The sequence below is a fragment of the Larimichthys crocea genome, chromosome X (assembly GCF_000972845.2).
Source record: "Larimichthys crocea isolate SSNF chromosome X, L_crocea_2.0, whole genome shotgun sequence".
NCBI lineage: Eukaryota > Metazoa > Chordata > Actinopteri > Sciaenidae > Larimichthys > Larimichthys crocea.
Genome location: NC_040020.1, coordinates 36499707 through 36571795, shown reverse-complemented (window position 1 = coordinate 36571795; position 72089 = coordinate 36499707). Strand labels below are relative to the sequence as shown.

General features: G+C 41.2%; 2 protein-coding genes across 2 annotated transcripts in view; both read right to left on the bottom strand.

Moving 5' to 3' along the window:
• hpgd (15-hydroxyprostaglandin dehydrogenase) overlaps positions 1 to 8581 on the bottom strand; it is a 15317-nt gene extending 6736 nt beyond the window's left edge. Inside the window, exons 1-4 of the mRNA XM_010729358.3 lie at positions 8190 to 8581; positions 7310 to 7433; positions 4949 to 5055; positions 1868 to 1964 (exon numbers count right to left, since the gene is read on the bottom strand). Of these exons, the coding sequence (XP_010727660.1) occupies positions 1868 to 1964; positions 4949 to 5055; positions 7310 to 7433; positions 8190 to 8282 (421 nt within the window). The 5' untranslated portion in view covers positions 8283 to 8581. The remainder of the gene's footprint in view (positions 1 to 1867; positions 1965 to 4948; positions 5056 to 7309; positions 7434 to 8189) is intronic.
• Positions 8582 to 15357: 6776 nt separating this feature from the next.
• Positions 15358 to 68002, bottom strand: glra3 (glycine receptor, alpha 3). Its single transcript, XM_027282364.1, has 11 exons — positions 67762 to 68002; positions 67485 to 67630; positions 47323 to 47453; positions 39577 to 39644; positions 32201 to 32424; positions 31980 to 32062; positions 27647 to 27784; positions 27087 to 27301; positions 25220 to 25369; positions 23835 to 23963; positions 15358 to 21583 (listed from the first exon to the last, which is right to left on the bottom strand). The coding sequence occupies exons 2-11, from the start codon at positions 67547 to 67549 to the stop codon at positions 21263 to 21265; spliced, it is 1524 nt and encodes a 507-aa protein (XP_027138165.1). The 5' UTR covers positions 67550 to 67630; positions 67762 to 68002; the 3' UTR covers positions 15358 to 21262.
• Between the last annotated feature and the right edge of the window lie 4087 nt (positions 68003 to 72089).

Below are 72089 nucleotides of genomic sequence, written 5' to 3'. Positions count from 1 at the left end.
CTGATTAGGTTTAGGAAACAATTGTTGGCTATAATAAGTACGTAATATAACATTACATAGTTAAGCTATGTAATTTGTTAAACAGACATCAATGTGTTTGTTTGAGCCATCCATCCATGCCAACCTCCTCCGTGTATGGATTTTCTTGTCATCTGACTTCAGCAGCACATCGAAACATTAGGCAGCAATGATGCCACACCTGTACCCACAGTGTCCCGGGGTGAAGCTCGGGGCTGCTGACCAAACGGCTGTATTCAGTGCCCACCTGGGCCTCAGCAGCAACATGGAAAATGATACTGGTGGGAAATAATTCAGGGTGGAGCTAAGTCTGGACATATTCTAGGTCTAGGTCAGTGTTTTTGTAACTTGGTGAGGAGGAGGTTGGAGCCACAAAAAGTCACTGCAGGGTTTGTGTCTCTGAAGATAGCAGATGTATCTACTCATCCAGGAGGTGTCAACTGATTGCTTAATTTAAGACCAGCTCCTTGGTAATCCCATTAACCGATATCTACCTGCTTCCAGTGTGGTGTTAAAGTTGTATTATGCATACATGATGTAGGTTGGTGCCTTTTCAAAGTGACTTACTGTAGTTCTCATCTGAGTTTAGAAAAAGATTTTACAGCTTTAACAGATCTGGCATGCAGAGTACAGGCCCATCAGGATGACTGAATAAAAGTAATAAAAGTAAAGTAAAACGTGTGTGTGTGTGTGTGTGTGTGTGTGTGTTTGTGTGTAGTAAGCAAAACACAGATGACGAGAACATGGAGGAGTGTGAGCTTTTCCATGACGGGGACAGCGATGCAGAATGATCCAGTTCCAACAGTTTGAGTTTGAGTGGACGTGCCAAACCTATCACTGTTGTTTTTTGTCTTGTGTGTTTCCTACATAACACACACTCGAGGAAGAAGAACACTTTGCACAAGCTTGGCTTCCAGAGACTTTGAGAAATTCATCATCCGTGACATTTTGAAATAAATAAATCTGTTGGTGTTCAGAGAGCAGAGTGTCTCTGAGTACTCTGTGCTTCCAACTGAAGGGTCCCTGCAGGGGTGTTAAATGTGTTGCACAAATGAAATTAGAGCAAAGTTTAATGATGTAATTTGGCTACAATACAAGCTCTCAGATCATGACTCAGGAAATCGAAAGCAAAACACACTCTTTAGTTCCTGTCCTCTGTGGCTTTAGGTAATCTCAGCCATGAGCCAAACACAGACTTATTTACACCCGGCCAGATTGCACTACAATCGACATTGCCCATCGTGCCCTCCCCATGTTGTACCTGATTCCTGCATATAAGAAGAAAATCAAACCTGGATATCAAAGATGCTCAATGCTCACCACCACCATAACCCTCAGTGACCCTGCAGCCCATGTCCTTTTACTTCCTGTGCACCATCATTGCCTGGGACCCCAAGTGGGTCCACCAGCCCCAACCAGTAAGAAAGCACAGCAGTGGATGTACTTCCTGCCACACAAAGAAGCTCAACCTGCCAAAATCAGTGACGGTGCACTTCTACAATGCCATCACTGAGTCCCCCCACACCCCTCCATCACCTTCTGGTACACTACTGCCACTGCCAAGGATGAGCAATCTGCCACCTGTCCAGGACCCTGAGGCGAGCAGGAAACATTGTAGCTAAACATTTTCAGACACTCCCCTCCTGCGGCTCCATCAAGACCAAAACCTCATGCAACAAGAGCACTTTCCTCCTGACTACAGCTGACCTTCAATGACACACATATTTTTCATATTTTCAATCATGCATTTCTCAGTTTTCTAATTCTCTTTCTTGATTGATGCCTGTTTGATTTTCTTTAGCTGATGAATAAATATGTGCATGTGTGTGTGTGTGTGTGTATGTGTTACCTGCCATAGAGGATACGTTGATAACGATGCCTCCTTCCTTTCCGTATTCTTTACTCATGTGTTCCAGTGCCAAGTAGGTCCCTTTAATTACAGAAGTCTAGAAAAAATGCAGAAGCAATATGGTCACAGTGGTCACAGTGGTAATCTTTAAATAGACGAGTGCAACAGGAAATGAAGCTGAAAGAGAAGAATGTGTGAAGCGTCTGATAGGTTAAGGTACATCTGTGCAGTCAGTCCTCACAGAGATCAGCACATTTGAAAGATTTCACGATAAGCCTGACTACACTGAACTGTACAGTCATATATGATATGCATTCTTGTAATGCAGCATAAAATATGCTGTCATAATGAAATGCACCAGTTGAAAATATCATGTCTATTTTTTTCCAGTTCTAGTAAATGATTTAATTTTTAACATGATTGTTTCAGGCCACATCACAAATCAAGAAGAGTAAAGCAATGCTCCTGTTCAGTGCTGGGAGTTACTGACTGTGACAAATGCTGACAAGTTATTATATAATATTATATATACTGTAACTAGCAGCATAAAACATATCCCAGAACAAACAACATAAAGTCATTGAGAAAGTGAATTAGATAGATAGATTTCATGCTTGCCTGCTCTCTAGATTTTGTTATTTATTGTGAGGAAGTACATATTTATATATTATACATATACATATATATTATGGGATCCCAATAATAATGTGAATTATCTTGTGTAGATGTTGTAATATCCTGCTCTGACCAGCTGAAATCACCATTTCTGTCACCAGCAGGGACAAAACATTACAACTGAGATGGGCTAAAAGTGTCTATCTGGATATTGTATCCAGGCTGAACTATTTCCATGCCAAGCTCTTGGTAACTTCTACAGAGGAGCAAATATCCTGACAAACAACAAAAGCGGCACAAGTGCCCTCTTGGATACAGCTATGGGATAGTGCATGATAGTGTGATAAAGTGTTGTCTAGTTCACAACCTTTTGTTCCTCTGAGCCCCCAATTGTATCGAAAATAAGCTGTATCTAGCACACACCAAGAGAATAGTATTCCAGATCTACTATATATTTTAAAAAAACTCTTTGCCTTTGGTAAATGTCTCTTTTGTATTAGTTAACATTTTGTTCTTTAAACAACCAAACAGAGTTGGCCTATACACGCACATTCTGACCAAAAGAATAATAGTTCATCATCAGCGTAATAAGTGATTAACCAGCCACGATACATAAAGCTCTGTGTTACATTTCTCTCAGACCAAAAAACTTCATCAGTTTTCAGTGTGCTGTATATTCTGATTATGAACATCACATGTGAACACTGTGTGAAATAAACATGCCAAAAACTGCAGTTCATCAAACGTCCACTTGAGGCGGGCTACAGAAGTCAGTCTCCATAAGTCCCCATGTTCAAATGTCCAGCTTCACAGCAGAAATAAACATGTTTACAGAGTGGTACAAAGCCACCAAAGCCGCCACACTGAGCTTGACAAACCTATGGGAGACATCTCTGGAGCTACTGAATAATACCAAACAACTCACGTTTCTCAGACATGTTGTTTCCATCACTTTGTAAAATAGTGATGCTAGACTGCAGGAAAAATGAGGGCAAGCTGACATGATGACACTGGTCAGAGGTTGAGAGGTCACAGAGGTGTGTCTACTAAGTAGCCTTTTGAGCAAGGATGAAAAAATAACTGTATAAATTATCCAGTAATTATATTATTATTATTTTATGATCTGCAAATCTAATTTTGACAACACTGCACTTGTGCACTCCCTGTGATCTTTGGCGCCCCTCGTGAGGAGGGATCTGAACCCAGGTTTTGGAGCAATGTTCTAGAGTGTCCTTATGGTGGAAAGAATTTGATGCAATGTCTTTTAATTTGCCTCTGGCCAGCAGCGGTGTTGTGTCAATTAAAGTGAACTCTTTTTCACCTGCACAGTCATGGATTTATGAGTGTACATTGGGCGGCTTGACATGTTTTTCCACTGCTAGAGGTGGAGCTGTCTGCTGGGCTTCTACTTAGCTGGAATGTAGTAGTAGGGTCTTAGGCTTGGAATGGTGTCCTGAAGGGGAAAGCTTGAACTTTAAATATTTAGTTTTTGTACTGTATTTAATTGGATATAGGTTGAACAAGATTTAAAATCATTGCATATAGAAGAAGAACATACAAAAAACATGTAAAACATGTTATCACTCAACAACGTTAGTCTTGATTTGTGTTGGTTGATATCAGTACTACAACAGCAAACAGCAGTAAAACAGGCCAAACAATGAACATGAATATACACTCACAGTGAAAGATTGGGCCTGAACAACACTGTTTCACCTCTTATCAACACAAAATGTAACCTCTCCTGCCTTCCTCCACTTCCTGTCTTAGTCATCACAAGTGGAGGTTCCTGATAAAAGAATGTGATGATTTAGAGAGACTGCAGCTGAAAATTAACTTGCTGGCTAACACTGACGTGTTTGTGTGTGATGTCCTTTTAAATAAGCTACATGGCAATGCCACATGCATATACATGTATATAAATACACCAGCCTGCAGTGGGTCCTACATCTGATCTGAATATGGCATCTTTTGATCCAGGCGCCATGAGCAATCCTGCTGTTGCAGATTTTATTAACTGTCTAAGGTGGCTCTAGCACAGCATCTCATGATTCAGTTTTACTATAAAAATGTACTGTATAAAAAAAAGTTAGCACTATTTTCAAGTCTGCTAAAGTACATATACTGAGTGCTACCAGGCCATTAACCTGTGTGGTACAACCTCTCTGATTCTATCAGGATCACATTCCAACTATAATGTTTTGGCTGCTTGTCTGCTTTGAGATTTTAATCATTCTTTGCATTCCTTGTGATCGAGTGACAAACTAAAACAGCCCTTCTCTATTCTTCTGTTTCAGTGCTTCCATTTTTTAAAGATTTTTTTTACTTGTTTCCTGCAGGTGCTCCTTGTCCTCCTACTTCCAAAGCCAGTACTGATTGTACTGATTGAAAAGCTCACAGATCACAAATATGTGATCATAAAAATGTAAATAAAACTGACTGGAAGTTCTTATGTCATCATCTTACCAGGTTGACTTGTATGGTCTTCTCCCAGTTTTTCTCATTGTTGATACCGGCGTTGTTGATAACGATGTCCAAACGACCAAACTTGTCTACTGTGCTCTGGAATGCGTCTATTGGACAGAAACAAAATTCCATCAGTGAATGACTTAAGACATATGCTACATACGCTACAGTCACATGTCTTTGTTTCATGACTACCCGATTGGTCAGCAACTAAAAAGAAAAGCGACAACCTTAGCTGCTATTTTCATTTGACACTGAAGTGTAAACCTGCAGTGAAAAATAAGACTTGAGTTGAGTAAATGTCATATAATCATCTTCACTGGAACACATATTTCTGTGTAATGTTACAGATCACATCCAACTGCTTAGCAGTGCTTTCCCATTGATCCATGTAGAATGTAACATTAACACCCAGCAATGTTAGCTAGGAAGTAGTTGAATGCTAACTTTAGCACGCCTGCTAACTGCTTGCTCATGGTGGAACTGTTGGGTCTCTGTAGATAATATTATAGACCTGCTCTGTATGTGAAGTATCATGAGATAACTTTTGTTATGAGTTTGGTGCTATATAGATAAAACTGAATTGAACATCATTGAATATATGGCCCGATGTCCCTCTTGATTTTCACTCTACATTGTCTTTTCAGGTGCTGATCAATCACAAAGTGATGAAATTAAAACAATTTGTTGTTTGTACTGAACCCTGAGGGTGATGTCAGAGGACAGTCGCCACCGTGTGAATGTGGTGGATTAACACAGGATGTTAAATAAAGTGTGTGATGATCACTGTGAAAGAGAGACACAGGGAGAGGAAGAGTTGGCACAGTGTCTGCCATGACAGAGACTCAGCCTCATTACCATCATGACAGCACACTGTTAATACATGTACACATATCATTTACTCAATTACAGTGCAGGCTGCTCTGTGAGCCACTCCTTCATCCACACCTGATCCTTTAAACACACACACACACACACACACACACACACACACACACACTGACATCATGTGTTTTGGTTTAGGTTTATGAAGATGAGGTAAATGTCTGCATAACCCAGACATAGACGTGATAAAGTAGCATCACAGGATCAGACATTATCACAAACATACCAACATATCTGTGCACATTTATGAATAACATCTACAATGTGATCTTTGTGTCCATGTGTCTTGAAATTCTCTGTTCAAGCTTTTGTGTGTTTTTTCCACAGTGAGGAGGAAAAAACACACATTCTTCACTGCAGAATTCAAGCCCTTACGTTTTGTTTCCTCGTGCATGTTGCCTGTAAACTGACTTCAGACATGTTAGAATGAATATGCATTGACAGACAATGTGGCTGAAGAGGTATTGGTTGGACTCTTGAACAATGAGCCAGCAGCAGGGTTGTTGAACAGACAGATGTGATTGGATAAACAGCTCAAGGGAGAAACCCGAGGTGGTAAAACCTGGATGTGTCATCACCTGCCGCATTCCTCACACGGACACCCCACAATTAGAAACAAACAACAGTTCTTAACAAACTCATCTGTGCGACTGACATACCAGCACGTCTACACAATACACAGCCCAGTCGCATTTTTTTGTGTATGTAGACGCATACACACAAAAACACACACACCGAACACACACGTGCAAACATGCACTGCTAACAGTTACACACACTGTGCATACCTGCACAGACGCATGCACAATTAATCTCTTCTGCTTACCACACACACACACGGACACACACACGCTCCATGCAGGCTCACAGTGTGTCCACATCAACAGTAGTACTATCACACAGTTAGGAGCAACACCAAACAGCATTCCACAGCCGTTCGCCTGCAGGGATTGACTTTTTCAGTGTCAGACAATGAAACCTTGTTTCTCTCTCTCTCACCCACTCACTGATGCACTTATTCACTTAAACACACGTTAACTCTCTGCTTCTTCGGTCTCTCCTGGACACACCCACACACACACACACACACCCACACCCACAGACAGATCTGTAGAAAAGAAGAAGGTAGATGAAGAGCAAAATAGTGCAGTAGACCAGTTTAACTTGGACTACGAGTGCAGCCTGTGCTAAGACAGAGTGGAGTGACCACAGCTCAGTGGCTGTCAGCATAGAGAGCACTAACAGCGACTCTCCAGGAACAAAACTTTGCCAAGTATAGTCAGTCCTCATTTTTCTTTCTAAACTTACTTCCTCATCTATCATGAGGAAGTTATGAGTGAGAAGTGCAACATACATTTTACAACACATGCTGATGAAAGCTTATCTCTAAAGTCTTATATCGTGTCACTCAGCAGGTCCTAAATATGTAGCAGTATGTTTGTGGTGTCTGTCCTCTCGCAGTGCAGGCAGTGTTACCTCTCAGAGCATCTCCGTTGGACACATCACAAGAAATGAAGGTACAGTTGCCCTCTCCAAACTCAGCATCCAGCTGTGCTTTGCACTCTTCACCGCTGGTCTTGTTCAGGTCGACCACGGCCACCTGAACCACAGAACTCTGTTAGTGAGTTATTTTTTTTAATTTTTTTTAATGCACACCCACACAGAAAGACTTGCTCTGTAAAAAGGGCTCTGCTCGCATGTTATCAGGTCATGGTGTCATTGACAGGTGTGGCTTTTGCACAGCTCGGTCAGCGGTGGACAAATAGGGAACAAAAGTAAGACTAGTTTGTCTTAGCGTGGTTTCACAGGGTGTGAAAGAAAAGAACCTTTCTCAGAAGCCTGCCTTGCCTTTGAAATGCATCTCAGTGTGACAGTGTGTCTACTTACTGGTTTAAAAACAGCTATCATCAGAACATTATTAAAACATTTACACTGTACTTTTGACCTGACCTGATAACACTGGCATGTTTACAAAAATCAGGAAGACAGCAGTGGAAGTGACAACACACGATTTCTAAAGGAAGCATATGTAATGCAGCAGTGACATGTTAAACTGGTTGAGAACAGAGAAGCAGTGTTGGTGCCATCAGTCCATTCAAGTTGAATCAATAGAAGCACAGCAGACATGCACACAGTAATCTGACAGGTGAAGCAGTGAAGACAAAAGTTGTGTTTGCACAGTACAGATAAAGTCAAGTCAGCTGTGCGGGAGTTTCAGCACGGGTGACTCAGTTGTGTTCTGTCAAGTGTTTGACAGAAAAAGTTTAGTTCTGCATTTGAAATGAAGTGTCAAACTGCAGTTTCAACCTCAAAGTTCTGAAGCTAAAGCAGTGAAGGCAGACCGAGCTGTACTGACCTTGGCTGAGCTCTGCAGTAGTGACTGGACCACAGCTCTCCCGATGCCCTGAGCCCCCCCGGTCACCAGAGCCACCTTCCCATTGAGAGACATGATCCCAGCGCAGCAGCAAAGCCCGTTACACTCCGTCTTCTTCTTTCTGTCACACACTTAATGTTTCCTCTGCTTATCTGCTCTTCTTCTTCTTCCTCTCTCTCCCCTCTGTTTTTCCTCTGTGTCTTTCTGTCCTTCTCTGTGTGCTATATGCACCTATCTGATCTGCCTGCTTCACAACCAGAGCCTTTCTCACCCTTGTGTGTGTGTTTTCACTCTCTTAGCTGGGTTGGCTGTCTTCCCTCCCTCCCTCCCTCTCAGCTTATCAGTCTATACAAACACTGCATGAGAGAGAGAGAGAGAGAGAGAGAGAGAGAGAGAGAGAGAGAGGTTAAGTAAACTCCGTAGGATAATAATTACAGGTTTAATGCAGCTTGTTGTACCTGCCCTCATGCCCTCCCCCCTTCTTCCTTTACACCTCCTCCCCCCTTTTCTACACTCTCTCCCTCCTCCTACTCCTGTTTCATCTGTACACCTGAGCTCTCCACACACACACACACACACACACACACACACACACACACACACACACACACACACTCACTCACACACACACACTCATGTTTGCAGAAGAATCTGTATTTCTTGATGTAAAACAAAAACAAACAGACTTTAATAACCGTTAGGAAGCTCAAGTCAATCTCACATTCTTCTCTTCACTGCTGCCATGTTCACCTATTGTGCGTCTTGTCTGTGTAATTGCTGTTACACAACATGCTATGCTGTTCAGTGATACATTACACAGAGGTTCAGGTCTCTGCATGTTGATGTTCACACCGCTCTGAAATGAATAAATGAATGGAAAGCAGAAGCTGCTATCTGCTAACCAAACATGTAAACCCATCGCTTTGATCCGTGTTATAGAACAGTGGTCCCCAACCCCCGGGCCGCGGACCGGTACCGGTCCGTGGATCAATCAGTACCGGGCCGCACAAGAATTAATTAGTTATTTCTGTTTTATTTCTACAGTTGGTAGGAGAAGAAGAAAATATTAAGTATTAAGTAATATTTTCTTCTTCTCCTACCAACTGTGGATGAAGTAGTAAGTCCCCCTTTACTATAGTCCCAGTCTAAGTCGAGCGGTCTTTTATTTTGAAACGTTTTTTTTATTTCGAAATGACCGTACCCCCCCCGGTCCGCATTAAAATTGTCAAGCGTTGACCGGTCCGCAGTTAGGAAAAGGTTGGGGACCACTGTTATAGAAGACCTCAGTGATTTTCACTCAGCGCTGTGTGCTGATGTGTTCCTCCTCAGAAATATTACTGAATACATCCTGAAAGTTTTTCAGATTCAGATTCAGGAACATCGCTACACTACCCTCCTCCTGCTTCCTTTACACCCTTCCTTCCCTCGTCCTCCTTATCTTACATCCTTCCTCTGTTCTTAAACGGACATCTGGGGATGTCACCCTTTACATTTCTGGTATCTCTCAGGACCTGAAGTGGCTCAGCAGAGGATGTACTATCAGCACCAGGTGAGGAAGTTCAACGTGCTCTCACAGCTGTTTCACTGTCTGGATTGATGGGAAGAAGCTGCAACAGAACCAGGCTGTAAACATGTTTAGTTCTGCTCTGAAGTTGGACATTTTAACATATCACTTTTATGAGTTTTCCCTATATGTACTATATTTTAGCATTTGCCATTATGCTCTACATGCTTGCTCTACATACTTGCTGTATGCCTTCCATCTTTCCTTGTTAACAGCAGGAGTTCTTGCGCTCATAATTCATAGTAATAATTGACATGATGGGTCCTTGAGTTCAGACAAAGGCAGGAATCTTCGTTCTAAGCAATGGCCTTGGTTTATTCAGTTCAATTTAGTTTGATTCATATACTGTCAAATCATAACAGAAGTAAACACTCTCATATAAAACAGGTCTAGATTGTACTCTTTGTAATATTACATACACAAGCACTTGGCGACAGTGGGAAGGAAAAACTTTATTTAAGAGACAGAAACCTCGAGCAGAACCTGGATCATGCTGTGACCAGTTATGACCCTTGTGTTGCCCTATACAACACTATAACACTATAGGTTGTTTGGGGGTTTTCTTTATGTATTTTCTCTTTTTTTCAAGGGTTATTCCTTTGCTCATCTGGGACTTGATGTACATCTTAAACCTATGGCTGTCTTACTACTACAATAATTAGTACAACTAGTCCCCCGCCTTTTTTGTCCATCTTCGTCATCACCACAATCACAGAGTTTCTTGATGTACGTCTTAGTCCTAGTGCTGTCTTACTACTACTATTACTACTACTACTACTACTAGTACAATTAGCACACACACTACGTTGTCACCGCAGTCACAGGGTTTCTTTGTCCGCGCACCTCGGACAGTGGACAAGTGCGCAGCCTTAGCATATACGTGTGTTACACCAACGGCACACGATTTAAGTCTTAGAATCCTTCTTTGACGGACAGGTCTGACACCTTTTCCTCTTGCTCACCCCTGGATGGGGGAGGTGGCTGACGGCTCCCGGATGGCTTTCATGTCAGCCACGTGGTGGATGATCCCTCAGCCAGCTGCTCGAGAAACACCCTCCTCTTGTTTGGCCTGCCAGCCATCTAGCCGGGATTGATCGCGGTCATCCTCCTGCAGCTGTACACCCCGATCACTTATCCAAGTTGTCGACTCCTCCTTTGTTGTGGTTGTAGTCCAGGACGACGGTAGGCTTCCTGTCCCGTTGGTCACTGACTTCGGGTTCTATGTGGCGCATGCTCATGAGCAACACGTTTTTGTTTTTCTTGGCCAGGTAGGACCAGGGGGGTGCTGTGCGAGAACACAAGACCTCCCTCCCTCCCTTGCGAGCAGCGCAGACTGGGCTGTAGCTTGGGTTTGTTCTTTCGATCCGTGCCAACCATGGTAATGTTCCTCTCCAGCAGGCAATGTGCAAGCTTGTACGGCATGAAGAAATTGTTGCATGTGATGTTGCGATCCCTCAGTCATGTTGAGCACAACACGCATGCCCTGGTTCGTCTCTGGACCGCGACCGCTGGTCGATTTCCCCGTGTAAACTTGCATCTTCCAAGCGTGGCTGGATTTGGTGTTGCAGGCAACCCAAAACTTGATCCCATATATTGCCGGCTTGCTCGGCATGTACTGTTGGAAAGGACAACATCCTTTTTTTTGGTGTTGTTGGTGAGGTAGAGAGAAAGAGAGAGAGATTATGATTAAACCGTCATTTGTTGCAGTGGCTGCTTCCGAGCCTATCGTAACTTCGGACCCTGGGTTGGAGAGGTGCGGCAACATCGCACTCCACTCGCGCCCATACGAGAGGTCTGGACCTCTCGTATGGGCGCCAGCTTGTCTGTGGCAGGTCTCACATGTCTCATCTCACGGTCGTTGAATCTCAGTAGTCTCGAGTAAGCGTAAAACCGTATGACTGGCATTGTGGCCCGGAATATCGCCCTGCCTCTCTTGCCGTCCCACAGGCTGACCGCAGCCTCACCTTGGGACCTGTACACGTCCGCCAGGATCAACAGACCCATGTAAACACGCAGGTCAGTCTCGTCCATCGCTCCCAGTTGTCTCTGTATCTTCAAAAACCCTCGAGGTTTGTTATTTCCAGGACAATTTTCTCCATGCCCAGCATGACGAACAACAGGTACATAGAGACGATGTTGCAGGCACGGGAAATCATGTCGTTCGTCAGCTTCGTTTCCCACGTCTAATTCTTCTTCTTCTTTGAGGGCGGCGTGAGGGCCAATTAGGAAAGTTGACTCGAGTCTCCTCCGGTGCGAGGGCCAATCGGGAACTGCGCACAAAACATGCTGAAAACAATCAATGTGATACATAATTGAGGGGATGTGATGACTTGGAACAAGAAATTATCTTCAGTAACAGGAAGTGAATGAAAAGTAATGTGAAGAGTAACTGTCTTAGCTGTCAGATGAATGTGTTGACGTAGAGGAGCTACAATATTGCCTCTGAGATTGATGGAGTAGAAGCTGAAATGAAATGAGAAGACAATTTCAAATACCTTCAATTTGTACAATTTGAGTAAAAGCACAGTCACATTCCACCAATGCTAGCTCGTAAATGAAAGAACACAAGGGCAGAGGCAGAAGCTTCATGAATCAGCTTACAACCACTGATACAACCACCCCAAAAAAATTAGGACGCTGTAAGACGTATATTTAGTCCACAGGACAGGACCTCCATGATGAAAAACAATTTAAAATGTGGACTCTTCAGAACAGAACACTGTTCTGCTTCCCGTCAGTCCGGCTCAGACCAGCCCTGTCCAGAGAAGCCTGCAGAGTTTCTGGATGTTTATATCTGTCTTTCTCTTTGCATGGTGAGTCTGAACTTCATTTGTAGACACAGAGATGAATCTGTTTACTGACAACTGTTTTCTGAAGTGTTCCTTGGTAATATCCTTTATACAGTCGTGTGTTTTTATTGCAGCGCTGCCTGAGGGGTGACCTTACTCCTGACATGCAGAGATTTCTCTGAATTCTTTCATGATATTAAATTCATTCAAACTGTGTGCTGACAAACGTTCAGTGTTGGACTATTTGCACTTTGAACCTCACTCCATCCGTTCTTGTGAGCGACTGAGCCTTTCGAAGATGCCCAATCATGATATTATCATCTGTAACCAATGAAAGAAGTGTTTCAGAAAAAGAAAATCTAATTCATCAGTTTTAAATATCTCGTCTTTCTGCTGTATAAACTGAATGTAGATCAGAAAAGATTTAGAAATCATTGCAGTTTACCACAGCATTCCAACTTTTTGAAAACAAACCTGTGCCTCATGCTAGCTCTCCCTGAGCTTTAATGTCAAGACAAGCATTGAACAAAGATCTCTACTTTCACCATTCACTGTTCAGTTGACTGGATCATGATGGAAACAAGTGAGAGAAAAGAAATGGATCCAATGGACAATGTGGGAGCAGCTGGCTGACTTGACACCTTGACAGCTCACATACAAATACCAGAGAAGAAATATTTGTCTCACACCTAATGCAGCAAAGACACGATGAAGATCCTGATATGTTGTAAAATGCAGAGAAAGAGGCAGAAAGAGATTTTGTGACTATCAACAGAAACAGTCAGGCGGTGGCTGAAGGCTGATTGAGGTCAGAAGTGAAGAAAGGCAAGCAGATCAGAGGATTCACTGGAGAACGCTGGCAGACCAAAAGCGAGACATACTAGAGAAGTGCACACAGGGGAAAACTTGAATGACAAACAACACCACAAAGCACAAGAAAAGTAGTGCAGAGGTTGCAGTCAACAGAGAAGAGTAACACTAGAAGACTAACACTAGATTGAGCCATTGTTAACAGCTGCAACAGGGAACTGGATAATCAGACACTGGAGTGTTGTCTTGACCAGGCTTTATGGCAGAACTGACTGCTGGATGAAAGACAGGTGTGCATTGTTTCTGATACCGGCACAGCCAGCCAACGCCCTCTGCCACAGTGCCAGAGAGAGAAACAAAAAGAAGGGAGGAGGAGGCACAGAGAAAAAACAGGCAGCCAAACCATGATAGATCCACGCCAAACCAGCAACCATATCCTCACCACACTGCCCAAGGGCAAGTAGAAGCGTTCTCACCAAGGCAGAGGGACACAACATGACACAACATAAAAGCAGGATCAGTAACCCCACAAACAAGCTGGATAGTTACAATGCGTGCTCATTGGCCTTGCAAGCTGGACTTTCTAACCTTTTTCCAGCTTAGTTAATGAGCATAAACCAAGTGGCAACCCACATGGCTGTGAAGTGAAGCCAATGCTGAAGTGCTAAAAACTGCAGTTCCTCAAACAGCCACTTGAGGCTGTCTCCAGAAGTGAGTCAGTCTCCATAAGTCCCCATGTTCAAATGTCCAACTTCACAGCAGAAATAAACATGTTTACAGCCTGGTACAAAAAACACTTTTGGTCTCTGTAGCTAATCCACAAACTCACCTGCTGAAATTATATTAAGGTTTGAAGTTGGCCACTTTGATTCACAGGTGAGTGCCATCACAGGCTTCTCGGGCCCACCTCAGCTCCACCAATGATCCACGTCTTTGACCATCACCAGGTGGAAGAGCCATCACACTGAGCTTGACAACAGTGTTGATGATATCACAGAGACTATGTTCATATTTATACTATCTATAAGGGATAAACCCAAAGTTTCATCATTCCTCACACTTTCAAATCAAATCTATTCGAATTTTATTTGTATATCCCAAAGTCACAAAGTACATTTGCCTCAGAGGGCTTTACAATCTGTACAGGGAGTGACACCCTCTGTCCTTAGACCCTCGGTTCGAGTGAGGAAAAACTTGCCCACAAAAACCTTTAACAGGGAAAAAAGGTGGAAGAAACCTCAGGAAGAGCCACAGAGGAGGGATCCCTCTCCCAGGACGGACAGACGTGCAATGGATGTCACATGTACAGAACAAATCAACACAAACATACTGTACAATTACAATGACTGATAAAATGACAATGAATTACAATGACTGATAAAATGACAATGAATTACAATGAATGATAAAATGACAATGAATCACAATGAATGATAAAATGACAATGAATTACAATGAATGATAAAATGACAATGAATTACAATGAATGATAAAATGACAATGAATCACAATGAATGATAAAATGACAATGAATTACAATTAATGATAAAATGACAATGAATTACAATGAATGATAAAATGACAATGAATCACAATGAATGATAAAATGACAATGAATTACAATGAATGATAAAATGACAATGAATTACAGTGACTGATAAAATGACAATGAATCACAATGACTGATAAAATGACAATTAATTACAATGAATGATAAAATGACAATGAATTACAATTCATGATAAAATGACAATGAATTACAATGAATGATAAAATGACAATGAATCACAATGAATGATAAAATGACAATGAATCACAATGAATGATAAAATGACAATGAATTACAATGAATGATAAAATAATTACAGTAGCAGTGGAACCTGTGATAGAGATAGAGAGACACAGCAGCAGCAAATCATCAACTAACTATAACCTGTAATGTAGATATGGTAGCAATAATGAGTAATAATAAACTTTGGCTCTTGGTTCTGTTATGTTAGGTCACGTCCAGTCAATCATCAAAGGCCTGCTGCATCCAGTGTGTCTCTGATTGTGTGACTGAGAGACAGGAGAGGACAGACAGACAGTCGACATTAAGAAGTGGCTACCAGTTTTATTGTAATCCAATAGAATTTAATTTGAACAATGTAAAATATGCACATCTTATTTTACAAAAAATAGTGTGTGTGCTCTCAACTCTGTACTCAACAAACACACAAGGGGTTTGTCTCTGTTTTCATGAACATTACGTCAACATACAGTATATAATTAACTTTGTCGTGTTGTGTTTTGACAGATATGTGACTCAGAGGACTTTCAACAGCAGAGGTGTGTGTGATGTGACATTTTGGTTACAGAACACAGTTCAGCTGGCTTCAGCCAGGCTTCCCATGACACTGCAGTGAGACTTGTGATATGAAAACAATTGAACAAAATATTCTCCATAAACTCATTTTGACCACGTTTGAAGCACAATGCGAATATAAATACAAAGCAAACAACAAATTCATGGCTCAGATTACACATTGTGAAATGTTTTTATATATCTTCTACATACAGCATATTAAAAACTCAGCAGTGGAAATCCAGTGAATATCAGTGCATGGCGTCATCGCCAGAATGAAATCTTTGTGTGAAAGCAGCACTGAAGGCATGTTCATGTAACACTGTGACTCTTCTGTCTCTTATCCCTTTTTCCTTCAACGGCTACAAAAAGAACACATGGACAAAAAGCACAATGTCAGCACACAGTGTTATGACTGATACAATAATAATGTAAGTTTTAAAATCTTTTAAAACTTTTTTTTTGTATAAAAGTATTCATCTTTGACCAACCATAGAAATGTACATCTAGTATAGCAAAAAACCGAGAAGCCTTTACCTTTATTTAGGGAATGTATAGCAAATGACACCATTTATAACTTCACAAGTTCCTCTTGATCACAGGTGTATGTTTGAGGTGGCGTCCTGTGTCAGTCCCGACAGCTGTTCTCTGCCCAACACTCTGACAGAGGGCCTCGGTTGCAGCCACTCTGCCTGCAGCACATAAATGCTGCACGTGTCGCACTGATCAGACTGATTGGGGGTTTACTGTTTTCCATTGTAAACAGGTGCAACAAAACCAGGAGCAGTCAAACACAGTCTGAACATGTCCACACAGTCCTGAGGCAAGGTGAGCAAAACCACCTGCCTGAGTGAAGTGCCTTTACAGGAGCTTTACAGGAGCTTTACAGGGTGTAAGAACTGTGCCTCTCATGCTTCATTTTTAGTGCATTAACAACAAACCATCATCAGCCACTGATCTGCAGTAAAAAAAATCACATAAAAAAAGATTTGTATTGCTCTTGCAGTAATGAAGTCCAGACTTTTCAAAATAAAGTACAGTGAAAAAAGAAAAAAAAGCATACAGGATCTGCTTGATTGACCGAATATGAACACAGCTACAAAAAGTGAATGATGATGAAGTTTAACTGGAATTCTAAAGAACGCAGTGTTAAACAATATTACATGGACTGTCTGTCTAACAAAAAGTACCGTCCTGTATATAATACACATGTATGCTAATGTGTAATATAAAATATGGACACATCTGTATAATTCAAATCAAATGAATGGCTGCTATATTTACTATGTAACAAAGTCAATGAACAGGCTGTTAAATGTGAAACATCTCCATGCAGTTTTCGATGCAGTCCTTGGTAGCATTTCAGCTTAGCAGCACAAATGTCCTGCCGAAATGGGAACAACAAGGAGTTGTTTTCATTAGAGGCATACTAATATTTCTGGGGAGTGGTGTAAATATAACACACGAGGAGTGCACAGCAAGGCCTCATGTTAACATGTTAACATCCTTCCAGGAAACACTGGAAGCTGAACTTGGAGAACACTGCAGCCATTCAATAAGCTGGCCTGTTACTTATTTTACTCTGATAGATAACTCCTGTACGTTTTAGTCCGTTCAGGAGAAATGTGTGATGATTTACAGAAATGTCAACCATTTCTCAAAAGAATGCCGTACAAGGGAAAATAAACTTGTGTGGTTTGGATGAGCCGTCACAGTAAACATTGTTTCTGCTATGCTGCAAGATCACAAGATAATACACATCGGCCACAAAGACAGATGTGTGTTATCTTAGCAAAGATGTAAATGCAACTTCACTTCTGAAAACTTCTTTATGGCCTAAAGAGGATGTGAAATAGTAAAACATGCAAAAAGACCAGTGAACTGTGTGTGTCCATTTAGAATGCACCTTAATGAGCTTAGTCTTAGACCATCACCACTAACTGGAAACACTGGTCAGTTATTAGAGGATATGGGTTTTTGAGGACAGAGCATAAAGCAGCCACGAGGCTCACACAGATCCTGGGTCAGGGAAAAAACAAATTTTTGCTGTCACACAGCAGGAAATGGGCACACAGTAGCCGTGTTTCTGCAAATTTGAGCCCAGAAGTTGTGTGCATTCAGAATTTTAGATGTTTGAGTGCGATTGTCATTTGGAGACAGCGATAACTTTCAGAGTGGAATGTAAATAGACTTGCAGAGGCCTGAAACAGAGACTATCGCTGTCACATGTTGATTTCATATGGATATACATCATGCACATCAATGCACGGCAGAGATATTGGCTTACTTCCTGTTTGGCGGCAAAACGGTTTCATGTAAATCGGTAATCATCATAAGCTTGTTTTTGACAAAATTAAACTAATTAAAAAAGATTTGTATGCATGTATTACACAGTCCTCTAACAACTGTGCTGGGATGTCTGAGTGTATCAATCAACACTGGAATTAAGGTTTAAGTCTAAAGAAATATGAAGATATGTGCAAAAATGCATTTTTGCTACTTATAGCTATAGCTAACTTATGGCGCCCCACCCCAAATTCTTGGGCCTCTCAAAGAAGTGGTCATGAGTCTGTGTTGGAAGTTTGAAGTCAAAGCATCAAACTGTTGCCGAGATATGGCCTCACTTCCTGTTTGGTGTTGTTGCCGCTGAGTTTGATTAGCTGCTACAGAAATTAAAAAATCCACATGATAACTTTTGTGGGGCTTGGTCTGAAGATTCTATGTGTCAAGTCTCATGGAAATCAGACAAACTGGCGTCATAGGGTTCGTTGAACTCGTCTTGATCCAAGGATCCCAACGGTACCTCCAACAGTACCTCATTTGTGAAATTTAAATCAACGGGTCCAAAGTTATGAAGCTGAATGCACTTCAAACTTTGACATGTTGGTGGCACTAGAGAGTTGACTGTACAGGCATGATAATTCTTGAGGTTGACCATGGGACTGTCCTCAATACGTGTGCCAAGTTTAAAACTTTTGCACCATAGCGTTCTAGGGGTTGCCATAGAATTCGATTGAGGCGTAAACTGCTAGGCCCCCAAATAAAGACTACAGCATGCTTTCAGAAATGTTTGGCAGGGCATTAACTGTAATCTAATCTAAAGTTAACTCATGAAAGACACTAGAAAGACAGCGCCTCCACAATCAGTCTGTCTCTGCTGATGTTAACAACACAATGGGATCCAGTGAATAGAGTCCTCCAGGGTCAAGGTTACATCAAGCAACAAGAATAGATTGTGTAACCATAAAATATATTACACCACGTTTTTTTCAGATTTACTAATTACAATAGCTGAATAATAATAAATAATGATAATAATAATGAGACAAGGCATCAGTCACACATCACTTCCTCCTACACTTCCTTTTTTACTGCGCACTCACTTTCCACAATAGTACTGCATGTGAAACATAATGCCTTCTTTGTTTCCTCTAGCTCTGGGTTCACTCCAAAATGTAAATAGCTAATGCAAAATAGCTGCATATGAATGTAATTTGCAGGAGACAGGCTGCTCAGAAACACAAAAACAATCAGCTGTACTTCTCTCTCATCTACACAAAACAACATTAACGTGTAGAGTTAAGAGCCTGAACGTCACAGCGGCTCATCAGAGTTTTGTGGACAAAAACACAAAGTGGTTTTGAGTTGAATTGCTCTCTGTGCTTTGGATATAAAAGTGATGAACTTTCATTTCAGGCTGAAAGTGTGAGCGTGTGTGATGGTGGTGTGTCACAGGAAATGTAGCATGAGTCAGTGTCAATGAGGAATCAATGTAAAATACAGTAGTGTTGGTGGAGGGTGTCGGGTGGAGGGTGAGGGACAAAACTACAACATTGGCAGCTGAGCTGTAAGACACGAGTAGGTGAAACAGTGTGTAATTTGTGTGTGTGTGTGTGTGTGAGTTGTCCTCTCCGTCTTCACTCTGTTCATTGTTACAACAGCATTGATTGATCAAAGCATGATTGTAGTCTGTGATCATGGTCTATTTTTTTTAAAATGAAATTCCTCTGTACTTGTTTTCCCACATCTGGAGGTCTTCATCTGTCCACTGTGTGTGAAGGGAGGAGAGGACTGTGTCTTCTGTCTGTCACAGTGTTTAAAGGATTGAAAAGCCCCAGGTCAGGGCGGATGTCTCACAGTAACAGTTTCAGGGAAGGAGAGCACAGCACGAGGAACTGAACTACACACAACCTGCTGTCAATTGAAATGGCATCTTCAGTCTTTGTACTTTTAAAGGGATCCGATACATCATTTAAAAAAATGTTGACTTAATTGATTTTCCTGACTACCATCAGAAAAGTGAGGATGGTGATTGATCAGTCACTTTGGTCACATTAACAACAGAGCACATTCAAGCTTGAGCAACTGGTTGAAGTGTCAGCTGCTCAGGACAAACTCTCATCTCTCATGTTGAGTGAAACTTGTGTGTCATACACTCATAATCATCTTGGAAGTATAAGTGACGGTGCCGCCTGTCATGGGTGGTGTTTTGACACGTGATTGTGTAAGCATTAATAGTACACAGCTCTGATTCGATCACACTTTACACACTTGGTAATGTCCTGGTTCCAGTAAGTGAAGAAATAGTAACTCTTATAGTAACTGGCCTTCATGACTCAGTGTTCCTTACATGAGTGACGTCAGTAATCCTCTCCACTGTTTGTCACACCTTGGTGGTGCAGCACATGGTTTGTTTTATTGAAGCACTCTGGGAGGTCTGTCCATGGCAATTGAATGGGAATGGGAATTTAATTAGACTTCTGATCTCAGCTCTGCTTCTTTACCGGGAGGTCGAGCTTAGCTGCACCACATTAGCACATTTCAGTTTGGGTGTCTCTTCTGTGGCTCGTGACTTGAAGTGGTTCCACCCGCCATGTGCGGACCTCGATTTACTGGTTTCATCACTGTGAATTGACCGATACACTAGTTAGCTAAATAATGATGAGAGCTGAGTTAACTTGATCTTCACCAAACTTTGTGTTGCATGCACAGTCCGGTCAATGTAACACATCCACACACTGACTGTAGTCAGCTCTGACTGACGGAGATGATCGCTGCCCTAGTTATGAATGAATAATACTGAAACTGAAAAATAGAAATGTAACGTCAGCTGTCTACACAACAGATACACATTTAGAGTATAGCTTCATTTAGATGTGATGTCTGTGTTTTTGTGTCTGTGTCTGGGCACGCATGGTAACACCAGCTGTATGAAGCCTGTGACACAACATGTGTGTTTTCCCCATCTATGAATCTCTGCTCAAGACGTCAGTGATTCGTGAAAAACTGTACAGATCATTTGTCATTCTTCATTGTGTAACAGAAACTAAAAACACTTGCTGAGTCAGGTAGGACTCTGACCCTTCTGTACGTTGTTTGTCGTCAGAATCAGAAGAGAAACCCTGAACACTTCAGATCAGGTGACAGGACGGGGAATTAAAGGTAGTCAGTGAAGTGTCCTCATGTCTGAAAAGCAGTACAAGGATGTGTGTGTGTTTGTGTGCGTGCACGCCCACATACTGTACATGTATAATCTTTCTCTCTCTCTCTACTGCTTATGTACATCTTCATGTCGGAGTATCTTATAAAGAACCCAGTAGAATATGTTGAAGAAGAGAAAGGCGAGAGGGAAGCCGGCCCTCGACACAGTGTCAATCTTTTTCGCTCTGTCGATAAATATTTTCCTCATCTCTTCCGTACTTTTACCCCCTCCACCTGTTGCCACCCCAGGTGGATTCTGGGTAGTGTTTGCTGTGGCATTCAGCACAGCGACAGCGTTGTTGGCGCTGGCCTTCGAGTCCTTGCTGTTGCTGGGAGTGGAGGTCACGGCGGCGGTGGAGGTCAGTCTGCTCTCATGTACTTCCCCTTCCTGTTGGGGAGACAAGGAGAAGGAGGGGGAGGAGGAAGGGGGTCACATTCATTATTTTCTTCACAGACTGCATGTCCATGAGACACGCACTGCATCAGGTCATAACTGTCCGTTATGGAACATTTCCTGAGCTGAAGGAATTAAACAGAGGGAACAGTTCCCACTCAAATTTTAAACTATTCAGTGTTTTTATTGGTGGAAACTGCTTATAACTGTTTTATTTTGAAAGTTTCTTCATGAAATAAATAGATTTTATTGTGCTCGTTGTGCTTGAACAATGTGAGATGAACAAAGCAGCACATTCAGTGTTTCTGGGTGTACTCCGGTGTCTCTCTGTCAGACACACTGCTTTATGTGCTCTTTGATTCATATTCTGGTTGGATGTTAGTTAACATTTTTACATGTCGTCAGTCGTTTCTTTGATCACATTTAAGTATTACACAGCATCACGTGACCCTCAGCTCAGAATAAAACCTCTGCATGTCTGAAAGTGAAAATGAAGCTTTAGATATGTGAGATCAATGAGTCCTATAATATTGAAGATGATATGTTCATATTTCTGGGTGAGCAGCTCGAGTTGTTGAGTATTTGAATGGGTTGTGTCTGAACGTATTTTAACAGCATTTTACTGACTGTGTTTAAATTCAATGCAAATTTGTTGAAGTATCTGAAATAAACTGACTGATTATTATTAAAAAATTATGTGTAAATATAAATATAATAGAATAATCAATTACATTTATTTTAGTATATTTATATACATATAGAATATATTTTAATATTTTTCTTTTTATTTAGATAATTACATTTTTCTGTATATATATAAAAAAAAAAGTTTTTCCTCACTCTTTACCTTTCAGTGGCTTTCTTGCTAATCCCACAGTTGTTTACACATTGCAGCGGCATATACGGTATGTCATGTATGAAACATGTCATGAACATGAAAAACACAACAAGGGTATACACGGACCCCCTCAGACACCACCCAAGTGTGGTTCCCCCAGTAAAAAGTGTCTGTGCCAGAGGTCCTGAGATAAATCTGAGGGGACACGAGATGACTCAATATGTAAGAAAGAAGAAGTTTGCTGTACGTTTGTTAAACACAATTTAAAATCCAAGAAGGAAACGGCCTTTATCTATGAGGAGGAGTCACACATCAAAATTCAATGCGGCCTGGTAAACTCCATCCTTTAGGTCAGTATTCTGTCACCACCTGCAGGATAATCTGTCTCACTTTATTCTAGCTCTACAGGTACTAACCTGTGAATGTCTGTGAATACAAACGAAGATGTTATGATGTTGATTTGTTGTATATATTGGCATCAAATGTGTGGCATGCTGTTTGAACTCAGATGACTTTAATTAAAGATGTATACTAGGTTACCAATTATCATTCTGCCATAACCTCTTACAGGATAGCATGTTGTGCTGAGGCTTGTGTGTGCCATTGTTAGGAAGATGAATATATTCTCATCATTCTGTAGGTGTGTTTTGGAACAAATTTATCAAACAGTGTAGCACAGTGTGTCTGATGTTTCTTCCTCTGTCCTTTGGAACTCTGCGTTGAAAATTGAAAACATGAATATTATAATGACGAGGAGTGATGATCATGATAATCATCACCCAGTGTCCAGCGTCCTCACCGAACCAGCAGACTGATGGGAGAGGACTTACATATAACGACACACTGTTTGGATCATGCAAGTGAAACAGGCACAAATACATGCAAACATGCACAGACACACGCACACACATACACACGCAGTGACTAAGGTTACTTTTGGGGATATTACATAGACTCACATTAATTTCCTGGAGACCCTAATCCTGCTAATGTATTGATTTTTATTTATTTATATGATTTTTAATCATAATCCTGTGATTCGTTTAATGTTTTTAATTGTTTTCAAATTTTGCTGTTTTGATTTTAGATGACATTCTGGTGTTTTATTAATTACTGGTTTTAATTTCTGTATATTTTTTTTAATTAAATTTTCTTCTCTTTTTTTATTTTTATTTTTATTTCTATTGCTTGTCTTAATGTCCAATGTTTTTCCTTGCCTCTGTAAAGCACTATGAATTACCTTGTGTACGAATTGTGCTATACAAATAAACTTGCCTTGCCTAATTAAATTACATGTCCCCAAAAGGTAGCCTAAGTCAGAAATGCACACACACACACACACACACACACACACACACACACACACAAACACACACACACATACACACACTTGTACTGTACCATTACCCTGTGGTTGCTGGTCTGGATGTTGGTCATAGATCCATAGAGAGGGTCTGCTGGTTTGAGGCCGTTGTCAACGTTAACACGACGGAGAGAATCAGCAAGCTCCTCTGGATCAACTGCACCTCCACTGTTCTACCAGTCGACAGCATGCACACCAGTAATCAACAAACATAAACCGAAAGAAAAAGAAAAGAAAGAGCATCCAAAAACAGGGTTGGGACACTCGTTCATTCAGTCAACCTGCTGCGTCACACGTTCCAGTCATGATGCTGCTGTGACATTTCGTTTAGGTGGGTCGAATAATAGAAAGGAAAGCACAAATATCAGTCCAAAAACTTCAGCGCAGGTAAAGATGCTTTTTATGTCATTCCATTCTACTGCTTAAACATAGTCACTCTCTTTTCTCCAATCAAAATACTCTTCCTTATTCTTGGTGTGTTGTACACATCTGCTACAGTAACACACTGAAAGATGATCAGAAGAGTCTCATCCGATCATTCAAACTCAATCATTTAGCTGAGCTGAGCAGACAGGAGGATGTCTGGTCTACATATGTTGTAGTTGTGTCATTGTTTCCTCAACATAAATTCAGTTATCTGTTGGCCTGTTGTCACATGTCAAAGAACCAGCACAAATCTCTACAATGGTCCCCAGAGAGGAGCTGAGGGCATTACTCTTGATGGCAGCATGTGTGTACACTTCACTGCTTTCTTGACAAGAGTTAGCAGTTCAGTGATGGATCAATTACGTTGTCAGCTGTCTGTGACCTGACTTTAAACTAGGAGTCTGTAACTTTAGTGTTGTTTTCGTGTCACTTTGATGGTCACCCTGCAGAATTTGCAGGACTAAGCGGCCGCTCCCAAAGACCAGCAGCTTCAAGAGAAACAGTGTGATCATTAATGTGAAGTTGACTGAATGTTGAGTTGATCCTTTCCCAACCCACAGAGATTCTAGTCATGCATAGACAACAGGCTCATTCTCTGTTTGGATGGCCTTCTGTCAGAGAAATAACTGGACTGTGAACCAGAGTGTCAACAAACCACAGAGATGAAGTTAAAGCCATGCTTTATCATGCACTAATACACTAAGTGAGATGTGATGTGGTGCTTCAGGAAACTCAAACATGCACAGTCAGATGCATTGACACTTTACATGTCACATCATATCCATCCATAAACATCATTTTTAACCCTTCTTTCCTCTTTCTTATCTAACGCTGTTCCTGAGTAGCTGTAATGACAATACATCACCACAAGGTGGCAGCCTCAAACCAGAGAACATTATTACTCCACAGATCTCTGTTCAGTCCATAAATCATTGTGTATGTGTGTGTGTGTGTGGGTACAGACTACGTATCACACTGGATGAAGTTTGCTGTTTCTCCGTACCTTGCTCTTGCTCTTGTGATGTCGTCTGAACCTCAGCAGCTCTTTATGTTGCCTCGACACGAAATTCACAGCAGCGTACTCCAACAGTGCCGAGAAGACGAAAAGAAGACACACTGCCATCCAGATGTCTATGGCCTTAACATAAGAGACCTGTGGACACACACATACATATATTGTGTGTGTATATATATATATATATATATATAGATATATATATATATATTAGATATATATATAATATAGAAGATATATATATATATATATTGTATATAGATGATTTCGTTTAAACTTTAGGACTTAGGCTCATGTTAGTTTGACATTTCTTGTCTTATATAGGCTTTATTGACAGTGACAGCTGGGAGCATGGACAGGAAAGTCAGGGGACAGAGAGGGGACGACATTCAGGATTCTAGCTTTGATACAAGAGGTGCAAGCTGTACCTGGTGAGTGTCCCAATCCAACATTTTTATGATTGACTTTCTCTTTTATAAATCAATAATGTCTTAACCAAAAGCTATCTTCACTTCTGATGTATCCACTGTACTCTAATGTGTAATGTTTGCCCTAACTAACTGGGGTCCTCCTACAGTCACTGCACACACTGTTTGAGCTGCTGTCCTTCACATATCCATGACTGAGCCTCTGATATCTGTGGTGTCAAAATGATATATCCTCCGTCCTTCATGAAACAATGACTTATTCAGAAATGTGTAACATACTGGAGTGCAAAATTCTGTTGAGCACCGGAAACATGAGAAACCTCTAAACACACACACACACACACACACACACACACACACACACACACACACATACAACCAGTCGTGTTGCTGAGGTGTATGTGTACAGTATGTGTGAGAGAGATGGCTGTGCTAATAAGGGTTACGTAACAAAGTGCTCTGATGTCGGATTTTTTCTCATGCATACAAGATACCAGAACAAGACTGAGGGGCTCTTTCTGACACACGCTCCAGCAGACGCATAATGAGTGCAATCAACACGTACTTAACCAGACAAAACATCCACCGATAAAAATCATGGGGGGGGGAACAACATTTCAGGTCTGTGGAGAGAGAATAAATCAACACACGCACTCTCTTTGTTCACATCACTTACCTACATACTGCATGTATATATTCCTATATGTGCTGCGACTTTAACTCTTTGAACCATATAGACACAATCTGTCATCTGCTTGCAGCTAACGCAGCATGAGTCTTCATAGAGAACAGAAAAATGAGGCTCAGGTGTACAGCCAATGACTCCACGTCAGACTCCCTGTTTACATCACCTAAAGCATGATGGGAACACTGGAGGCAAAAACTCAAATGAGGTCAAATAAATAAATAAATAAATAAATAAATAAATAAATACATACATAAATGAGTAAGTGACAAAAACATAACATGATTTTTGTGTCCCACACTGAATACTGAAAACTCTACTTTATCCACATGTGTAGCACCATTTACCTCTCAAATAATGCATTACAATGCAGTAGTAGTAGTAGTAATAACTTATTAATACATGTAGTGCCATAAGCCATAAGCCATATTTTAAAAAGGCTAAGGTTCAGTGCAGTGTCTTCAGCTCAGTTATATAGTCTGATAAAGGAGCATGACTCCAGCATGTTTTTTAATATCTACACTGGCCTCCCCTGTGCAGGGAGCTGAAGTGTATCCCTGTGCATACTGTCTGAGAGGCAAAGGTAAACCAGCTCGCCAGGCTATCACAGGGCTGACAAATACAGACAGACAACCATTCACACTCACTTTCACACCTATGGGCAACTTAGAGTTTCTAAATTCTGCAGGCGTGCATGTGTTGACACTGTGCACCTAAAGGTAGCACACACACAGACACAGACCTTAGGCAGTGACGTCCTGGAGCCGGAGCTCTGCGTTGTCATGGTGAGGACAGTGGTGATGCCCAGAGCCACTCTGGCCGGGGCGGCATCCATGTTGATCCAGAAAGAGACCCAGGACAGAATGACAATGAGCAGAGAGGGGATGTACATCTGGATCAGGTAGTAGCCCATCTGACGCTCCAGGTGGAACCGCACCTCGATACACGTAAATTTACCTGGAACAAGTCAAAGATATCACAAGTCTTTTAATCAAATATGGGCCACAGTTACAGTCTGTTTGCTTCAACCACAGGCTTCACCTCTCTGCCCATGATGGCAGCAGGCATTAACATGATTCCAGTCTTCACCCCCAGGTCAAACACACCACATCCATGTCTGTCCACTGTCTACAGTCAGATCCCATTTAATGAATAGACTGTATCAGTCGAGATGTTTGTCTCTGCTGATCCCAGCAGCACAAACATGATTGATGAAATGTGGCAACTGTTTTACCCTGTGTGCACCTGTGCTGCGACGCTGACGGCAGTGTGTGTGTGTGTGTATTTTTACGTGTGTTTTACCTGTGTTGTAGTGCTTGGTGCAGTATCTGAGGTCTGATTCGTCTTTGAGGATGAACTGTGGGAGCGTGAGGCCTTCGGCCACTTGGACTGGTCCGTTCTCCTGCCATTCAAAGATCAGGTCATTCATGGTGTAACCAACTGAAAAAAAGTAAAGCACAGGACAATTTAATGACCCACAATGAATCACACATTATGCAACATAATGGTCTTGGAGTAGAAATCTTTGCAGTGATAGAGATATGTTTAACAAAGGCTTCATCGTCATCCTCTGATCTTTTGAAGTATTTTTAGTTAATCTACTTTATCTTGCACCAAGTGGTCTGACTGAGGAACAGTTGGAATTGGAATGTTGGATTATTTATATAATTTTGGAGCATTACATTTAATCTGTAAAGTAACTAGTAAGTATAGCTGTCGACTGTACTTGTAGTAAATGTATTGCAGTTCTCCTACAGTCCTGCTGCACTGACAACCATTTTGACAGAGCTCACAGCACAGTCAGTGTAGTTACGGGTCAAATCCTTGAAAATACATTTGACAGCCGCGGAGTACAGGCACATGATCAGCTGAGATGTGGTTGTATGGCACAGGAAACTGTGTGCCTTAACCTTGGTGCAAAATGGAGCGACGCCTGCAGGCTAGTTCAGGCAGACAACATGAGCTGCACCAGACATGACGTGACATCTAAAAACACGTTCCCAATGTGGCCGTCTATTTTGCTGCCGTCCACCACGAGACAAGTTCTTATCGAGGGTTTTTCCTTGCCAAGTGTTTGCACATGGTGGGAACTGTTGGATATCAGTAAATAATAATAAAGAGTGCAGTTTGGACCTGCTCTATATGAAGTGTCATGAGATAACATCTGAGTCGGTGCTACTATATTAATTTAATTTTAATTTACTATATTACTATATAAATAAAACTGAACTGAAGTGAAAAGTGCTTACATCTCAAATACTCCAACATAAATTCTTACACTGTTACACTGCTATGTTCCTCTCTTCAGCTGTGCTTAGTGAAGGTTACTAACAGGAAAGTGTGGGAATAGAATCAAACTACACAGACAAATGTATGAGAATAATGGCTGTGAGAGTGAAAGTCATGTTAAAATGCATGCAGTCGGTGCACTGTAGGACTGTTTGGAAAAAGCAGAAAGCAGCTGGAACATTTGGGTAATAACTAAGTAATATAAAAGTAATAAAATAAACAACATAAACATGAATCAGAGTCAGCAGTTGCATTCACATCAATGCACATAGAAAATATGTTATTATTATATAGTGCAGTTGGTATACATTGGTGTTGCAGTGAATTGGTCAGTTTTTGCGGTCTGACAGGACCTCCAGTATCTCTTTTTCACACACTGCAGGAGAATGGGATGAAACATGTTCTCCGTCAGGCTGGATCAGGGGGGAGAGGCATCCCCGGCATCCATCTACCTATCACCATTATTATTCAGGGTGTCTCCCGGCAACACATTCCAGCTCTTCCTGCGGTATTCCAAGGCATTCCCAGGTCAGATGGGCTGTATAGTTCCTGCGGTCTCCATGCATGCAACATCTCCAAAGGAAAGCCCCAAGGCCTTTCTTATATAGTGCTGGCAGTTCAATCAGTCCAGACACCTAGGTACCTGTAAGATTTCAATGTCCATTGGACACTGAACTGGGTGTTCACTGTTATTACACCTGTTGAGGTCCACCATCAGCACTTTGGTTCTTCCTTCTTTGACCTGGAGGTGGTTCCACTGGCCCCAATGCTGGATCAGTTCCCATATGTGATGAGGCTGTTGATTGCAGAGTTGTCAGAGAACTTGAAATGCACTGCAAACTGCAAATGGCAGACAGTTGAGTTCTGCACAAATGGTAAATGGGCTGTACTTATATATCTCCTTTCTAGTCTTCAAACCACTCAAAGCTCTTTTACATTACATATCTTATTCACACACACATTCATACACTGATGGCATTGGCTGCCATACAAGGTGCCAACTGCTCATCAGTTTGAGGAGCTAACCATTCCTACAGGAGCAATTTGGGTTCAGTATCTTGCCCAAGATACTTCGACATGCAGACTGGATGGGATTGAACCAGGGATTGAACCGCTGATCTTTTGATTGGTGGACGACCCGACCTGCTCTACCTCCGAGCCACAGCCTGCAGTGTGTAGACGATGAAGACAAAGGCAGCCAAGACTGTTCCCTGTGGGACTTCCATGCTGCAGACAGTTCATGTTGGACTCTGTAGTAGTCCAGGACCCATGCTATGAGGTGGAGATCTATTACTGTGCACTCAAACTTCGGGAGCATATGCAGTATGATATTGAAGGCACTGGAGAAATAAAAAAACATGATCCTTAAAGTACTCACAGCCTTTTCCAGGTGAGAGAGGGATCTACTTAGGAGGCAGGTTGATGGGTGAACTGTAGCAGGTACATTGATGGGCACTCCAGGGGTTGGAGATGGACCAGGACCAAACTTTCCAGTGTAATCATCAAGTGCCATCAGTGCCACTGACCTGCAGCTATTTAAAGTACTTGGGGTTGTGGATCTTTGGCACTGGTACCACACAAGATGTGGCACTCTTCCCAGAAAAGCCTTGAACTGATGCCACCTGGACCTGCAGGCTCTCTCGCCTTGATCTTCTTGAGTTCTTTCCTCAGTCAGCTGGTTTGTGGTGAGGAAACAGGTTCTGTCAGACAGAATCTGACAAAGAAGCTTCTGTGCTCGGCTGGATGATTTTAAATGTCCTGAGGTAACAGTGCCTCTGATAGTCAAATTCTGCAGGTGACATCAATTGAATCTACTCAAAACACTTAAACAAAAAATAACCCCCAAATCATCATAATACTACACATTATACCTATATGGAATGACTAATATTCCATTGAATTGAAGATGAAGTTTGATCAAGGCAGATTTCTCTCGTCCTCTCTTACTCTCTCTGTCTGTGTAAGCATGTCTTTATGCATTCTCTGCTGCGTGACATCAGAGACAACAGCAACACAGCAATGAAAATAATCTATAAATATATACAAACATATAAAAAAACAGGGCTTGAGCTATGCATGGTAATGCCTCTGGCCAGCGGGCTGGAGCAGAACAGAACCACCAATGAAGACAAATAATCTAATCTAAGTGTTAGCTGTCCCCTGGGGCCAGCCTAAGCTCCTGATTGGACAAAGGATGAATTAGTCATCATAACGCTATCAACATTATTATACACGCCTCTGGGTTTCCTTAGTCATGTGTCTATGTTATAACATTTAGATTTTTTTTTTATATATATATTGCAGTATCCAGCTCTTTGTTCACAGGTGGTGGTGTGCTCTGTGTATGAATCTAAGCAGCATGCACACACTCAGTGGTGTGCACAGTTTAAGTCCCTGTGGGTAAAGAGACAGACCCTAGTAGTCACATCACGAGGTATGGAATATACAGACGACACGAACAGGAGAAACATTCGGAAATACGATGAGTAATAAACTGAAGCAGGAGGAGGAGATGGGAGAGTGTGGGCTGAGTGATGTTAACTTATTAATCAACAATGTCAGTTGCACATTGCTGATTTTTAAAGACACTGACGCAAGAATGTGCTGCTCACAGGTCCTACTGCCACAAAACTCCTACAGACTGTCATCGAGCGGTGAAAGCTCCAGAGGGATCTGATGAATTATATGATGAATAATAAACTAGAGAAGAAGTTCAGCAAAACTATTGACAGAAGCGTGTAGCTGCATGTGTAACTGCAGGTGAAACAGACCGCCTGGTTCAGGTGTCAAAGGTTTAACACAAGTATACTGTATTATTTTCATTGACAAAGTCCAATATTACAAAAAAAGGACAGTGATGTCATCCGCAGGTTTATGAAGCACTGTTTCGAAGCTGAAAATGTGCAGCGCTGGCCCTCGCCATGTTGGCTGTATGACCTCTTCCACCTCCCAGCTAATTTAAATAGGGGGACCTACCTGTCAGTCAAAGCAGCCTTGCTGTTAACTATGTCAACTTTAAGCCTTAATATTATTTTATCATTTGAACAGGTGAGTTGTATATAAATTCACCCTCAGTACAGTTGTCATGAACGGGGAAATTAGCTACAGAGACCAAAACTGTTTTTTGTACCAGGCTGTAAACATGTTTATTTCTGCTGTGAAGTTGGACATTTGAACATGGGGACTTATGGAGACTGACTCACTTCTGGAGCCAGCCTCAAGTGGCTGTTTGAGGAATTACAGTTTATAACACTTCTACATTAGCTTCATTTCACATCTATGTGAAATACTAGTGTGTGTGTGTGTGTGTGTGTGTGTGTGTGTGTGTGTACGTATTCATACTTACAGCTCTCTAGCTGCATGATACAGGTCTGAACATCCATAGGGAAGTTTTTTAGATCCATGGGACATGAGAGAGTTAATGTTAGTCTGAAAGTAAAAAAAGTGGAGAGAACATGACAAATTAAATATCATAATACAAATTCTAAGAAAAAAATACAAATATAATACATTACACATACATAACAAAGTCTTTTTATTAACATTCTTGGGCAGCCCCACACTAACCTTATAGAGTACAAAACATTCCCATTCTTGAATATCCTGAGCAGTTTGTTGTCTGTGGTGACTTCGTGAAAATGGGCCCCCTTCTCATTCGCAAAGAAGAGATCTGGTTTCCATATAGAGTCTAACATGGAGGGGTCCAGGTCCAGAGAGTCATCTGGGTATTCAGCATAGGCGAGCCTGGGATCGTTCCACTGCTGACGGAGGAAGATGTTTACACGGTAGTCCTGCAGACGCAGAGAAACTTATAAGAATGGAAGCAGTTACATAACAAATGTACATGATGAACGACAGAACTCCTGTGTTAGATTCATGTACAGAGAAGCAGATGCCTCTGCACATGCTGTCTGCGCCTAACAGGACAAACAGTTTCCAGGAGTAGGTTGCCACAGGTGAATAAAAATAAAGTAACACACATCATCTTTCATAACCAATCATCCACGCTGCTCGCTCTATCATGTTTTCATACTTGATTAAACAGCACGTTCAATCAAGGTGTGCACTGATGAGGCAGAGCCGTGAAAATGATCTTGAGCCATGTACCAGCTGTTTCTTTAGATGCGATGATGTTGGTCCACAGTAGAGGTGGAACCATATTGTACATGAATACACACACACCTTCCACCACATTTGTAGGCAGCTGCAGTCTACCATCAATATACACCTTAACTACTTCTGGCAAAGATACTAAATATTCAAATCACAAACATACCCCTTGTCCAGACAGGACATGACTTCCCCACAGAGACTCACCGTCTCTTCTATGTGACATACTGTATTTTACAGACCACAACCATCACAGCACCATATTTAACCCTTTATATGGAGTGTTATTGGTGCATATAAGAAGGCTGCAAATCCATTAGAGGCCATAGCAACGCTACCTGTGACGTAGCCTGACATTCGCTAATTGACTGGAGGAAGTCACATGATTCTGCTTCTTCATTGAGAGACGTGGGGCACCACTTTAAAAGCCTGTGGAAGTGACCATCTATGGTCCCTTGGCTGATAAAGGGTTAAAAGCAGTTCAATGAACAGGAGTGTACTTGCAATCATATTGTCCAGCCAGCTGCTTTTGCCTGCTCAATGAGGGTTATCTTATATCGTTCTCTGACCTAAGAGGAGATAAAGCAGTCTTAAGTAGGGATGGTGATAGCTCAGACATGTTATCATACATGGCCCCAGCTTCCTGTGTGTGGAGTGGGAAACACTTTTGGGAGTTAGTGTCATTTGTTTGCTTTGATTTTTCAATGATTTAAATATTCCATGACAATAAAGCACGGGGTGTCTTAAACTGGTCCCTGGACATACCTAGTATCACTCCATCACTCCATTTCTCTAAAAGATCAGCTCCAGAGAAAATCCCCAGAATGCACTGTAAAAAGCACTGAACATCTCTGCTCACCATGCTCATTGACTGGAAGTGACATCACGGCTCTTCCACTTTGCTGCACTTCCGAGGGACCCGGAGTCGTCGCACGGTGAACACAGATGCGGCTAATGAAATTAAACATGGTTGCGTTTGATTTAGGTGTGACAGTAATACTGCTGTGGATGCTTTTGGCCTACATGAGTCAAACACGCAATTTTTATTTCATGAACTGTGAACTGTGTCTCCTCTCGACTCCACAAGATGACAACACTTCACTTGAGGAGCAGTGCAACAGACATGTATAAATTATACCATATATATATAACTATATACACCCTTATTCTTTATTTGTCATAACCTATCACACCATAGTTTGTCCTGCTCTAAAGAGAACAAACACGTAATTATCATCGTTCCTTAGGAATCATGTTGAAGACTCATCAGCGTGCCAGTGTTCACTGATGCACAAACCTCTGGAGCTGGGAATATAACTCACTGTACACTGCTTCACCGACATTATCCTGAGCATCCATACCTACACTTGTGATTTCGGCACATTTCAGCCATTCAGTCATCACTTTTTCTGATGCTGTCCTGTTACACAATCCGTCCTCTCACTAGCAACTGTACTCATTATCTCCATCAGGCATGAGCCTGAAAGGGATGAAGCGTGTGCTAATCTCACATTCAACTGGACCCATCAGGCTAATATTCTTTGTGCACATTTATGACTGTACACTCAAGGACCTCTCAGGTTGTGATGATTCACTGCTCTGCTTTGTACCACCACTGAATGTTGACTGAGGATATCATACATATATCATGTTAGTGCTGTTTAATTCTTCTGGTGACATTTTCTCTTAGAAATGGACATTTTACACTGCTGAAGTTTTGGAATTGTTCCTATCCAGATTTGCACCTTGATGATGTAACCTGCATCCTGTCTCCTGTTCAGTCCATTACTCATACATGCATATACACTGGATACACAGCCCTGGTGGACATCTGCACTCCACCTGGTGCACACTTTTCGTGTGCTGAGAGGCATGCTGTGCTGAGATGTGCCTTCATCGCTGTGACATTGAAATTACAATAACATCTTTTGCTTTAAAGCTCAGCCTTGAAAACTGGAGTTGATACTGCATTTGTCAATATTCATATACTAACCCTGCAGACAGAGAAAGTTGCAGGTGAACATAGTGGAGCATCAAAAGGCTAAAACAAACAAACAAAAAAAAACTCTGAACTGAGAGTTAATTCTATCTGGTGGCCAGATATGTGACTCCATGTTGAATAGCTGCTGTTAATATGTAATGATTGTATTTACAGCTCAGCCACAGCCATGTAGAGCTCTGAGCTTGTGTTTACCACAGCTTTGAACTCTTTGTCATCTGTGAGGACAAACCTGTGGCATTATCATTCTCCCCGTGTAGTCATAAAAACTAAACACAGCTCACACACACACACACACACACACACACACACACACACACAGAATGGATTAAGAGGGATGGAGAGATTGAGTGAACAAATGAAAAACGAGCCTAACAGTAGTAAATCTGTTTAACATAGATAGCGTGTATAGACCAGAGTGAACCAACCTGGCCCTAAGCCCTCTGTTTATGTGTGTATGTGTGTGTGTGTGTGTGTATGTGTATGTGTGTGTGTGTGTGTGTGTGTGTGTGTATGTGTGGGTGTGTGGGTGTGGGTGTGATACTGTATCTGGGCATTCAGAAATGAACTCTGAATCTCTCCTCTCTGTTTTTCTCCTCTCTTCAGTGACAGTGAAACAAAGGAGGATGCACTTATTATTATTATTATGATTCAGAAAAGTCATATTTATTTGTAGCACTACAATAATGTAATAATATATAAATGATGTATAGCTGATTAAACAAAACAAAAAAAAACGGAAATCTACTCTCACTGCTACATAATAATCATAATAATGATGATGATAATAATAATAATAATAATAATACTCATAACAACAACAACAACAACAACAACAACAACACTGATTCTAGGACATAAATGACAGTATATCTACAGTTAGTAACTTGTTATACAAGTTATCCTTGATGTGGTGATGTCCTGTCACTGCGCTGTTTGCCAGAGGAGAAGAGGAGTGTGTAGATGAAAAGACAGATGGTGAGAAGAGAGAAAGGTTCTAATCCTAATGTGACATATGGCCCTTGTAAATACGTCTCATTGCTCCCCTCTCTCTGCAGCATCAGGTCATATCATGACCTCGGCATTTGCACTGACCCCTCCCTCCACATGTTCACTGTTTGCAGTAATGATTCAAAAACGAAAACTAGATCTTAAACCTGGCTCGTTAAAAATATGTCCGATAATAATTTCACTGTGATCATGCATTGCAGAAAGAAAAAACTCACATAGACAGGATGACACATTTACAAAGCTGCCTCGGTGTACACACACACACACACACACACACACACACACACACACACACCGTTTTGAATAATTCATTTGAGTCTAATAAATAATAAAAGTCTAATGAAAGTAATATTGCACGTTCTGAAATCTGGCAGATCTCGCTTGGCAGAGGAACACACACACACACACACACACACACACACACACACACACACATACGCGTGTACATACAAATAGCGTATCTGTCAGACAATCCCCCGGTGGTGCAGAGAGCACTTAGACTCTGTCAATTCAATCATTCATCCACTCGTCCATCCGTCCATCTTCAGAGCGAGCTCCACTGATCACAACCAGTTCTGCTCTGCTAATTATGAGCAGACAGTGTGACACACAGCGAAGTGTCAGAGTGTAGTGAAGCAGCACAAATGTGTTTAATTATTACAGATACACAGAAGGCAAACTGAATCAGTTTTATCAGTTCATGATTTATGACACACCTACACTGTGTCTGCACAGGATGTGTTCAGGGACAGAATACACAGAATAACAGAGTTAAACTCAAGCTAAGTGGACAACCTTGTTAAAGGGACAGTTCCCACAAAGTCAGAACACATATTTCTTCCCTTCTTCCCACGTTGCCAAGTTTTGGAGTTATCCAAAGCACTCACCCTGAAAAGATCAATATATCAAGCTTAGTTTCCTGAGAGACAGAAAAACAACTTCATCACAGATCCAGAATTTGCTAAATAGACCACAAGACGTGACAGAGTTTCTAAACTGCTCCTCAGGAGTCAGGCCAAACACTGAGAACTAGAAGAAAGACCAAAGAGTCCTGACTGTCACCTGATCTGACACCCCACTGAACAAGTACAGGGGCCCTTGGCTCATTGTTAAATCATGCTGGCATAACATGAGTCATCAGGTTTTACACACATCATGCCAGCTTGAGTGCATGTTGTCATTAAAGGGAAAGAGAGACAAAGTATGGCAAATAGTGTGAAATTCATGCACTCATTCACAATTTGATTCAACTGTTCATTGTTCACTGTATTTTTATATAGATAGATGAACACTGAACACATCCAAACTGTCAGAAAACACATTATGGTAAACTTATGTGGTAAACAAAAACACTAAGTATGTTTGACACTTTACATTCTTTGCATTCTCTCAGTCAGCTGCATGAGGTTGCACCTGGAATGATTTTAAATGAAAAGTTAATTAGTGGAATTAATTTGTGCCTTTCTTAATGTGTGGGTATGTTGGCATACATTTCAAAGCTTACCTCATCTTGAGTGTGTGTTTAACCAGTATGTTACATTCTGCACTCTATTCAAACTTTTTTCTCATTATGCTTTCTACAGTACTGACAAATGCAATATTATATTTCAAATACATTTGGTAGGAAATTATTGATATGCTTTGCATACAGCTTTCTGTGTGTGGACAGGTGACATCACAGCTACTTGTAATCAAGCAGCAACCTCTGAAATGAAGCCAGTGAGGAAGTGCTAAAAAATAGAATTCCTCATCATTTCAGACTGGCTCCAGAGTTTTCTTCTCTATAGCTAATTTCCCCATTCATGGCAACTGTACTGAGGGTGAATTTTTATAGAACTCAACGATTCAAATGATATTCAGGCTGAAGGTTATGCAGAATCAACAGCATGGTCACTCTGATTGACAGGTGGGTGGCCTTGGCTTATTTGAGCACACAGGCGTCATTTGCTGATATTTCAATTAGCTTCAGGCAGTACAGCTCTTCACAAAGCTATGGGCGACGTCACTCATGCTCTGTCCATTCTTTATACAGTCATTGCTTTTAATCCAGCACTATCTTTAATTCCGCACATACTGCGCACATTTGCACTCTTGTTTGTCATTTGTCCAAGGCCCTCTGCAGCGATAAATCTGCTGCTTTCCAAATTCTTTAAGGAGATGGAGTGCCTTTCACAGAAAGTTTTTTTTACCATAGAATGCTGCTGTATTTAAAAAAATGACCCTAACAAATAAAAATCCTGATCCTGTCTGTGCATGTGTGTGTGTGTGTGTACACGGTATCAATGAAAGCAGCCTGTGTGCAGCACGGACTGACTTCATGTCACTTTCAAGTATTTGCTGTCAGAGCCACTAAATGTCTTCACTGCACATCTGCTATTCCTGTCTGCGTGTCTGTCTCCTCTCATCTCTGTCTCCGTCTGCTCCCTCTGTCATTATTCCCGTTTGTCAGTCTGCCATCTGGTCTGGACACAGTCTGAGGCTGTTCTTTCTTCAATAATACTGATTGTTCTAATTCTCCTACTGTCTACTGCTTTTACTAATTATAAGTGCACAGAATGATGTCAGTGGGCTGACAGTAAATACATGACAGCGCCTGTTTATGGTCTTCAATAATTTACAACAGATCTTGATATTGATCTTGATATTGACAGACTACTATCAATACCTTCAACAACAAGCTTAAAGCTTTTGAAGTTCTACTTTGAAAACACAAATAAAGCAAAGGTAGCATGAATTAGATCCGACACACATTCTGCTGTACTGTTCATATTCCTGCTGCTCTGAAATATATACTGAAATCTGCATTTATAAATAACTGTGCACTAATCGAGGAAGCAGTGATCAAAGACTTAAGTCATGGGCGCTGTTAGTCCACATTGGGACTTAATGAAGTCTGACCTAACTGAGCTATGACAGCATCCTGTCCAGAATATTCAGCCCTCTACACAAACCTCTCAAGATTGACTATAGATTTCATTGACAGGACTGAGCAGGACAAATGTGTTTTAATGCTCATTAGGAGTAACGCTGCTTACTTTTCACCTCTAATGCTCATAACATCAACATGTTGAATGTCTTAGTAGTGACAAAGTCATCTGGTTTTAAATGGGTTATGTTAAAACGCTGGAACAACTTATTTAAAAGTATATTAGAATATTTTTCTATGAATGCTTTTTGATGAAACAAGCTTTATATAAAGTGTATGTCATGACTAAGAAAGTTGGTTATGTTTAAGTTGTCTTGTGTCAATGTTGTCTTGTGGTTTCCTGTTTTATTTTGAAATGTTCCCTTCCTCTCGTTTCAGATAACTTGCTCCTTCCCCTGGTGTTTCCCACCTGTCTGATTGTCTTCCCCGCCCTGATTGTTTCCACCTGTTCCCCATTACCATGTGTATATATGGTCTCCCTTTGTCTGGTGCCAGTTCGTCTTGTCCTATGTACATGTGAACCAGCTCCTTATCCAAGTCAAGTTTGTTACTACTTTTGATCGGTGTCTTGTCAGGTTTTTGTTTATTTTGTTGATACTTTGTCTAGCCTTTGCTCTTTATAGATTTTTCCCTCGCAAGAGTGGTTTTTCATTCGTTATCTTATCTTATATTTTGTTAGGTTTTTCCTCTCTTGAGTGTTTTTTGTTTTCTTAGATTATATAGTGTTTTCATAGTGTACTTTCATAATAAAATATTTGTTTATTTTCCACTTTTTCTCCCAAGTCGTGCGTTTGGGTTCAAGCCATAGTTCAAGCCGTGACAATGTATGAACTCGTCCATGCAACTATGCTAATTTTACCGTAATGCTAACATATTCCTTCATGCATTACGTCTTACCATGGTAGTTTCAGCAATGGAGCCAAAGCTGTTGATGAAAATGTTACAGGACACGTTGACTGGAGGACCTGCAGAGAGAGAGACAGACAGACAGACAGACAGAATGATTACAGTAGATGGATATAATATAAATTATATTTTTAACCATGTTGCTTGAGTACAGTACAGCAGGGCTGTGTAAGGAGGTTTTCAGCTGGTTTAGAGTGTGCAGAAACGTCTTTGTCCAGCCTCAGGGATGCACAGCACATTTAAGTGTTGAGCAATTACACATGCATCATCCAGAGTGGATGTCTTCAAACTTTAACCTTAAGTCACACCATTAAAAGATGTAAACCTGTGTGACCAGTAATCCACTCCACTCCCATTAGTCATTAGCGATGCAAAAAGAAGAGGTGTCCTGAAGACACACCACTTTTCAGAGGCCATAGTTCATGGTGCTGGTGTATCAGATGACATTAAAGTCATGTCATTATTGTTACATTACAGTTTATAGTTGATGATTTGCTGCTGCTGTGCATCTGTGTCTCTCTATCTCTACACATGTAGCAGGTTCCACTGCTACTGTAATAATTTTATCATTCATTGTGATTCATTGTCATTTTATCATTCATTGTAATTGTACAATATGTTTGTGTTGATTTGTTCTGTACACTGACATCTATTGCACGTCTGTCCGTCCTGGGAGAGGGATCCCTCCTCTGTGGCTCTTCCTGAGGTTTCTTCCACCTTTTTTCCCTGTTAAAGGTTTTTTGTGGGCAAGTTTTTCCTCACTCGAACTGAGGGTCTAAGGACAGAGGGTGTCACTCCCTGTACAGATTGTAAAGCCCTCAGAGGCAAATGTACTTTGTGACTTACAAATAAAATCTGATTTGATTTGATTTAACAATGCGATGTCCAACATATTTTGAGGAGTAAATTCTAGAAACACCTGTCAGTGTGATATGTCAGAAGACTCCATCAAGAAACTGCTTCTTTTCACTCGATCACTCATCAGTACTGCTCCATACAAACCAAACCTGCATATGTTTGGTCATCAACCAGTAGCTCTTTGGTTTTTTCCATATGAATTGACAGAGGTAACCTCAGGATACTAATGTATTTACAGCAGCCTCATAAAACCTTAGTAAATGGATCATTTCTTTGGTTATCTACAAATATATACATTTTGTAGTTTTATGCCCTCTGTGTTCTTCAGTTTTCAGTATACAATCAAAGTAGGTGCAGAACTTTAATAAGCTTCAATTTTAAAGACTGTCTTCAGTAGAATCCAGGTCAAAGCTGTCTCTGCAATAAACAGATTTGAGAACAAATCAAAATACAAAATATGACAGGGAGTACATATTAATTTTAGATGAAGAGCAGTATTTTACTGATCTTCTAGTAGTGGGTTGAGTTTCTCTCGAGCAGCAGGTGGTACACTGCTGCAGGAATTTGATAATCAGTAATCATAACTGTTTATCTGCCCTGCTGTGAAGCCAGAGCTGTGCCACTCTGACTGTGCATGCTAACAATATCTTTTGAGATGAGCTGTAGAGTGGCCAGACAGAGCGTTACTTTGGTGTACTGCAGTTACTGAATACTGAATAAAACCACAAGTGTACACAGTCACTTCACAGCTGGGCTGACAGCTTCACCTGTTTCTCACTGTCATCACAGTTAACACAAACCTTTTAGAGGTTACTCATGTGAATGTGATAAGAGCCAGAAGATGATAATGGTGATAAGTTTGCAGATAAGGTTTTGGTATTTACAGGGACTGAGATGTTAAATCACATGATACGAGATACTGTATATATTTTTGTTTTTCTTTGAAGTTCTGTCATGTAAGCAAAATTAAAAATGTATTTCTTGTTTATGTCTTGTTTCCGTGTTAGGCTGCCATTTCTATCCAGGAAAATGTTCAGATGTTTCTGGATAAAAGGATAAAACTGATCTGGTGGATGTGCTTTACATAAAAGGTTGTAGGCACAGGTAGGTAAAGGCACTTTATCTGAAGCAACCTCACAAATGTTAACAATGCCAGCAAGGACTGCTGAAACACTTACATGGATTCAAGTGAGAAAAAATAAAAATGTTTTGACTGATATTTGTTTCAAGCTGCAGCCAAGTCATAGTCCCCCTTTGCAATTTGTGAAATGTTTTATTTATTTAACTTTTTATTTAAGCATACAACCATTAAACATTACAATATTAATAAACAACATTAATAAACAACAACAATAATAATGATAATAGAAAGATGCTTTTGAACTGCTGTTCTATTGCCACTTATCTTTTTTTGTCTTCTCAATCAGCAGTATTTAATACATTCTTGTGGTGTGTTTGTTCATGTTGTGTGGACTGAATGACCCTCACAGACAGAACACCTGAACTTCACATATTTTCTCTCCATATTCATTGTCTCTCCTCACAGTCACACCGACAGCACCTGAACTTGAGGCAGGTGAAGTTGTTTCAAGCAGCACTTGTAGTTCCATCCTGGAGTTCATTGGTGAAAGCTGCCAAAAGCTCCATACAAACGAGGCAGTTGCTGTGACACTGAATACATCCAGGACACAGAGAAAGAAGTATAACTTTGGACTCCTTTTGATTCTTACCACATACGGTTACATTCCCTTTGTGTAACCTCCATCACAGCGTGTACTTTAACTGTTTCATGTCTCCTCTCTTCTCCCAGGTGTCAGTGTTAGAACACATCCATGTTCTCAATCCAGACCACACTAACAGGGTCAAGTTCTTTTAGTGTTTTGACCACATGAGACAGATCTGTCTCTATCTAGATCGTAGTCTCTATGATCTGCTCACAGAACGAAACTGGAATCCTCTTACTGTGAAAGAAGTGAGACCAATAATAATAATAATTCAAAATGAAACCAGCTATCTATTGTTCTTTGTCACAACACAATCTTACAGTGTCCATGAGATTAAAAAAAGAGGGATGATGATGATGTGGAGATATTGTTCGATTCACAGAGGAAATCCCATTCACTCCGTTGATCCACTTTATTTGCTTCCGTGGCTGTAGTAGTCAAACCACTGGACACCACAAAACTTGTGGTTTTGTGTCACCATTGTGCAGCATAAGTTATAAGATACAGATTTAGAAGCTGGGTTCATGAAATAAACAAAGCCAATGCAACAGTTGGGTACTTATCCACCTGTATAGCCTCACTTTCAGGCTGACTGTGGATCAGTTTGATCGATCAATTGATCGTCTGATTGGCGCAGCGTAACATCAGGTTTTTCCAAAAGTTGGATCCGGCTCAACCTCTTCACCCCCTAAACTTACTGTTTTGCTTCTCTCACAGCTAACATCAGTGATGTTGTTTCCAGATGCTGTAGGCAACTGTTTTAAATAATGCTAAATCCACCATACACTACCCACACAGAACCAAACAGCAGACAGAGATATTTACCAAGTGGAGACCGCCAAAAGAAACACCCGCAGAGATTGAGAAGCTGCTACAACTCTGTTGTGACGCCAGAAAAGCTCCTGTGACCTGCATTTAGCTGACAGAAGCACGGCAGATGCAGGAAGCTGTTAACTGACCCACAACGCAACTTTGCTGCCAAGCAAACACTAACTGTGTGGATTTTTCCATTAGCGTGTCATTCTTTTAGGCCACGTGGAGAGCAAATTCAATTCATGAACAAGAACACTGGCTGGTAGCATCTGCTTCATATTGATTCGTACTGATGAAAGCACTTTGAGATGACTTTCTGACATCTTGTAACTTCCATTACCTCCTCAAAACAAATCATCTGAAATATACTGGATGGTGTTACTTTGGAAAGAGGATTTAACACATTGTTCATCTCAGAAATGAAAAGTTCAATTCATGAGCTTAACTACTGCTATGACTGACATCTAATGTTAGCAAACTTTACATAGATAGGCCAGCCTGTCAGGGGGGGATCCACTGTGTAAAGTAGCCGAAGGAGAAGTGGATATGCCCAAAGGGTTGGCTGCTATACCTGCGTGGTTTTAGACAGGGTGACAGGGTGTTTACAGTAGTAGCAACTCAAAAGTTCCCGTTCAAGCTGAAAGCCAGCTGAATGGCAGCCGTCTTCAAGGCGACTTCCAGCCAACTGCCTGCCAAGTTCCGTGGCCGGAGTGACCCCCCTCCTTCTCCTGGGCGTGTCTATTTTTTTACTGTAACTCCACCCATTCATGTAATTACAGGGTATGACCAGGAGATGGCGCTTCTCTCACAGAACTTTTTTACAGTTGTTCTACCTGGAGATGAGCAGCTTACACACCTCATTAGCATTCTCATTGCTCAACCTTTTGTTTGCACTTACAGTAATGGGCTTTTTGGTCTCCCAGTGTCACAGATCACAGAGCGGAAAATGCAGCTGGTTTGACTACTGCATACTATACAGTAGCCGTATGATTTGAGCATGTTTATGAATTGAAATTAAATTTAAGGTGTTTATATCTAACATGTCACCATTTACCAAATCAACAACATCTAGGCTGTTCTGTCTTTACTAGTGGTGGGCCGTTATCGGCGTTAACGTGCTGCGTTAACGTGAGACTTATCAGGCGATAAAAAAAATATCACCATTAATCTATTCTCAAAGCTGTTCCAGCCTCTCAGGTCGCTTTTTTACTTTTGACTTTTTTCTCTTTTGTTCGTTTTTGTTTTCTTCACTGTAACTCCGTGGAGTCCTGATCTCTCTAGCACTTCTTTTGTGCTTTTGTCATGTTTTTGTCGTGTTTTTTCTTGGTGTTGTTTTTTAAATGCCGCTTCCACCTGGACAGGTGCCTTTGTTTACTCTGGGGAACAGCTGATTGTGCTAATGCCGGCCAGCATTGGCGCGATTAATCTATCTATGGCCACCACTAGTCTTTACATAATTACTGAAGCGTCTCTTCTCTTGTGCTCGCGCACTCTCTCTTGCTTATCTGCATCTAAACAACAAACTAACCCTTAAAAAAAGTTACAAAAAAGGTTTAATCAGACGTCACAGGGCTGCCAGGCCTGTGTGTCAGACCTGCCAAGCGAGAGGTTTTTTTAATTAACAGTTTATTTGGAGGGGAGGGCTTGTTGTTGTTGTGCACGACATAGAGCTGCAGAGACGGGCGTTTTGGAAGTCCTTTGTTATGCAGGTATTTACTGTAGTGCACGCTTTAGGCCAGGTAAACCATACAAACACCTCATTAGCATTCTCATTGCTCAACTTTTTGTTTGCACTTGATGGGCCTTTTCGTCTCCTAGTGTCACAAATCACAGAGCAGAAAATGCAGCTGGTTTGAGTACTGTATACTATACAGTACCCTTCTGATTTGAGTGTGCTCATGAGAACATGAATGACTCCTTTTCATTTTCGTCCATTAGGCTAAATGGCGTAAAGCGGAAATGGAAAGACTATGTATGAAATAAGTCAAGTATGTTTGGTTTTAATAAACTTTGCAGTATATATGTTATGTTTTTATTCTACATGGACACCACTGTTTATTTTCCACTATGCCCCCCATCATTAATAATAATACCCCACACAACTTTTGAAAGTCCAGCGATAAGTCTGTTGCAAAAGTCCACGGTGACTCGTTTGCCTTACATAATTACTGAAGCTCTTCTCTCGCACTCGCGCACTCTCTCTCTTGCTCGCTCCTAATCTGCATGTAGTGAAAGCCACAGCTGGACATCAGTATCCATCATACTGTACAGTATACTGTATTACTGTACTATCAATATGGCCACTATGGCGTTCAGAGGAATACTCAGAAATCGAATGTGTTTCATACTGCAGGCTTCAGAAAGCATCAAACAGATATAACTCTTAAAAAACAGTTACGGGGTGGTTGGTAGTGTGGTGGGTTGTGCAGGCGCCCGTGTGTAGAGGCTACAGTCCTCGCTGCAGCTGGCCCCGGTTCGAATCCCGCATCGGACGGCCCCTTACTGTGTGTCATTCCCCGTCTCTCTGCCCCCTCCTTCCTGTCTCTCTTCAGCTGTCATATCCATAAAAGGCCCCAAAAAATATACTTAAAAACGGATGTTACGAGCTGAGTTTTCTTTAATAACAAGTTTATGTTGGCATGTTGTTGTTGTGCGTGATATAGAGTTGCAGATACAAGCAGCTGCAGCGCTATCTTATCACAACTTTTTTTTCTTCCATCAACCGATCTGCGGAACACTTGGTGCTGTGGGGGGCGATATGAACGGATCATGATGATCCTTTGCACCATTAGCCACATCCATAACTGTGCTCTGTCTCAGCTGATCGGCTCACCCGCTCACCCCAACATATCTGTTCAGATGTGTCTTTAGACAGTCTACGGTGAGAGCGGAACATCACTGCTCCTCCCCGTGGACAAATGAGGCATTGCAGCTGGTTTTTACCCAGGCTGCTTAGGGGCGTTTCCAGTCGGGCCCTCACTGACTACGTCATCGTGGGGGATTACATTACCGTCACGGACCTGCAAAAGACCCGCAAGGACCAGCCAAGGACCAGTCACAGCCCCGTCACGGAAACACAAGAACTTTTGAGTTGCTACATCTGTATGTCTTGGGCAAAACCACATGTGGGAAAGCCTGTGTCCAAGCAGCATCTTTCCCACTGGATAGTGCGGACTATTGCACTTGCTTACACCAGAAAGAGTCTTCACCCTTCCGCTGGTCTTCGTGCACATTCCACCAGGGAACGCTCAGCCTATTATATAGGAGAAGGGTCCTATCCCCTCCTGTCAAAGATCTCACTTTTGCCAGCCAGTCAAGGCTGGAGTAATGTTATTTGAGCTTCTGACAAGATCAGGAGGCATTCCCATGGTGAGACACTCACTCATGCTAAATCAGAGAACCGGAGTAATATCCATAACCTGAAGTTTTTTTTGTATGGTCAATGTAAATGACTGAAGTTTCCACTCATTTTCAATGATGTATGCTGTCACACCGAGGTAGTTGTGATTACTAGCTGAAGACCAGTGATCCACAGTCAGTGCAACATAGTCGGCTCCCACGACTATGTCTTCCTTTGCTTGTTTCTCTGTGTCATAAAGCTGTGTGATTCTAGATACAATTGTGCCTCTTGATGGCGACTTATAAGTAACGTCAGAGGATGCTATCTGTAAAACTTCTGCTAACCCTCTGTCCTCTGCCACTAAAATTGGCCTGCAGTCCATTGCAATCCATTTTGTGAGGGAGTTAGTTAATCCATCGCTAGTAGACTTACTCAGTGGGCATCTGAATGCGTGATCGAGTGTGGCTTGGCAAGGCCTGTTGCTAACACTAGCACAGGTGCTCGCAGCTCGCTGCTTTGCGGTGAGGTGCATCTTCTCATGTGCCTCCATCACCTTTATAAAGCAGGTGTGGGATGAGCATTTTCCCGCCTCAAAGGCGCTTACTCCAGTTACGACACAGCCTGATTCTTCTATTCCGTATTCCATTATTCTATTCCATTTCTGCCAAAAGAAAACACTTTAAAAGTTACACGCTGAAAGTATCAGCAGCATCATCTAAAAATCATATGATGATGACTCACCCTTTTATCTTAATGAGAAGAGTTATATTTCAGAAATTGGATTTTTTATTTTTATTTTGGGAAAAAAGAAAATGGAGAAACACACAAAAGGTGAAGCAGCCTTTTACTGGTTGACCTCAAATGTTTGCAAGGTGTCTGATTCTGTAGCATCTGTAGGTAAAGAAAATGGATCATTATCATGCTGCTATGTTATTATGGACAGTGCACCACAAGCATAGTCCACTTTGAAAATACAGACAGACACATTTGCTTGGCAGATACCTTTAAAGTTCGGTCTTATCCTGGCATCGTATCCAGATGTCCTCCCCATCAGTTTGTCCAGAAAGTCAGAGGGAGACATCGGGACCTGCCGTGTCCTAGCAGCATTGTCCACCTCCTTACACTGTCCCACACTGTCATAGAACCAGAACAGAGATATCAGTTAATCAACTGTGACACTTTCACAACACAACTTGAGGATAACTTTGATGTTTGATTCAAAACACAAACTCGAAGCAGATTCATGAACACCCTTAGAAGAAAACTTGCAAACCTTCTGATTTTGACAGCAGTGAACTGTTTCCACAGTGCTGATTTTTTAGGGAAGGAGGAAGATTGTAGAGTCCAAAATGGAGGAAGCTATCAGCTGTGGAACACCGCTAATTAACCGGAAGAATACTAATCATTTATTTTGGGTTGTTTTTGAAATTCATGTTTTTAGTTCAGTTGTCATCAGTAAGCCCATAAATGTGGGCTAGTGTTATATTCATATTCCTGCTAAATGCATTTATAATAACAACGTGATGATCTGGGTCAACTATTGTGTTTTTGTTTTGGTATGGAATGTTTTTATTTATTAGTATATTAGTGTAGAATTTTAGAATTTCCTTTTAGAATAGAAACTATGTGGTTTACCCAGTTAGCTCTTAGACGTTCTAATATTATAAGGGATCCATTTCCTGTACAGGGCAGAAGCTGTGGTTGATTAAGCACTCTAATACCGTTTGTCAGTGAGCTAGTTCTTTAAATGTTACCTAATGTTACCCAATTATTTCTTGGTTAATGTTGCTTACAATCATTTTACAATGAGTTTTACACTCGTGCTGCAGCAGTGAGCTGTGCACTTGCCTAGTATCAGCTTCTGGATGCTGAGGTAAAGCTCGCCGACCCTGAAGCTACACTTGTGAATGTGTTTGTCAGTTGGGACAAGAAGGAACAGTTCCAAAAATAACTCTGCTCCATGCCAGGGTCATACAGCTAAACACACACACACACACACACACACACACATACACATGCACACACACACACCCTAGTGAGCCCAGGCGAGTGTATTTTCAGGATCATCAACCTTTACTTTGGCATTTGGATGTAACTACCATTTACCCCAGCAAGGAGGAAACTCGCACAATCCCGAGGACAGAATAAGTGTGTTCATCACTAGTTTGGGTACTCGTTTAACCTTTTCCTACACTTACACTGGGGGTGACAACAAGACACAAAGACAGCGGCACTCATTAATTTCCAATGAGACAGAGCAGAACGACAGCTTGAGAAAGGATCTTAGAAATTCAGCAAGAGTAGAGGAGTAGTGATAAATATGTATATATAAATATGTTGCGAGTGATTAACATATGTAAATATGTTAATCACTCGCTTCCCAATAATCACAAAAAAAGAGGATATGATTTTAGTTGCAGCTTGTCTTGTAACAGCAGTCATCATTGTTACAATCATTGCATTTCAGTTTTTATGCCTGTTTTCAGTTTGCCTATTAAAACAAACAGAAATGCCATATTTCCATCATGTTGACATATTCTGTGCAAATCAAAAGTCCTGTTGAAAAACAAAGGATGGTCTCACTGAGACCTCCAGATGGAGACCTGCAGAATGTTATGGAATTTTCTATCCTTAGGGTACATGAGGTCACATGTGGGCCCTGCGGTCCTCAGCAGTATTAGTTGTTTGGCTTTGGTTAAGAACAGTAGGTGCCAGTCTATCTCAACACTGTGGTGGCCAGGGTCACAGAGACCTATTGCTGCCTTGAGAGTGTCTCTATTTCTCCTTGGCCAAGTGTAAATAAATAATACAGCATACTGACTGACTGACCTTGGATTTCTCATTTCTCTTAGTTGAGTGGTTGAGAGTTGCTATTTTACTGTTGTTGAATAGAGTTATTTTGATGGTCTCATAGAAACCATTGCAGGTGAAGACCTGTTGAAGAGAAGAGTGGATCTAAAATATAAAACTATATTTTGCTTTGTTTAGCACGTGATTCCATGTGTGTTCTTTCATGGATGGGCAGCCACTAAAATGAACAGCACTGGTTTTATCCTTGTTGCAAAGCCAAACACAGCAGACAATCAAACTGTTAATCACAATTCTTTGTATGACAACCACCTGAAATTCATGATTGTGTTGTAGCTTAGTGCATATATAAAACATGAAATCATATACATCATATACTCTCTCATGATGTCTCAAATAAGTCAAACACAGCATCTCTGGAAACACATCCCAGTTGTGTTTAGAGATGAAAATATCTTCAAGGTTAAACGCAGACATAAATCTGATCTCACTGCCATGTCTGACCTCTCGTCCGGTTCTCAGCCAGAGAGCCACGACAAAGAAGCACACCGCTGAGGGCAGAGTGTTGGAGCTGCTTCCTGTGCAGTACCACACACACGCTCTGCTGTCTGTTGAGGTCTGCCCGTGGATATGGACATGTCTGCTAGGAGTGCATGAGTTATACTTAACATCATGTGTGTGTCTGTTCTGTGGATTCTGATGTTGGCTCGGTTACATTGTAAATGTTAGCAGTCGATGCAGATGAAATATTCATGGAAATATTAGATTTTAAATCTGGTTTATTAGATTCTAAAAGGTTTTGAGGAGCCTCACTGCCCCATTGTGCTATCATGACATTGCCATTCATTCTGGGTTTAAAAAAAGCGGTCATAAATCAACATTTCAGGTTTGTAAAATAATTTAAAACAAATATTTTCTATAAGGAACTAAATTCGGTCAGTAAGCGTCACTGAAGTGCACATACAGGGAGGCCTCAGCTGGAGCGCTAACACCACAGAGCTGGTAAAGAGAGCACAGCAGAGACTCTACTCCTTCCTGAGGATCCTCAGGAGGAACCACCTTCCCCAAAGGGTGCTCGTGTCCTTCTATCGCTACTCTATAGAGAGCATCCTAACTTACTGTATCTGTGTATGGTTTGCCAGCTGCACAGTTGCAGAGAGAAAAGCGCTCCAGAGGGTCATCAACACCGCCCAGAAAATCATCTGCTGCCCTCTCCTCTCCCTGGAAGAGCTCTACAGTTCCTGCTGCCTCAAAAGAACCCAGAACATCATCAAGGACCCATCCCACCCCGGACACATCCTGTTTGAACAGTTACCCTCAGGCAGGACATACAGGACAATAAACCCCCCCACATGCTAAGGCCATCACTGCCTTAAATAGCCACATGAAATAACTGGATGTATGTGCTGTTTTTCATTTTTCCATGTTTTATTCCATTTATCAATTTTTTTAAAAGCTGCTTTTAAAGTTCTGTTTTATACTTCCTGCACTGAAGACAGCCCTTAAATTTCATTATGCAATGCATACCAACTTAAGTACAATATATAATAAAAAGTATAAATATTCATAATTTGGGATAATTAGCTCTAAAAAAATTTTGTTTCTGTTCTGATCTTAATTTTTATGGAATGAACGGGGTTGGACTGTAGACAGTAAACTCTTTTATGTAACAAAAACAGTTTACTACTACAGCAAGTAGCCCGAGCTTTAGTAGCAGCCTAGCAACAGAGGCGATTTTATGAGATTGTGGAGTTTCCCAACCTGAATAAATAGCACACATATAAACACAACTGACTTGCTAGTCTTGTAGTGACTAAGATATCTGCTGAAAAAGATTACTAACTCTGTGAACTTCATATTTTAAACACTGTATTTGCGTCTCAGTGCGCATCTGATGGAGGATGAGCCAAACATTTCCAGTCCACTCCACAGTTTTGTCCAAAAGTCCAAAAGTCAAAATGTATCGAACAAAGATCGATGTGATCATTTCCAAAATGAACATGTCTTTATCTAACAGAATATTCCTCTTCAGTCCAGATTAGTCCACCTTTAGTCTTTAAAAACATGTTTAAACTGTTTGATCTCTGATGTGTTTTCTTTTAAAACATAGAGTTTAAAAAATCTCAGTTAAAAAATGGACACTTGTAACAAAGGTAAGAACTGTACTGTAAACACTGATTTTCATAAATATCACAGCTCAACAGAAGAGGCCAGTCCATAAATTAGTGGAGTGTTGAGTCTCAGTCTCAGTTCACATACTTACATACATACATGTGCTATTTTGAGTACTTAAGTGGGTTCAGTCAGTTATGTCCAGACGCAGTATACTATGAGTGATGTTGTGGATACCACTTTGCCTGAATATGTAAAGTAAATCCCAGAAAGAAATCCCATCAGTAGTTATACGAGTAGTACATGGACAACCAACGCAATGTATTACAGTAACTCAGTTTAACCTTCCCCTTCCAGCTGCCCTGCATTGTGCAGAGGCCTCAGTCTCATTATTTAGTGTTAGTCTTTCCATGCAATCCATTTTGCTCTGCTTGTTTCTTTTGGACGTTCCAGTCAACAGTCACACTGTCAGCTCAGACCATCTTAGATCAGCTGCTAAGCTGCTTAGTAGCGCTACCTCTCTCCCCATCTTTTCTCCCACTCTCTTCCCCTCCTTCTCCTGCAATCTGTTCTGTTCTTTTTCTTCCCCCCCTTTCCTCTTTTATATTCTCCTCCTTTAAAATATGAGAGAAGTGCAGGATGCAATGTAGAGAGACACGGCATAACATCTATATCAATAATGGATGAGCTTTTAATCTACAACTACTGTATCTCTCTCACACAAAGGCCATTTAAAGGGGAGAGCAGTATATATTTAATGTATGCTTTTCTTTCATGTTTTAATCTGCTTCCACTATTACACTTACTACTCGTAGTAGCCATGCTACGGCTTCTACAGTCCCAGTTCAGTTCTGGACACCCTCTGTCATTCAGTGTTTTTCGTTTTTAATTTCAATAACTTTGAATAAGTCTGTAATGTTTAAAGTGTATATACTCAGGGCCTGAATGAAGTCACGTGTAGGTTTCCCAATTGCTGTGTTTCTGTGAGGCGTAGAGAAGGTGAACGGATGGTGTCTGTATTGTTCCCACCGTGATGCATGGAGGAGGTGTGATTGTGTGGGGGTGCTTCACTGGTGATGCTGATGATTTATTTAAAGCATCACAGCATCAGTGATCAACATCAATAATGACAAATGCACCGGTGGTTTCTACACAGAGGGAAGTGAAGTGAGCACAATTTATGATCCACACAAAGACTTCAGCCATTTACACTGAGCAAAACACCAAACTACTCATTTGTAGATGAGGCACACGAGTCAGCCACCACAGTGATGGATCTGCCATTTAAAGTTCTCATGAAGAATGTAATAGTAGCAATAATAGTAATATAGTTGAAAGCATGATGTGTGTTTCCAGTCTAAGAGGAAATAAAATCCACACCAAGCAACGGCACTGAAAATATATGACTGACTGTATTTGGCCATGAATGAAGTCAGCTGTGTTTGTGTTCATCACATTTACAGAAGAAAGCTGCTGAGCACAGCTTTGTGTAGGCCCACCTTAGCTGGTTAAAGGGATTTACACAGCCCATTATGTGTTTGACCTACACATGATGACATGATGGAGAGTGGAGCCTGCATCATGTCAGAACCAAAGTAGGGCAAGTGTGCAAAGTAACCAGGCTGAGGAGCCCCTGAGGACATAATGACAGAGACTGAATTCCTGAATATTCTGGTTTCCTCAACTCTCTGTGATTTACAGAGTCTCCTGATGGACAGTGAAGTAAACTGCTGCCAACTGTAGCTGCTGTTAGCTAATGTGTGTTATTTTGTTAGCTTGGCTGTCGGACTACAGCTGTCCATATTTACCACAGTGGGATTACACAGGGTCTACACTACAGTTGCTTTAAATGAGCCATATGACATTCAAATCAATACAATCACTCCTGTGACTTTTATCAATGTACTAAAATCCAGGTTAGAAACCATGACCATTGTTGAGTCACTTAACATAACCAGAAAACTTCTGTCATCAGGATTTATTGTTAATCATTCTGAACACACGTAATTACATGTACAGTAGCGGGAAATGACAATAAATCCAAAGTTCACAGGTTGATCTGATGTCAGTTTGTTATTTCTGGAATGTGTCAGTCAGAAACAGATGGCAGCTGTAACAGGGAGAACTCATGAAGATCTGATGCAGGAGCAGTGACAGCCACTGCCAAGCTTTGCTCAGACTACCGTGAACTGTGAATGATTCCCCTCCTTCTTTCACGTAAGGGTTAGGTTAGGGTTAGGTTTCCCTTAATACATATAAAACACACATTTTTAAAGCATCATTCTTATATATTTTGGATTAATGTGGGCAATGCAGTTGATCTGTTATGGCTGAGACACACCTGATGGCAATATTACTTAATGATTTATCAAAACGTAGACCACTGACCAGTGCTTAAACACCATTCATGTATATTTTGAAATACAGAAGTAGGACAGGGGTCCTCAGAATATAGACTCTTTTTATGCCTGATTAAACAGACAAAATCTGGGACACAACTTTAAAGTGCCAACATTGTCATAAAAATATACTTAGTAAGTATTAAGTAAGTTGTTTTGGTAAGACATGATTTGTCCCAGTTCTCAAGAATGTGTGGTATATGTAAACCTAATAAGCTGAAACACATCACGAGCTGCTACAGCTGTATGAGTGTGTGGTTGACAGCGAGCCAGAGTGGAGTGTGTTTGTCCACTTCATCTACTGTCACAGTGACTGTATCCACACAGTATCATTCCACTGAGGAGTTAATGTTGCCCCTCAGTAATCTACTACAATGAATGTTTTTCAAACATACAAGGACATTCATTGCATGTTAATAAATAAATCACATTACATACAGCCTATGTGCTATATCCCTATATTCATAGCAAAATATTAATATTGATATTAATAAAACAAACTGTGCAGTCTCCCCATCTTGCGGGTTGCAGTTCCACCATCCATTACTGTATTCAGTTTGGTGTGCACAGTCTTTATCCATCCACCTATCTCCAAGTGAGCAAAGGCTGCGACACAAGACAGTGACGTGATGCAGCTGCTTCTCCGGAAACATCGACCTTGGATAGATAACCCTGTAAGCCATCATGTGATCAGTTCTGCATGGAGGCCACTGGTTATAGAGACACTCAAACATGCACAGGCTTCATAATAGTGTTCTTATTGATCTTTGGGCGACTGTGGCTCAGGAGGCCGAGTGGATACTGATTGTTATGGAGGTTCAGTCCACAGCTCATCCTGTCCACATGTCAAAATGTTCTTGGGCAAGATCCTGAACCCCAAATTGCTCCCACTGGGTCAGGTCAGCCCTTTGCATGGTAGCTCATGTGTGTGTGTGTGTGTGTGTAAACAGAGAATGTAAATGTGAATGAGAGGCAAATTATAAAGTACAAATCAGCTGATGGAGATTAAGGTTATTCCCTTCACTCACAGTGCAAGAACCGAGCATGGGCTTGGGGGGATGCATTTGAAATATTCAACAGGTAGAATCAAACAAACAGGCCAAAGTCAAAACCAGGATGTTTTCCACTGCATAGCAAAGAACAAGATACATGAAACATCTCTGTGGATACCTTGCTGAGGTGTCAGGACGTCAAAGCTTGATTGCTATAGTGTATATCTATAGATGCAGATGTTTTCTCTCTAGGAAACAGCTCAAATCATTTCTCCAAACTTTATTTGCAATAAGCTAACAGAGTATTATCAGACCCACAAATCCCAGAGCGCTCAGCATCAGCATTTATCTGTTTGTATTCACAACATATCACCTGCTCTCTGCGACTAAGATGCTAAAAAGCCCAACCCTGTCTGCGAGAGGTTTGGTCTGAAGTGCTGACAGAATTATTTATAACTAGCTCTCTGATTATGCAATAAAACATCCCCATGAAGCCGACATGAAGGGACAGAGGAGAGGCCTTTTTTCATCTGGCCATACTGAGTGTGCCTGGGAGACCTCGGTTTATCCCTGCCATTATGTAACACCCTATCTCTGTCAGCACGACAAGTACGCAGCAACGTAAAATGTGAGTGTCCACTAAATCTATTACACTTATGTTCAGATTCTGAGCTGTCATTAAAAAGGAATAAAATCTATCTCTGTTTATCATCAGGGATGTCCATAGCTTTTCATCATCTGTTAAGACTGGACTAGTTTTTAATAATGAACATAAAGAGTATGCAACATGCTAGTAAGGGTCTGATATTTAAAGTGGAATTAGAACTGAAAGTAGACTAATGGCCATGACTGACGCACTAATGTGCCACTTCGGTGCACCTCATGGAACTGTATTGGGGACATTCCTCTGCTCTATCTACCTTCAATTCTATCATGGCTCAGGTATGAACCACAGGACACCAGAAGGCTGAACACTCTTCATTGTTTTCACTCAAATTCTAAGTCTCATTTTTGCAAAAGTCTTAAGATTTGGTAACCTGGAACTAGACAAATCTGCAAGCTCCTGTTTAATTTAGGGCTGCGACTACTGATTATTTTAGCTGACGACTAATCTATTGCTTATTTTTCCAATTAGTCGATTAGTTACGATTATTTCTACTAAAATAGAACACAACAGAAAGATGAATCATTTCAGAAGCTGAAGTCTGTGCATCATGTTTTATCATTGTACTACCTAATACCAATTATTGCAGATTTTTTAATTGATTAAATATCTTACAGAATAATTATTAATATGCTCCAAATCACAGATGTGTTGAGTTGAGGTTTGCTATTCAGTGTAATATCCAATTCATGACATCACTGATTTGTACTGATTTAATATTCTACACATTATTATTGATATCGTTGCTGTTGGGCAGAAACTTGCTTGTAGGGTGGTAGGCTAATATAAAGACACACGTACATTTATGACCATATTTGACCAATAAAACTATCGGAGAAAGGAGGTCAGCGACGATGTGTTACAAATCACTACAAAATTGTCAGGCTATATGTGCTATAACTCACTGATAACTGAGACAAATAACTTAGTAGTTTATTTTCATCGTTCTATGCTACTGTGCCAATCTTCCCGTATGATCAGTCCGGACAAAAGTGCTGGAAAGACTTGCATGACGCAAAGAACAATCTGGCAAAGAGTGTCTGGAGGTTGGTGCTTAAATACAGGGTTGATTACTGATGAGGAGCAGGTGTGGGAGGCGGGAGAAACCATGGTGACTGATGAGGAGGCGGGGCTGACAGGTGAGTGGAAAGTTACTGGGTGCAGGTAAGAGGGAAAAGCAGGCAGGGGACCGGAGTGGATTGTGACACCGTAGTCCATTATCTGTAGTATGTATGTTTGTAGTGGTGCTAATGAGATTTGCTCTGGCTGAAAAATATTTTATTTAACAGTATGTGATCATACAGTGGAGTTTTATAATACGACGCATCGACGCAAACATTCCATGACAGTGATTTTTATCATTTATGTAATCGATTACTTTAACTAATCCTTGCAGCCCTAGTTTAATTTCTAAAAAAAGGGTCACTTAGGTAAGACCATAAAATACTTCTATTCCACAGCCACTGAAAACTTTGGAGAAGAAAACTAGTGAGTAAAGAGATTGTCTGTAGGCCTGAGCAGTGACATTTTGAACAAAAAGAAACAAAAGAATGACAGTGGGTCACTGATGCGGTTGGTCATGTAAGGGCTGAGCACCACAAGCTGGAAGAAAAAGTGGCATGATTTTAAAAGGACAGGCCAAAAAGTGTATTAACATTGTTGCTGCAGGATGAGACGAGACAGCAGCACTCTGAGACACACTGCTGCTAGCTTCACTCTACACACAGCACTGATGGCAATACGTAACTTTCACACACAAGGCAGAGTGTGCTTAGATCAAAACATTTCAGCGTGAGAATGAACAGTCACACCGATGCTGACCCAAATGACAAAAAGAATATATTTCTCATCCATTGCTTTTAGGATTTGCAAACTTTCATTGTTCTGAAACGTTTTCAGAGCAAACTTTGAGTTGAGTTTGAGTGAGAGGTGTGTGTGCAGGCTTACGTACAAAAAACACACTGTGTGACATTTGTGACACGGTAAATTGTTAATATTTCATTCTGTGTGTGTGTGTATTAATATATGAGTGCCTCTGAGCCATTCTGCAGCTTTTATTTTACATTTGTCAGTTTAGTTGTTAATCACAAGTGTAATGATGGAATAAACATAATTACATCTACATGTGCATAAAAGCCATCGTTTGATTCACCACAATTTTACAATCAGAACAAATGTCAGAATCTTGATGGTAGGTTTAAAGAAGAAACTTAATAATATTGTTTTCCTTTCTTTCTCCTGTTTCCTTCCTTCCTTCTTCCTCTCCAGAGATCTTCTGGTCTGTTTTTGGATTCCTCACCAAAGCTTTTCCATAATGCAGCCACAGACTGACAATTTTTAGGCAAGTGATTATTTTGACCATATCATCATTTTATCCATAATTTCCAAATCCAAGCTGTATAAACTTGAATGCTTATTGGATTTAATGTATATCTGGTGATGTGTATTTGTGTAACGAGGGAGGGTGTGGTCTAAGGAGATCAACACCCTATATCAAGGTGTGCATAATTATTAGGCAGATTCTTCTCCTCCGGCCGAGAAAGAGATTTAACTGACTCTGAAAAGTCAAAAGCACTCTTGAAATATCTAAGATATTGGGGCGTGATCACAGAATCATCAAACGTTTTGTTGCAAATAGTCAACAGGTTCACAAGAAACGTGTCGAAAAGAAAAGACGCAAATTAACTGTGAAAAGTTTTAATAAGTATCAAACATGAAGCTACCAGGAACCCATTATTCTCCAGTGCTGCCATATTCCACAACTGCAACCTACCTGGAGTGTCAAGAAGTATGAGGTGTTCAGTTCTCAGAGACATGGCCAAGGTAAGAAAGGCTGAAACCTCTGAACAAGACACATATGTTGAAACGTCAAGAATGGGCCAAGAAATATCTGAAGACAGATTTTTCAAAGGTTTTGTAAACTGATGAGATGAGAGTCTTGACAGTCCAGATGGATGGGCCCGTGGTTGGATCAGTAACAGACACAGAGCTCCACTTCGACTCAGACGCCAGCAAGGTGGAGGTGGGGTACTGGTATGGGCAGGTATTATTAAAAATGAGCTAGTTAGACCTTTTCGGGTTGAAAATGGACTCCAAATCAACTCTCAGACCTACTGCCAATTTTTAGAAGACACTGTCTTCAAGCAGTGGTACAGGAAAAAGTCTGCATCTTTCAAGAAGACTTTGATTTTTATGCTTTAAATCCGATAAGCATTTAAATTTATACAGCTTGGAGTTGGAAATGGATAAAATGATGATATGGTCAAAATAATCACTTGCCTAATAATTGTGCACACAGTGTATTCGGCCTGATGACATTTCATCTTTTAATCTCTGGTCAAAAAACAACCAATGCCGGGCCTGAGCCTGATGTAAATATGAATGAACGTCTGTGCTCTGCTTCACCAAAACATCATTTAATTAGTCCGTCCGCTGGAGACTTCTGCGTCAGTGACAATGAAGCGAGAAAACAGTCAGACTCAGCTGGGCCACTGACATAACCACAATTTTTAACCACCGCTCTGCAGATTTGCAATATGTAATTATCTGCCGGCACCTCAAACACAGGCTGCTGTGCCTGGCCACGGTGGCTGTGGCCTGTCAGTAGACACTGACCTCTATTAACATTCATATGGTCAGCAGCAGAAGTGATCAAATTATTGAACATCTCAGTGCAGCAGTGTGCTAATTGTTATGGCTAAGTGTGGGTGCTCAGGTGTAATTGGACGGTCACTTGTTCAATTCCCAAAGTGCCCTTGTGCCTTGTACCAAACTGCTCCTGATGTCTTTCTCTGCCATCAGTGTGAGCGTGTATGAGCTTAGTATTATTATGAGTGTTCCGGATAATGAGCAGCTTTACATAGCAGCCTGTATGAATGTGTGTGTGAATGGGTGGAAAGAGTGATCTAAGTCCATTTCCCATTATCAGATTAAAAGCTGCATAATGTACAACAGTTGGCAGATATTTCTCACCGGGAATTTCAATAATGCAAACAGGGATACTGGCCTACCCGCGTACAAACAGCTCTCCGTGAGGGGATAGTGAGAGGGAACCATGGGCCTTTAAAACATACGCATAAAAGCATGAGACATTTTTGCTTCTTTCTACATGCCCCCTGGGAAATTTAGGCCACGCTGAATCTAAGCAGACAGAGGCCAAGCTGCAACTACCAGGAGGAGGAGTGCTACAGAACGTTTGCAGTCTGCAGATGCATGTCACATGATTTAATTTGTTTTGTGGCGAGAGCTGCCTCCTAAAAGACAACTCGTCAAATTCGTAATCCTTATTGTTCATGTATGCAGATGAGTTCTCCAGGAAAGTTCACATCACTCCTTTTGTAATTAAGTTACACATTGATTTTGTCCTGATGAGACAACTTAATGTTAATGAGTAAGTGGACTTTTTGTAAAAGCACTTTGAATATTCACACACAGTCAGCCAGATCAAATCAATCTCTATTCTCTTCTCGTCTTCCTCCATCAATGTCCTCTGTCATGCTGTGCATAGAGGTTTCTGAGTCCCGTTACACTGCTTACTTGCCCAGCTCCGGTTCTGGCACAACACTGGCTCTGCTTGCCATCAGCATTCTTCTGTACCCTAGGCTTGAAAACCTCAGCCCCAGCCTCTGGTACAAACACTGACACTTCCCTGGTGCTCAGAGCTCACAGTCCGGGCAGCCCAGCTAACAAACTGAGCTAACAGCAGCTACACTTGGCAGCAGTTTCAGGGGAAACCAGAAAATATTGTACTTTAATATGCAGCCTTTCTAGTCTATTTGCATCTGTAGCACTTGTTCAGACTAATTAGCTGCTGGATTAATGCAAACATCAGAAATACTACATTTCCCAGCTACCCTTGGGCTATTTTTGGCATCATAGCCTAGGACAGCCCTGTGCAGTGACAGGGACAGGGTCGACTACTGCCTTCAGCCAAATGTTCACTTAGTGTGGAGACTGCCCCCTTCGTATCCTCCCACATCAGCACACACACAGAGCCGGGCAGAGCAGCACTTAGCTGTGCTTCTGAGCCACATGTTTCCTTCAGCGGTGAAGTGTTCCCATGGTCATGTTTGTCATGCACTGTTACAACACACACACTCCCACACACACAAACTCCTGGTCTGATATGATGGACACTGTGTAGTTTGTTTTGTAGAATTTATGAATAGAATTTAATGGACGCCTGCTGGCTGTCATTTTAGGAATGAAACTTTCCTTTTCCTTCATTAAAATGCCAGTGAAGGTTGACCAATAGTGGACTTCTATATTTGGAGCAGGTAAAAGATGATAGCCAAAATTCTTCCTCAAGTTAAGTCAAATATTATTCATGTCACACTTTGCCTCAGGTGCTTTCCAATCAGACCAGCATTCAACACCCCCTGTCCTCAGTTAGTCATGTACCTGACCTGTATCTACATTCATGTTGTCAGACAGAATAGTTTGATGATTTTTTTTTTTTGGCCCAATTATCACATCATTAATAAGCAGAACTGGAGCATGACGGTGATTAAATGCTCAGAGGATGACAGATGAGCTCTGGATGGGAGTCAAGCAGCAGACCCAAGACAGGCTTGGACTGATGAGGGAGCCTCAAATAGTTCCCGATGCCTTGACCTTTCTGCAACTGTATGAACATGCACATGACTTTCAAATGTCCAATTTGTGAACCCCAAGAAAGCCTTTAATTTCAGCTGTTGTGGCCTGTGGTTGGACAAAGGGAGAGAGGTGCTGGGACTTCCAAAGCCAGAAACTTCAGCTGAGAAAAATGTTTGAGATCTGTCCATCTGTCCATTGTCACTCACTTTCTGAGAAGTTACAGTAGCCTCTGTGTAAAACACAGTATGAACATAAAATCAAACAGTTGGTCACAATGTAAGGTCACTCCCCATTAAGATGGAGGAGCTAACAGCGCTAACCAGGCTACAGAGGGAGCATAGACGAATTGTGAGAGCGGACATTAGACAGACAGACAGACACACAGACAGACATACAGACACACAGACAGCTGAAGACAGCTAGGTAAAGCAGTAAGAGAGACAGAGAGGGAATGACACACAGCAAAGGACCACAGGCCTCAGTCAGAACCGGGTCACTGCAGGAAGGACTCAGCCTTTATAGGCACATTTTTCTCAGCCACCTTGTGCAGTGGGAGCTGCTGTAAGTGAATCTCCACAGTGTGAGATCCATAAAGTCTGTCTTATCTTATCTTATCTTATCTTATCTTATCTTATCTTATCTTATCAATATATTCCATTACATTTGATAAAACTGTCCAAATCAGACTTAATATATATCTTAACCTCTGTTTCGTAACTTCTGGGTCACAAGTATAACAAAGTACATCTGCCCTATGAGCTTTAACTCTGTGACAGGCAGTATCTTCTGGTACTTAGTGACAATTGAATCATATGCAGTATATGAAAGTCAGCTGACGTTTTTTGTCTGCAGGTTAAATATGTTTAACTTTGTTTCATGTTATTTCATGTTGTATCTGTTAATACTTTGCATTGCTATGGGCCAGCTGCGATGAAATGGTGGATGAATGCAGATTGCATGAAGTGACAGATGAGAGCACAGGCAGGCCGGCCTGCGGCTCCACTGTTTATACTACTTTAATTCCCCTGTGCTAATAAATGAGATAAAAAGAGTTTGTAGCCTCTGGACCACTTCTCTTCATTTTGTGACATCATCCTTCGGCTGACATAAATCTTCATGACACATTGTAGAATGCACATTGAGATATGCTGAGTATACTTCATAGCAAATAAAGCGTTCATTAGGAAGGTTGCTTCAAGTAACGTTTGAATTCTAGATCTGAATGCTGTTTGTTCTGATGATGTTTGTTCTGTTTAGACAAGCACAGCTGCAGATAAAGATGAGGCCTCTGGGTCTCAACGTGGAGGTCCAGGCTGCCTCCCTGGTGGTTGTGAGCCCTTCTTCTGTTCCCTTACTGAGTCGACAAACAGTTTGCCTGTGCTTAAGGCTGACCAAAAGTCCATGTCCTCTCCAAACTTCTTCCACACCACGCCTGAGAGGCCTCCTTCTCCAGCCTGAAAGGCTCTTTCTAAACCTCTGTCTTCACTCATGCACACAAACATACATTGCAGATTGCATATGCCTGCTCGAGATAATAACCACCGCAGTAGTATGATATGACCAGTGACCATGGATAATGTGCCTCTGCATTGAGATGAAGCGACAACAGAAAACAACAGCCCGGAATAGAAAAGAGGCAGAAACAAAGACTTTGAGTATTATACAGGAATGACAAGCTGGAAGCAGATCCAGTCCAGCTCCCGTTGAATGACAGACTGTAAGCCTGTTAGATTTCTGCGTGGAATCCATCCATGACCCTGTAAGAAGATTTACTGCGGCTTTGATCTTTTCAGCTGTCTTTTATGCTAAAGCTTGTCAAAGTTTACGGAGAGTGTTTTTTTGTATGTCTAAACTTCTATAATACAAAAACTGTGTCATTGTTAAATGTGACAACCAACCCCTATCATCCTTTCTCTCTTAAAGTAGACACGACAGAACAGAGAATCATGTTAATATCAGCACGCAGCCATCTGCCTGTTGGGACTTAGTTGGGTTGGGGTCTACTACCAGGGGTCTCAAAGAAAATAAATCTCATTTCAAGTAAAGTGATGTTCATGATGCAGCATGCAACAAACAGTTTTCCAATGTCGACTTCCCAATGTCATCTGTCATCAACTTTGTACTTGTAGTCAAGCATGAGGTAGGCTTAAATAAAATACACCAGACTTAAATAATGCAAGTCATTGTGCAATTACAAATTCCAGTGTCGTGAGGAACTGCTTTTGGGCTTCTGTTCTGGTTGATGTTGGCAAATGAAGCTGAGATACAGCAACAAAATAAAAATTGAACGTCAATCTTCAAATGTTTTCCTGATGAACACTTTCAATGCCATCATGTAAAACTCACCGCTCAGCAGATGACAGCTACTCAGAGGTGCTGCAGTTATGGTTATGTATAATAAGAGAAGTAACAGCATTATTGCAATACAACCTGTGCATAATTCATTTATTAACACACACACAAGTGTGGACGCTTCTCCTGTGGTGAAAACATTCAGTCACAGTGATTGGTCAGGCGCGCACGTTCTGAGAAAGTTAGCCATCACAACTCTCTTCTTTCGTTCTTTACACAACAACTGCTCTTTCACTTTTTGTCTTGTCCAAACAAATACAATACCATGAATGCCTTTAGTGTAATACTGTGCGTGTGTGTGCTTTTATTCCTGTGTGAACGATTCATCATCTCGCTCATGGAGTATGGTTGGGCGACTGGACAAATAATAATCACAGTCAGCTCACAATCAGATATTAGCCACAGCTCAGCGACAGAGCATTCAGCACCACAGCGCTCTCACTGATCTGCAGACCGAGTGAGAGGAAAAGCAGAACATTTTTACATCTGACTCAGTGGATTAAGGATTAATGTTAACCACTGCTTTGTACAGTAGAAAGAATAACTAAGATGGTTTGATGCCTGATTTCAGTTAAATGTACTTTATTACAAGATAATTGAGCACTGTTAATTACAGTAGGTAAAAAGACTGAATTCAGAAGGTGTTTAATCAGGAAATGATGTCCTTCCTTCACTCCTTTCCTTTATTTTGTTTTTTTTTTATTTATAGAAACGTAGAGATGTCACTGCTTGCACACATCTCACGCACACCTGCATGAATATATCAGCAATACATATATTAACATATAGCCCTGTGGTGAACCTCTCACCCAGTGTCAGCTGGCATCGGCTGCAGCCACCCTGATAAGGAAAGGCAGGCTGAACATAGACCTTTTTAACCGTAGGGTCAACACAGGTGTTACCAGTGACACTAATCCACGTTCAGTTCCACGTTATTGCAGCAGAGATATTCAGTGAGCCAACACGTATGACACCACGCACCCTGACTCTGTGTGAGCTGAATGGAATGGGACCTTAATTAGTCTCATTGGTAGCACCTGTGTGTCATTTTAAGTACACACACACCATACTTTCATGAGGCTCCCATCTAAATGTAGCTCGGTGTTGGGAACCCAGTATATCTAAGTAGCTTGCTCTGTATCAGTGACTGTATAAACAGAAGCTATGCTTGCCTCCATCTTTTTAGATAGAACCATTATAGAAGGCTGGCAACTGCACGTGACTTAATGATGAGAAAATTTCTCATTATTTTAGGAAGTTAAAACAACTGTACGTAGAAAAGTATGTGTGTGTTTCAGCGTGTAATATCACTAATATAGTCATAAAAGTCACAAATATACAGGTGTATTTGTTATGATTATATTAATTAGGATCAAAAACAATCAATCAAGAGCAACAACCAATGAGTATAGAGAATGGACATAGCATGAGTGATGTTACCCACAAGCCAAAAATATGCTGCCCTGGAACGCCGCCATGTTGGATGTACTGTAAGTCTTTGTGCTCAAATAAGCCACCTGTAACTACGGCTCGATTTTAATCAGTTAATTTGAATTCTTGATTTAGGACGATGTTCAAAAATGAAAATGGATTTTTACTTTAACTAGAGTAATTAGGTGCAGCTCCCTCCCCTGCGCGAGGCGACCTCTTCTCCTCAGAGTCTGGCAAAACGTCGGCGTGGCAGCACATGCTAATAAGAGTGACTAAAACTTGGTCTCCAGAAAGGCTCCGTGTCCTCAGTGGTATGGAAGTGGTTCGGTTTCACAGCAGATGACACTGAGCAAACCACTGTCCGATGGAAACTTTGTCAACGGCAACTAAATACAGCAGCACCTGAAACAAAAGCACGGAGCTGAGTGGGAGCAGTGTGTGCCACTGCGAGCTGCACAAGATGACGACAACCTTAAAAAAACAGCTAGAACGCAGGTAACATTAACAGCTAACACTGCACATATACACAGTGGAAAAGCCAAATATGAGCTACCGAGCTGCAAGTATTTCACTGAAGTTGCCCTGCCCCGTCCATACAACAATACATGTGAAGAACTTTGTTTTTGTTAGATTTTCTTATTTATCATGCAAATGAAAGTTATACTTGCACTTTATTAATCCCAATAAGGAAATTCGTCCTTATTTAATCAAGAGGGACCTTTTATTCATTTTTTTTAAAGTGAAGATTGGTGAAAGTTAGGTTTGCACTTCAAGCCCAACATTCATAATTTCATAAAATTCATCATTTTTTTTTGTGTGTGTCAAATAAAAACAAAGCTTATTTGAATGATTTCCTTGTTGTTTCTAGTTTTTAAGTAAAAAAAAATCGATTAAAATCATAAATCAGATGTGTTGTGAAAAAAAATGAGATTTTATTTTTTGGCCATATCTCCCAGTCCTACCTGTAACAGGACCTACTTGTCAATCAAAGTGGCCATGCTGTTAATTCTGCATAACTTTAAGCCTTAATATAACCTGAACAGGTGAGTTGTATATAAATTCACCCTCGGTGTCATGAACAGAGAAATTAGCTACAGAGACCAAAACTGTTTTTTGTACCAGGCTGTAAACATGTTTATTTCTGCTGTGAAGTTGGACATTTGAACATGGGGACTTATAGAGACTGACTCACTTCTGGAGCCAGCCTCAAGTGGCTACTCGAGGAATTACATTTTTATTTATTGCCTGGCAACAACACTAGACATGGCAGCCTGCTAATATCAAGAGATGCTGGCTGCAGACCTCCACTCTCAGGCACCTACCTCCACTGTCACGCACCTCCACTGTCAGGCCCGGAAATGAACAGAATACATTTCAAAATAAAACTGCAGACCTCCACTGTCAGGCCCGGAAATGCAAGGGACACATTTCAAAATAAAATCGTGAATTTGTGAATGCACTTCCGGTTGAATTGTTTTCCTCACAAATGAATTAATTAGTAAACAATGACATAAAATCTTTCAATTCCCGGTCTATTGTATATATTGTTTTTATAGTAAACTATTTCGGGATCTGGTTATTATAGACAGATTAAATGTTAACTATTTCAATATTTATCATCACAGTAACAGTGTACACACATTAGTAGCTGTAAACACTCAGCATTAGAAAAATACATACGTTGGTTTGGTGCTTACATAAGGAGTAAACATTTATAATCATCACTTTAAAAGTTACATACGTTGTTTTTGGTGCCTGTTTGTTTCCCAGATATATTAGTGTGTGTGTGAATGGGTGTATAAGAGACATTAACTTAAAGAACTTTGTAGAAAGGCGCTTTATGAAGTTCAGTCCATTTCCTGTTATTAGTTTACGGGCAGATCTGCCACATCCAATATGGCGGACGCGTTAACGTAACGCAGCAACGGACCAACCTGCTCAGTGAGGCGTCTGAAAATCATTTTCATCTGAAAATGAAAAGGGTAATTTTCATCTGAAAATGAAAATGACCGTCTCAAAATGTCCTCTCCACCTCCCCACCCCCCAAAAAACGTCATCACTTCCGGGCCTGACAGTGGAGGTGCGTGACAGTGGAGGTCTGCAGCCAGGTGCCTCTCGCTAATATAGACCTTTCTCACAGCAGACATTTTGTAAAGACAGGTGTTTGCAATGATACTAATTAAGGTTAAATTCCATTCAGATCAAACAGAGTCAGGGTGCTGCTGTGGTGCTTGCTGGCTCACAGGAATGGAACAGAACCTTAACTAGTCTCATTGGTAACGTCTGTGTTGACCCTTTTGCTTCATGTCAAAATGGCTGCTGTAAAAAAAATTCTACTACTTACTAGTCCAGCAGCAGTCAGCCCAGCTCGGCGTCTGTCTTTCAGCCTTTTGTTTCACCAAGCTCTCACCAACCACTAAAAGTCAGTCCCACATTTACTCTTGTCTGGAGGCTAGTGCAAAATGCCTGTTCTACTCATATTAATACTAACTCTACCCCCTCTGTGCTCTGAGCTCACAGTCCGACAGCCCAGCTAACAAACTAACACACATTACCTAACAGCAGCTACAGGTGGCAGCCATTTTCACTGTCCATCAGGGACCTCTGTAAATCACAGAGAGCTGAGGAAACCAGGATGTTTTCATCACATTGGTGGAAATCAATTAATCTATCTATCTATCTATCTATCTATCTATCTATCTATCTATCTATCTATTTATCTATCTATCTATCTATCTATCTATCTATCTATCTATCTATCTATCTATCTAATGAACAGACAGGTGAGGTGAACATGAAGACAGGTCTTACCTGAGGAACAGCACTAGTTTCCAGGCGAGTAAAAAGCCCGCCACAGCGAGCTTCTTCCTCCTCATCTCTGTCGACAGCTCGCTCTCCTCCGCTCTCCTCGCGGCTCTTTGAAGCTTTCAGCACCGCGAACAGCGCTCACGCGCCAGCTGTGGTCAAACAACACGCGGAGGGGAAACTCACAAACATACCGCAGCAACAGGAACTCCAGAAACTCACAGTGTTCGGTTAATTCCCATTACTGAAGACGACAGACAAACATGGACGCTCGGAATCTTACGGTATAAACGAGTTCACTGGAAAAGATAAAGAAACTGAGAAGCGGACGCTCGCGCGGCAGCTGTTCAGACTCTGCTCTGGGCTCGTTCTTTGCCCTCGTGAGCACCGGGGCAGAGGAGACCCGCCCACACACTCCGGATTGGCATGACTGTCAGACAGCTCGGCCAATTGTCTTCAGTGTTGTTAATTTTTCCAGCTAAATCTGAAATTAGAACCCAGTGAGCTGGATCAAATCCAACACCCACCCGTGCATTATAACGCTTTCTCCACTCTCTGTATATGTCCTGATGTAGCTCTCCACCCTCCTCATCTTCTTCCTCTTCTGTTCCTCTGTTTCTTTCTCCATCTGTCTCGTGTTCTCTGTCATTCTGCTCTGTTAGGCAGGATCAGTCGCATGTGGTCGTGAATCCCGGTTGTAAAGTAGCCTATGTTGATGACAGTTTGCCATATGTGGCCAAAGTAGTCGTGGGTAGAGTGGAGATGTTAATTAAAGTTCAGATTTACATCAAGAACACCCTGAGGCCAGGACGGGAACAGTGCAAAACTTGGAGAGTGATGTGTTGTTCATCATGGCATATTAAAGCTTACACGGCTGTGAGGACACACTGGTGACTTTGAACTGGAAGGGTGATTACATTCAGTGTGATACGCATTGTGATTTGTACTCTTTGGGTATATGTTTATTGAAGTCAATGCAGAAGTGCAAAAAGCTGCAGTTCCTAAAGTGTCCACTTGAGACTGGCTCCATAAGTGAGCCAGTCTCCAAGAGTCTTCACAGCAACTTCACAGCAGAAATAAACATTTACATTTAAACGTTTACAGCCTGGTACAAAAAACAGTTTTGGTCTCTGTAGCTAATTTCCCTGTTCATGACAACTGTACTGAGGGTGAATTTATATACAACTCACCTGTTCACATTATATTAAGGATTAAAGTTATACAGGATTAAGAATGAGGATTGATTGACAGGTGGGTGCATTACAGGTGGCTTGTTCGAACAACCAGGCTTCATTCAGCTCCACTCATGCTCCACTCTTTGCTCATTTAGCTGGGAAGCGGTGGAGGCAGGACTACCAAGATGCTTTTCAGAAACCTGCAGGGTGACATTACAGAGACCACATCGATGCTACATCCTCCATTTGTCTATATTTAACTTCTAACAAAACACAATGTGGTGGCGTAGTGGCAAAATGTACTCCGTAGAACCCTTTGTCCATTCTGTAGTACTGTACAAACATGGTGGAGCAAGATGGCAGACTGATTATATATTACTGAAAACATAGTTATGGATATTAAATTCCATTACTGCTGATCAATTACCATAAAAGTTACAGACTGGACCTTTAAATGTGGCACAAAGACTGACTGAGAATAACGCTACAAAGTTCAGTACTTCAATTTTCTTCTCAGGAAGAGGGACCTTTCTCCAGAGGGGACCATGTCATCTAAACACAGCTGAAGCTAATAAGCTTGACATGGTTAAGACTGTTCATGGAACAGTTAATAAGCTTGAATCGACATAATTAATGCTATTAATCCTACAGCTTTGTTTAACCTACTTTGACATGTAAAAAGCATCTCTTTTATCTGTTGAAGCTTCGTCAGTAAGTAGGCTGAATCTTTGCATAGAATCAGTTCTCTCATATTGATGCATGTAAATGTTTTAAATGCTTTTAAGTTTTGATACGTTTTGCAAAGCATTACGTCAGCTTCTTCATGACTGTGTTATAGTACATGCATGTTTAACAGTGAGTGCTGCCTGTCCCACAAACCTTCTCTTCAAATGCATTACCAGTCATCATGTCTGAGTTTACATTAGTAAAGATCAAATATTCATTTTAATGTAGTGATTCATCGTCACACTTGTATGTAGGTAGGCTATGTAAGCTCAACACACAATGTAACAGAAATGTGATTTGACTGTGTTCATTTGTAGTTCCTCCTGGATAATTAGCAGATGTCCCACTGACAGTTTGATGAAACATTTCATTTAGCCTTAGTCAGCCTCGACGTGAGTCACTTGCTGACGTCCTCATTCGAGAAAATGATTCCCGCTTATTCATTGGTTGTCGTGCTTCCTATATTTTGAGCGGCACCACCATAGCAGGTAGGTTGAGCAACACCCTATGAGAACAGTGAGTGGATGTGGGAAGGATGAGTTATAAAATCAGAGATTTATGTCTGTCATCCAACAGGCTGACCTGGTAGGTACACGCTGGACACTAAAAATATGAAATTTGTTAGTGAGCTAGTGAGCACGGTGAACAATGATACTTGTTACAATGCATTTTGGGAATTCTGTATGCGTATGAATGGGTAGGTCCTAAAAAACTGATGAGGACCTTGCATGGCAGCTGAATCCATATGCATACAGACGAAAAGTTATTTGTTGTAGTGCCAAATCTGCCATGGATGTAAGTAGGTGTAGTCCACATGGATCCGTAACAAAGCAACATACAAAGCTTTAGGGAGGGTAAAAGTGTGCAGGCGCTGTCGTGACACTCCGTTACATTCAAAGCAATAAGGAACACTGGAGATGCCTTCACTCTGCACCACTGTCATCCATGCCTCCATCCCCAGGCTCCTCTCACTAATGTGCAAGATATGAATTAGACATTAGATTCCGGGTGTTACACTGCAGCGTGGTGAAACTTTTAACATTCCCTGTCAACTCTTGCCTCCACATGTTCTATCCTGCTGTGACCCATGTACCTGAATATTACACTTTCACCTTAAATATGTAACCAAAGAAAAGTTTTTGTTCTTTTACATCTAATCCAGAAATCTCTATTTGTAAGGCTTTTCTCCCACAGCTAATATTTGTTGTATTTCTTGCAGTGTTGTAGTACTCGAGATCGGTCTTGGTCTTGAGACCATCTCCACCACTTTTTAAAGGCCTCTGTCTTGTCTCAGAATGATTCATATTTTTACTCGATCTGGTCTCAGACAAAGAAGACTCAGGAGTTTAGTCAGGGGATATCACTCAGTTGTCTGCGCACTGTCTAATTTACTTGTTGAGAAAAATTTCTGGAATAAAATTTGGTTTCCTAAACCACATCAATATGTGTATCATTCGTTCTTTCCATTTTCAATTGGCAATCAAAAATCAAATAATGAAAAACTGACTGGTTATTTTGTTTTTTGTTTTTTATTCTAACCATAAACAAAAAATGCCTATTTTTTCATATTTCAATTTTAGGATCAGATTAAAAAATACAAAATGGAAAAGCAGGCACCAGGACAGAATTTGATTTTAATATTTAATTGGTCGGGTTTAAGTAATCCGTAAATGGCTCTGTGCGGGGCAGTTTGGGTAATGTAGTGGCTACTATGGCGGTGCTAGAACCACACGCTGTTTTGATCGAGGACTTGATTAACAGCGGTTGCACGTTGCAGCAGATGGATATCCTGTAATGTTCGGAAGCCGAGAGCGGCCATTTTTATTTTTTATTTATTTATTTTTAATGCACTCGTGATAACGACTTATTATCGCGTTATTTCGATATAACAAAGATCATTTTCTTGTGATAACGAATTCATTATTAATTCTATAACAGATTATGAATGAATGACTTAAACGAGCTTGTTAACCTAACAAACGCTGCAGTGATCAGACAAAACGCATACAGTAGCACCTCTACACATGCACACACACACACATGGCTGCAAAACTTTGTGGCTTCCCTGATTCCCAATTCATGATTTCCCCACACCTGTCCACCCGTGACTCCCCTATATGCGCCTTTCCTGCCTGCTGTGATTTTATTCCGGTGTGATCAGTTGTGCAGGTGATATCACAATAACATATCATATTGTAAATACTGCAAAGCAACACTTGACGCAATGTGGCAACCTTCACCCAAAGTTGGCTACATACTGTCAAGTCCTGGTCTTGACTCAGTTTTGCAATACCTTGGCCTTGATCTTGGCTTAACTCAATGCTTCGAAGTCTTGAGAGAGAGAGCTCATGGCAGCATAGGTACTTACTTAGATTAATAATCTGTTTAGCATAAAGGAAATAAAATCAGACATTGTAAATCTCTACTGTTTACTCGTTTCTGTGCACCAGAGGCAAAATATTGTGCGAGCATCGTGTCTTTGTCTGAATCCCGTCAAGTCTAAATAAAGCACAACGTAACGTAAGCATATGCATAAGAGTAACAAATTTGAGCAGCTGAATAACGAGACACCTTTGCTTTAATAGAATGAAGTCTGTAATGTTACATATTTCATACAGGTTAAATAGCCTAAACCTTTGGATGTTAAGTGAACTGCAGCCACTATCCTGTTGGCCAGACTCAGTCTGAAGTGACACAAGACTGAAAGCTG

Coding starts and splice junctions, on each gene's coding strand:
- glra3 (XM_027282364.1), bottom strand. CDS start 67,549: ATGAGGAGGAAGAAGCTCGCTGTGGCGGGCTTTTTACTCGCCTGGAAA. Junction 39,645..47,322: donor GATAAGACCGAACTTTAAAG/GTATCTGCCAAG, acceptor CTCTCTCTGCAG/GTCCTCCAGTCAACGTGTCC. Junction 27,302..27,646: donor CACCAAGCACTACAACACAG/GTAAAACACACG, acceptor GACTTGTTCCAG/GTAAATTTACGTGTATCGAG.